This window comes from Notechis scutatus, chromosome Z (genome assembly GCF_049901735.1).
Source record: "Notechis scutatus isolate UNSWTSFEM ecotype Mainland chromosome Z, rNotScu1.2, whole genome shotgun sequence".
In the NCBI taxonomy this organism is placed as follows: Eukaryota; Metazoa; Chordata; class Lepidosauria; order Squamata; family Elapidae; genus Notechis; species Notechis scutatus.
In genome coordinates, this window is record NC_142025.1 from 105,170,307 (window position 1) to 105,242,395 (window position 72,089).

The following is a 72,089-nucleotide window of genomic DNA, read 5'->3' on the forward strand; positions in this document are numbered from 1 at the left end:
CCAAATTATAGCAACAGCTGCAAAATCTGCTCAAATATTTGCTTTAGAAACTAGAGGCAGCTACATGATAGCATCATCATAAATCATCCAAGTCTTCATATTTTCTAAACACTTATACAACTTTCCACCCCACCTCTCAAAGACAAACAAGACACATACTCCTTTAATATACAAATTCTACTGTATATTCTACTGGGACAGATACAAATAGAGAGAAGGAGTAAAGCAGCAACAAATTAAAGAATTGTTCTGCAAAAAGCTGCAATGGATTCTCAGATAAGTTGGAAATCAGTGCAAAGGGGTTCATGCAAAAACTCATTAACACCTGGTTTTAAAATAGTCTTAACTGATTTCTTTCCTTGATGTTTTCCCAAAAAGTGATACAATCTTGAACCACTGCATATATTTAGGAGTGAATGAAACATAGACAATTTTATAGATATTAGGTAAGGATTTTGAAATATTTTTAAATCTTACTTTAAAATATTGAAAGATTCAGTGAGAAGTGATCCTTTCAGGAGAAAACTCTTGCAAATTTCATGGAGGAAGATGAACTCAGATTTAATTGATCTGTCTCAGAATTAAGATTCTTCCAGCATGGAGGGATTATAATAATCTGTTCACTTCCTGGAGAAAATTCACATATTTTACATTAAGATCTCACATGCTGGAATTAAATATAAAAAATATCTTCCTGTTTTTATGTCATGGAATTATTCAAAGTCTAAATGTCTGGACAAGTTGAATACTACATGGTGGCAGTTTTCTGATCTTTGTTTTAGATGTGTCTTTTACTTTCTGCTCTCCTCCTTTTCCTGATCATCAGTGAATCATTGGCTAATGATGTGAACATTAGCTTTAAAGTCCTAAAGAGAATGATGGTGAAAAGTGTCATGTCCGTCATGGAAGAAAGACTCGGAGCCAGTGACTTAATTTCAGCTCTTTATTTGCTCCGAGATCGGCTCGGCTCGAAAAGGGAAAAGCGGCGGCTTTTATTCTTTGGCCGCGGCGGCCGCGGCCAATGACACCGCTTTGAATCTCCCGCGATTAGTTTCCACCAATCGCGGGAGATTCTTGGCGGGCCAATCACTGCGGCTTGCTCGGCCAATCAGATCGCCGCGCGTCTTGTCCAATCACCGTGCGGCGTTTACGAGTATGTAAATGACTGTACAGAACACCCCTCCCCTCTTGGTATGGTCCTACGTAACGTAGTCCCGTAAGTAGGCGGGGCTTCGTACTTGCCTACTTGACCTACGCAGGTTAGTTGGTGCTTGGCTCCCGGCCGGTTCGGTCGGGTTCTGTGTTGCTCTCTGCCTCATCGATGGAACCGCCTGGAAGGTTGAGCTGGGCCTTTCGTCGCAGCTCCCTCCCGGTCTACCCGGGCTGGTTGAGCTGCGGTTGTTGCCGCTCCCGCCTGGTCTTTCTGGGCTGGTTGAGCTGGCCTGGCTGCTTCTTCCTGGTGAGGCTTCGAGCTGGCTGTTTGTTGGTGAGTATTCCCAGTTTTTTTCTGGTGTGGGTTGGTTATTGGGGTCTTCCCTCCCCTCTTGGTTTGTGTCGGGGGGGTCCCCTTCTTTTTCTGGGTATGTGTTCGTGTCTGTTTGCATGTCGGTTGTGTTTTCCATGGTAGTTCTTGACCTTAATTGGTCGATGTGTCGTTTCCATGCTCGTCCGTCGGTTGTCTGTAAACAGTACGAGCGGGACCTGTCACTTGGAGTTACGGTTGCTGGTATCCACAGTGGGTCCCCAGTAAGATTCCTTGCGTATACTGCGTCGCCTGGTTTAAATGTTCGGTCTTTGCTTGAGGAGTTTGGGGTTTTTTCTGGGTTGTATGTGGGTGCAGTCTGTCTAATGGGGACCTTAATTTCCTCCCCATTAATAGTTCTGCCGGGCTTTTGTTTGTTGTTGTGTTTGGGGTTATGTGTTGTATCAAAAGCATTTTATTTATTTTGTCTTGGATTTCCCCGTTTTCTATTTTCTGGATTGTTTCTTTGTAAATTGAACCATCCGTTCCGCCCTCCCGTTCGCCACCGGATGTGCCGGCGCTGTTAATGCGTGTCGTATCCCCCGCTCTGCTAGGAATTTTTCGAAGTCTAGCGAGGTAAATTGGGGCCCTTTGTCTGATACGATGACGTCTGGGAGGCCGTGGGTTGCGAACAATCTGCTGAGTTCTTTGGTAATGGCCTCCGTGGTGGTAGTTTTCATGTTGCTTACCTCCAACCAGTTGGAGTAAGCATCTACCGTAATGAGGAAGGTGTGTCCTTTTGTGGGTCCGGCAAAGTCTATGTGAATCCTGGACCATGGTCCCCTGGGGGTTTCCCATTCCAGGATTGGGGCGGCAGAGGGGCTAGGCCTGGTTTCCTGGCATCGGTTGCATGCTGCTACCCAAGCCTCGATCTGTTTGTCTATCCCTGGCCACCATGCGTAGCTTCTGGCCAAGGCTTTAGTCCTCACGATGCCTGGGTGTCCCTCATGCAGCAATTCCAATACCTTTCCCTGTAATTTTTCCGGAATGACAACCCTATCCCCCAAAGTAAACAACCTTTTTGTAATGACAGTTCTGTTTGCCGGTTCCAAAATGTCCTGAATGTTTCGTCGACGTCTTTTTCGGGCCACCCTTTCTCTACCCAATGTAACACTCGCGCCAGACGTTTGTCTTTATTAGTTTCGCGGGCAATGTCTGACGCGGTTATGGGTAGATCGGGCAGAGTCTCTATGCTAAGGGTGGTCATCGTGGGTGCTGGGTCGGTGTCCAAGTCAGGTAGCGGCATGCGGCTCAGGGCGTCAGCGTGGGTGATTGTCTTACCGGGTCGGTGTGTGAGCCGGTAACTGTAGGCGGCAAGGAATTCAGACCACCTTGTCATTCTTGGAGATAGAATGTTCAGGGTGGCCCTGTTTCCTGCCAGGATTCCCAGCAGTGGCTTGTGGTCGGTGACGATGGTGAACGTCTGGCCGTAGATGTATTCATGGAACCTTTTGACAGCGGCAACGATAGCCAGGGCCTCCTTGTCCAGCTGGCTGTAGTTTCTTTCCAGTTTGGTGAGGGTCCTTGAGAAAAAGGCAATGGGTGCTTCTTTTCTGTCGGCGAGAGTGTGGCTGAGGATGGCGCCGACGCCAAAGGGTGATGCGTCACATGTGACAGCTAGCGGTAGGGTCTCGTTGTATTGGATGAGGACAGCATCCGAGGTGAGTAGGTCCTTGGTTTTGTTGAAGGCGGCTTCCTCGCGTTTCCCCCAAGTCCAAGGGGCCGCCTTGTCCAAGAGCCTATGCAAAGGCTCCGCCGCGGTCACCTTCTGTGGCAGGAAAACATTATAGAAATTAAGCAGCCCTAGAAATGCCTGTAGTTCCATTTTATTCTTCGGCCTGGGGGCTTCCTTGATTGCTCTGATTTTTTTTCCGGTTGGGTGAATTCCGTGCCGGTCTAAAAGGTACCCTAGGAATTCGACTCTCTCGGTATGTAATTGGCATTTTTCTTTTTTAACCTTCAGCCCCGCATTTTTGAATTTCGTTAGGACCTCCCTCAGGCGGCCCTCCAGTTCTTTTTGGTTGGCTGCCGACACCAGTACATCGTCGAAGTAGGGCACCACCCCCTTGATTCCTTGCAGGAGTCTCTCCATGAGGCTCTGGAATATTCCTGGTGCCACACTGACTCCAAACTGGAATCTCTTACATCGGAAAGCCCCCCGGTGGGTTACTATGGTTTGCGCCTCGGCGGTTTCTGCGTCGACCGGCAGTTGTTGGTATGCTTGCGCCAGGTCGAGTTTTGCAAAAACCTTGCCTCCCCCCAGTGAGTGTAGGAGATGCTGAACCACTGGGACGGGATAGGCGCTCTGTTGTAATGCGCAGTTGAGAGTGGCCTTATAGTCCCCGCAGATTCTTACTGACCCATCGGGTTTGACTGGGGTGACTATGGGGTCTCCCACCTGGCGCGGTCAGTTGGTTCGAGAACCCCTGACTGACGAGCTTGTTTATTTGCTCGTCGATCTTGGGCCGGAGTGCGAAAGGTACCGCCGAGGTTTTAGGCGTCTTGGGGAAACGCTGGGGTCTAGGCTGAAAGAAATAGGGGGCCCTCGGTACTTGCCTAGGGTGCCGTCGAACACTTCCTGGAAGTCCCTTGTGAGTTGTTCCTCCCAATCGGCTTCCCCGATGTGATCGATGCCCGTCACTTCGATCCCGAGTGGCGCGAACCATTGCAGTCCTAAAAGGCTGGGTCGGTCTCGGTCTACGATCATCAAAGGGAGCCTTGCCTTCCATCCCTTGAATTTTATTTCGAAATGGCCGGTTCCGACTACCGGGATGCGATTTCACTGGTAGTCCTTGAGGATTAGTTTCTGGCTTTCCAGTCCCCTTCTTTGGATTTTGGGCATCAGGCGCTTGATTCCCGCCATGCAACCATGGAGAGGTAGGATCCGGAGTCCACCTCCATCTTGCATGGCTCGCCCTCGATGCTCACTTCCACATATACCTTCCGGGCGTCTTCGCTGGACGAATGGCCGATGACGACCGTCTGGTGGGTTTCCTCTCTCCGCCGGTCCTCGCCATTTCGGTGGCCCCGTCCGTCTCTGCTCCAACTATTTTCGGGTTTTCGGTCTCTGGGCCTGGGGGGGGTGCCGTCTCGTCTCCGGTTGCTGTTCTCCCCCCTCCGGGGGCTGTAGTTTTTCTTAAGTCGGCAGACTCGGGCGATGTGGCCTCTTTTATCGCAGTGCCGACATACTGCATCGAAAAATCGGCACTCCGATCGAGGGTGGTCGCCTCCGCACCCGGCGCATTGGGGTCCCGACTTACGACTCCATCGATCGCGCCAGTCTCGTCCTGTCTGGAGTCGATGGATGTCCTCTTCCTCGTCCGTGGTGCTGGAATCGGAGTCGAGGTCGCCATGGTGTGTGGTAGTGGTCTCCCGGAGGCTTGCTTCAGTGCGTGTCTTGGTTGTCGTGCCTGCTTCGATGGTCGCAGTGGGTCTCCGCATTCGAGCCGCTGATTTCCGTGTTGCTTTGGCTGCGGTGGCGTCTGCGAGGACGTCGGCGAGGGCGATGTCGCCTTTTGCCATCAGTCGGCTTTGCAGGACCGGATCTCTGAGCCCTAGGATGACGCGGTCTCGGAGTGCCTCGTCCATGTCCATAAAACCACACATGCCCCCGAGGTTCCGCAGGTCAGCCACGAAGTTGCTGATGCTCTCGCCCACTCTCTGGTCTCGTCGGTAGAAGTCGTGCCGCCTGATGAGGGTGGGCACGGCGGGGGCATAGTGGTTTCGGAGTAACGGCTCGAGATCGGCCCAGTCCATTGTTTTCACGTCTTCGGGTTTCGTGAGGGCTTTCGCCATCTTAAACACCGCGGGCCCGCAGTGTGTGAGGAAGACAGCTCTTTTCTTCTGCCCATTCGCGTCCTTTAGGTTGCTACTTTCGAGGAACATCAGGAATTGGTCGGTGTACGATTCCCAATCCTCAGTAGCGGGTTTGAAAGGCGCTGGTGGGGCGATGCCGGCCATCTCGTCGGTCTTGTTTTCTCCGGACACGTGCTTTCGGGAATTAGGCTTGGAATCCCATCCTCGTCGCCAGTGTCGTGTCCATCGTGGAAGAAAGACTCGGAGCCAGTGACTTAATTTCAGCTCTTTATTTGCTCCGAGATCGGCTCGGCTCGAAAAGGGGAAAGCGGCGGCTTTTATTCTACAATCAAAACTAAGTACTTAAGATGGGCGCCACCATGGAAAGATCATCCTTTAATATCTGAGCTAGTGGTGGGTTTAAAACTTGAGCAAAGGAGAATCTATCACCTCAAAGGGTATTTGTTCCATTATTGAAAAATTATTAGGACTTTTTTCTCATATCAAAATTAAATATACATCCATATAATACAAAACCTGTTGTGTCTTCAACTTTTCTATGTAATAATCCTCCAGATACTTGAAGATAATTTCTTACCAACAGTCTAAACATATGCAATGCTTCCTCTCTTTACCTGCAGATTTTTTCTTTCCAGGCTACTTAGCATATTGTTACTGTCCTTTAGAAAGAATCCTTCTCAAATAACTTCCTAAACTGTGGTATCTAGATGTGGGTAGAATAATTTATCTATGTTTCCATCTTTAAAATGGGCAGCAAAGCCAATATTTTTTGTGGCAAAAAAATGGGGTTGGAGCTGTTCACCTGACTTTGTTTGGGAAGAGAAATACATGTTACAGTTATTAAATTAATTTAATTTAATTTTAGATTTGTAAGGTCACCCAATTCAAAATGAATCTAGACAGCATATAGTATTGTTACTCCTCATTTTAAGAATATAGATTGATGGATTAAAAAGTGAATTTGACACTGGCAAATATGTATTTATGTATATATTATATTTATTAGATTTTTATCCCACCTTTATTATTTTGTAAGTAATAAGCCAGTGAATATCTCCCCCTCCGCATAACAACTCTCTGACGTGGGCTGAGCTGGGGCAGAATCCAAAATCACCCAGTGACTTTCATACCTACTACAGAACTAGAACTCACAGCCTCCTAATTTCTAGATCAGGAACTTTAACTACTACACTAGACTGGCTCTAATCTATTGTAGATATTCACAAGTATGAATGGCCTGAGGAGTCTACTGTTCTCAGAAAACATTAATCTTATTGTAATTCTTTGTTTTCCTGCTACAGTTCAGTCGCACAAACCAGGGGGGAAATATTCATTACAATTTATCAACAGTATCAACAGTAGAGACCTTCAAATTTCTAGGTTCTACTATATCACATGACCTGAAATGGACACCTAACATCAAAAACATCATCAAAAAAGCACAACAAAGAATGTTCTTTCTGTGCCAACTCAGAAAGCTCAAACTGCCCAAGGAGCTGCTGATACAGTTCTACAGAAGAATTATTGAGTCTATCATCTGCACCTCTATAACTGTCTGGTTTGGTTCTGCAACCCAACAGGACAGACACAGACTTTAGAGGATAATTAGGACTGCAGAAAAAACAATTACTACCCACCTGCCTTCAATCGAGGACCTGTATACTGCACAAGTCAAAAAGAGGGCTGTGAAAATATTTACAGACCCCTCACATCCTGGACATAAACTATTTCAACTCCTTCCCTCAAAAATGACGCTATAGAGCACTGCACACCAGAACAACTAGACACAAGAACAGTTTTTTTCCCAAAAGCCACCACTCTGTTAAACAAATAATTCCCTCAACACTGTTCAACTATTTACAAAGTGTACACTACTATTACTGTTAATCTTCTCATCACTCCTTATCACCCATCCACTCCCACTTGTGATTGTAGGACTGTAACTTTGTTGCTTGTATCCTTATGATTTATATTGACTGTTTCCTAGTATGATTTGATTGTTGATTGTACCCTATGACTATCATTAAATGTTGTACGTTATGATTCTTGATTCTTAACAAATGTACCTTTTCTTTTTGTGTACTGAGAGTAATTACACCAAGACAAATTCCTTGTGTGTCCAATCACACTTGGCCAATAAAGTATTCTACATTTCTGTGGGTTATCCATCAGGATTACAAAGCACTGAAAGCATGATACAACGCCAAAACAATTGTTTTGTATGACTCACAATCTTTAATCTGTCTTCATTCAGATGAATTTAAATGTCCCCTGTCCAACTAGGATAATTTTAGAGTGTGCATAGAATGTATGGATATTTATGCTTTGTCTGGGATTTTTCAAAGGGATTATATTGGGAAACGAACCATGCATCCCCATTTCTTTATGAAATATTAGCTGATTTCCTTTGTTTCTATTCCATTTTCTTCTCCCAGGCAATATTAGGAATGCAGCAATGAAAGAGGGAGCAGTGGAACCAGCAGAAGAGGGAGACTTCCAGTAAAAGCCTTGATGTTTCCCATGAAACAACCATGAGATAGGCTTGGTTTCCTGGCTATGTCCCCAGTGGAACTGTGTCTTACTGGAACAGCCACACTAACTGATATGAATATCCTTGCGTGATTTCAGACTGTTCAGCTAGTTATTACAGTTCCAGCCGGGGTCCTTACTGCTATTACACAGGTGGAAACAAAGAATATCCACTTCTCAGTTCCAGATTTTGGTGAATGATCATTACTTTGAATCATTGAGCTGGTGGCTGGGTTCATGGGGTAATGTCCCATCCAACTCGATCAATACTTGCTCAGGTATAAGAGTATATGTTGGTAAACTCAACAATATACTTTCTATTCGAATAGGCATTCATCATGGTCCAGAATAGATATGATTTGGACGTCAACAGAATTATTATCTAATATTCAAGAAATAAACATTGAAACAAGTACATGGGCAGATCATAACCCAATGACAATTAAATGGAAAGGACAAAAAAGAAGATCTAGATGGACATTAAATAATACTATCTTAAAGGAAAAAGATTTCACACAATGGATGGAAAAAGAACTGGCCTTCTTCTTTAATGAAAATAGAAAAGAAGATACTTCAATACAGAATGTTTGGGACACAATGAAGGCATATGCAAGAGGATTGATAATGGAATATACAAAGAAAAAGAATATTAGGAAGAGGCAAATGATTAAAACTTTAGAAGATGATTATAAAAAATTGGAAAAAGAATTACAGAGAACGCCACAGAAAAAAGATATTAAATTTAAAATGGACATAATTAAACATAAAATGGATCAAACAGAGAAAGAAGAATTGGCGCAAAAAATCAGAAGCGCCAAACAGAACTATTTTGAGGATGCAAACAGGCCAGGTAGATGGTTAGCATACAAACTGAGAAAAGAGAAAGAATCAAGGAGAATACTACAGTTAATGGATGAACAAAGTCAAGTTTGTCATGGTAATAAGGAGAAAAAGAGAATTATTCGAGACTTTTATGCACAATTATATAAGCAGGAGGATTTTGATGAGGGGAAAATCAAACAGTATTTACAAAATGCTAACCTACCTAAGATACCTGATGAAACTGGGAAAATGTTAGAAAACCCAATAACAATGATGGAATTAACTGAAGCACTCAATAGGCAGATTAACGGAAAGCACCAGGACCAGATGGTTTCCGGCAGAATTTTATAAAACATTACAAGAATCGTTGAGTATTCCATTGTTAGAAATTATGAATGAAGTTATAATAAATAAGAAAATACCTAAAACATGGTCAGAAGCTTATATTACGCTTATCCCAAAAGAAGGGGCTGACCCATCACAAATTAAGAACTATAGACCTATTTCTTTATTGAATGCAGATTACAAAATATTTGCTTCAATTTTGGCAGAAAGGCTTAAAAAATACCTAAATAATTTTATTCATCCTGATCAGAATGGATTTCTACCAAAGAGACAAATTAAAGACAACATGAGAGTAATTTTGGACACGTTGGAATATTATGAGGCACACCCTGAAAAACAAATGGCTTTGATATTTTTAGATGCTCAAAAGGCATTTGATAATGTGAATTGGAGATTTATGTTATTATTATTGGAACAGATGGGTTTTGCTAGAAAATTTATTCAAGCAATAGAAGCTATATACTATAAGCAAACAGCAAAAGTGATGATAGAGGGAGAATTTACAGACTCTATCAATATTAAAAAAGGCACAAGACAAGGATGTCCACTATCCCCTTTGTTATTTGTATTGACCTTGGAAGTGTTAAATAGAAATATTAGAGAGGATACAAATATAAAAGGAATGAAAGTTAAAAAGGAGGAATTTAAATTGCAAGCCTTGCGGACGATTTGGTCTTTATTCTGGAAGACCCTCTAGAGACAGCTTTAAAATTACTGGAAAAGATAGAGACGTATGGTGAGATGGCTGGCTTGAAAATAAATAAAGACAAAACAAAGATTCTGACAAAAAATATGTTATTAAGGCAAAGAGAAGTGTTGGAAGACCTATTGAAAATTCAAGTTACGAGTAAAGTTAAATACTTGGGGATATTTTTGACGTCAAGATGTACTACATTGAAAGAGAATAACTATATTAAACTTAAACAGCAGATAGCATCTGACTTGAAAAAATGGGAAAACTTACAATTATCTTTGATAGGTAGAATTTCAACAATTAAAATGAATATCTTACCCAGAATTTTATATTTGTTTCAAACAATACCAATTAGGCTTGGTAAAGATTATTTTGATGAATTAAATAAAATGGTGTTGAAGTATATATGGCAAGGTAAGAAAGCGAGAATAAAATTAAAACTTTTACAGGATGCTAGAACTAGAGGAGGATTTGGCCTTCCTAATTGGGAGTTGTATTATCAAGCTGCAAATTTAATGTGGGTTAAAGAATGGATAACGTTAAGAAAGTCTAGATTACTGGCATTGGAAGGACATGACTTATTATTGGGTTGGCATGCCTTTTTATGGTATAAGGGAACTAAATCGCAGGGTTATTTCAGAAGGCATTATATACGGGAATCGTTATGGTTGAATTGGGAGAAAATTAAGAAACAGTGTTATTTGAAAATACCAGTCTGGTTATCAACTATCAAAGCTTTTTCCTATCCCATAATCTATAAGGAGGAACAAACAGTTAGATATGGGGAAATACTGGATGAAAAGGGTGAACTTAAAACGATGCAAAAGCTAGAAGAACAAGATATAAAGATGAATTTGTTTTCATATGCGCAAATACACTCAAGGTATCTTAAAGATTCTAAAACGGAAGGATTTTATGATAAATTGATTGATCTAGATAGGATTTTGACAGGTTCTGATGAAAAAGTGATTAAAAAACTATATAGTTATTTGTTGGAAATTAAATTAGAGGAAGAACAAGTCAAAGAAACAATGATTGTTTGGGGGAAGAATTTTGGATATGGGATTGATTTAGAGAAATGGCAAAAATTGTGGTCTCAAAATTATAAAATGACAATGTCAGTAGCATATAAAGAAAATTTGTATAAGATGTTTTACAGGTGGCATTTCCCCCCGACAAGAATAGCAAGAATGTTCAAGAACAAATCTGAAAAGTGCTGGAAATGTCATCAGACCCCTGGCTCATATTACCATATGTGGTGGACTTGTGAGGAGGCCAGGAAATACTGGACTAGAATTCGCATATGGTTGGAAGAAATGACAAAAGAACATATAGATTTGAAACCGGAGATTTTTCTATTGGGAATCTTACCTGATACATTCAATAAAAACTTAAAGTATTTGATTGTAAATGTATTAACAGCGGCTAGGATTGTATTTGCTAAAAATTGGAAGAGTGAGAAAATACCATTAGAGGAAGAAATTATTAAGAAAATACTGGAATGTGCTGAAATGAGTAGATTGATATTTGAAATTAGAGAACAAGAAGATAAACAATTTTATGAAGTTTGGGATCTTTTTTATCAATGGTTAGATAAAACAATATAATAATAGAATATTTAGAAACCTAGGAAACAATGAATATATATATTTTTTTGGTTTTGATAATATTTTTAGAATATTTTATTAAGATAGATTTGGTATGATTTTACGATTTGTTATAAAATAAATTAACTAAATTATAGTTATCTCGCTTAAGTATGAATTAGTAAAATTATAGTCAAATGATTGTTTAATAATGATATTAGGATATATAATTGTTGATTGATAATATGAGTTATTATGTAATATAATTATTATGATGACTACGAAATGGATGCACAAAAAGGAGTGGTAAACCAACCGATACACTGTCTGTAAATTTATGAAGAATGATGATGTTTTTATGTTATGTTTTATGTTTTATGTGTTTTTATTTGTTGTTAAAATCAATAAAACTTTTATTAACCAAAAAAAAAGAGTATATGTTGGTAAAAATAAGTTTGGATTAAGCAAGGTGGTCAGCGAACATTAAGCTTTCTTCATTAGTCAGAATGGCAAGGAAAACTAGTATAAATACTATGATGTCCTGATCATTAATAAAGACTCTCTCAGCGCATCTCCAATGTCAATTAGGACCTAAAGCAGGGATCCTACAGTGAGGGAGGCATGGCATTAGCTTCCAGCAAACTCATCAATGAAGATTATAAGGCAATGAAGAAGATTACGACCTTATCAGGAACTGTGATTTCTGAACATTCCTGGGATGTTGGCATGTTCAACTCTCAGACAGTCAGCTTTAGTATGACAGCAGGGATACTCAACATCTTTGGAGGATCATGGGGCATTTCATCAGATAAATCCTTCAACTGGAATAAGGGTTATACATATAGCGAATCAGTCACATATTCTGAATCAATTGAGATTGAAATTCCACCCAACTACAGCTGTGAGTTGAAAATGAATGGCAAGAAAATGAGGGAACAGGTTCCTTTCACTGCTACAGCCACCTGTTATTACTATGATGGAACCCAGTGGAGTGCCACTGTCCAAGGAATCAGCTACAACATAGTTGGGTTAAAAGGAGATGCAGAGGTTGAGTGCTTTGTCCCAATCCCAAATGCTGCCCCTGCATTGCATAGATTGGGCATGTAGCTATATTAGGTTGCAGAAAGAATCCAAATAAAGTTAATTATTGTTGAGCCTTTAGAAGGATTCATTGTAAATTGAGGTTTGTAATCCAAAAATAGTTTTTTGCATGAGGCTATTCTTTTTGCTTCATTGGTATTAGTAAAACAAACCAGTTAACTTCCTTTGAACTGAACCTGCTATAAAGCAGAAATTTTTCTTAGGCTTTAATTCTACATTACAAATTCAGTATAAATGCAAATTGTGCTCATTTGTTCATAGCAAAGAAATCTCCAAGAGAAAGGGTGTTATATTATTTGAGCTCTGTAATCTTAAAAACAATGGTTGAGGTTTTGTGAACCTGACTTTTGCCATTAAACTAATATCACTACCAAATTCATTTGAAATTAATGTTCTTAATTCCTTAAAAGTAAATATTGGTCAGACCTCCAACTATATATGTCTATTTTTATCTTTTTCCCTAGGTCTTCTTTTTGCTTTGACATTTATCTTCTCTTCCTCTGCTGTTTTTCTGTTCTATTATAATATTCCTATTCTTAAATTATAATAAGGACTCTTACACAACAGTGATATAAAGTATTATATTGTAGTTTAGAAATTAATATTAAAGTTCAACCGTGCTTTTAAAAGGTAAATGGATGCTCTTCCATTATTTTTATCTGATATATTCCCTTGCAGGAGCAAGGAGACAGCAAAGGTCAATTTGCATGGCATGTAAGGTGGTAGAGGGTAGAGGGGGACCAACCCCTGAGGCAGCTGGGAGTTCCTGGGGAAGCAGGATTTCCCAAGGTGGCTGAGGCTTCATATCATGCTGTACTGTTGAGATAAGTTGGGGGAGCTTCCAGGTGCATCTGTGGTTCATGCTGCACTGCAGCTCCAGAGGTGTTTTGCAATCCCAGGGCTGCAGTGTGCCAAGAAACCGCTAAGCCACAGCTTGGCAAGCAACCTCAGAGTTCTGCAGTTCTATGACTGCTTCAGGGTGCAGAGATACTGGGGCGAGGGGGTGATAGGCATTTGGGAGGGACTTAAATGGGAGGCTGTCCCTTAACTTGGAAAAATCATTGCTTGAAGCTAGGAAGGATCAAGGCTACCAAAGCTTGGTTTGGGGTAGATCCTCAGCTAAAGATGAGTGCAATTCAATTAACAATGGCAACAGGAGTGCTGGGATGCTATTGCTAAGTGATATAGTCACATGACATCATGCTTTGTGACTGCATTGCTTAGTGATGAAAATTTCAGCCCCAATTTTCATTGTAACTTGTTGACTACCTGTACATGCTTTTCTTCTTGCAAGCCATGGGTGAAATTAGACTTAGAATAATTTTATTGTCACTTGGAATGTACACTAATCGCCATACATTAAAATGAAATTTCATTGCATTCAGCTTTTAAAAACATGACAAAATAAATAAATAAAAATTATGCATATACTCACATATATTATATGACATGGAGAAATAGCACAGTCTAGTTCGGACATACATGTACATGGCAAGAGAAACAAATCTTGCGAGTTTACCAGGCAAAGACGCTAGAAATACTTCGAAACTCCTCCCAGAGGGGAGCAAGAGATCCAGACCCAGACTGTGAAGTGGGTCTGTGGGGTCTCTAATGCTTTAAGCTCTCAGCACATAGCGCTTATAAGCAGTTCCTGTATAATTGTTCCTAGATCACAAAAGATATGAAATTAACTCTTGCAATACAACTAATGCAACTACAAATTCATTCTTGTTCAGGGAACTTTGAGGAAACTCATGCATTATAATGAATGCCATCAATTATTGTACCTGCTGAAGTATTTTTTCCAGTTTTATATCTGGATGGCTCTAAGTCTACGTGTTTGCACTTTTCCAATTTAGTTTGAGATTTCTGTCTGTTCTTGAAAGAGGATTAATGGAATTACACTGTAATGCAGGAACAGTGGTTATGAAAGGGGAAGCTGCTTATAAAAAATAGGTAGCTGCATTTCTTTCATAATTTTTCTTTGAGACTTCTTTTGTTAGCTTAAAAGCACCAAGCACATCAGGGCAGCAAGATAGTTCCGGCATATTTAGAGATATTGTGAAATGGTTGATATCTGAGGGTTTCAAAATTATTGAAGTCTGCCCTGCCTCCTGCAGTAGAGTCATTTCTGCTGCTATCTATTATGTGTTTGGGAGGTTCCTGACCTGGTGTACTTCTAGTTCTAAAAAGACAGTTTTCACAAGCTGTGCTGCTCTACTAGGGATTACATGGTAAAAATGATATAATTTCAATAGCACCATCTTTTTGCCATATAACATCGAAATAAGTAGCTAGGTTTGTGTATTTGCTTGGCATTGATTGAAGGGAGGATTATTTTTTCCTGTTGTCCTTTATGGTTTTACTCTGTGTGTATGTATATATATATGTGTGTGTGTGTATAGATACATACACACACCTAACTGTAACACACACACACACACACACACACACACACACACACACATGTTTTCTTAAGTTTTCACGGGTATTTATATGTATGGCATTCAGCTTTGTTTGGGTATTTTCCCACGTCATTATAGTTGTGCTTTTAAAGTTATAGCAACGTTTCAGCAGAATCTCATCTGCCATCATCAGGCTTCTGTATTGTGTTCGTTTGTTGGTGAGGGCTAGCTTCCAGATGTCTGGTAGGAGGGAGGTGTCATCCCGTCTATTCATGTTATGGGGGTGTTTCTCTATCTCGATGGCTTCCCTGATTATTCTCTTGCTGGAGTGTTCAGTGTTGGATATTAATTTGGTTCCTTCGAAATTAATTTCATGTCCTGTGGCTTTAAGGTGCTGGAAGAGGTGCTGGAAGAAATACCCCCATAACATGAATAGACGGGATGGCACCTCCCGCCTACCAGACATCTGGAAGCTAGCCATCACCAACAAATGAGTCCCAGCCACAAAACCCAACACCAGACCCGAAACAACATGGGACATCACTGCCAATCCCCCTCATCAGACCCAGGCCCAAGCCCATCCTATAAACGAAGGACAACCACCATCCAGAAAACAGACCACAGCTGCTTCACCACCCCGACCCCAAAACCAAACAAGCTGACACATGCCAAGAACACAGACCCAGACCCCAAACTCGAAGCCAGACTAAAACCCAGAATGCTACATCACGGCCACCTGCTCAGGATATCACATCAGAAAACTCAGGAAATTACACCACAAGAACTCAAGAAGTTGCAAAACAGCAAATGACCCAGGATATCACAGCACAAGACCAAGGATACCACAGCAATAAATCTCACAAGGTCATCACACAACCCATTACTCAAGCAGTTACAACACAGGAGGCTAATGGAAAAGAGATCAAAACACAAACGACCCAGGAGATTACAATGCAGGGCCCAGGATACCACAACAAAAGAACTCGCAAGCCCATCACACAACCCATTACCCAAGCTGTTAAAACATGAGAGGCTAATGGAAAAAAGATCACTACAAAACAAATGACCCAGGAGATTACAGCACAAGATCCAGGATATCTCCACAACAAAACTCACAGGGCCACCACACAGCCCATTATACCAAAATCAACTCCATCAACCAATCAAGAGGCAGCAATGCAGCCAACCAGCCCAGCACACCAGCCCCCACCACCAGTATTTATAAAGAGACGGCAGTTCTGATCACACACTGCTTGCACTGGCATGAAGCCGAAAGCACCAGCCTGAGGATGGCGAGTGGGACCTCACCGAAACGTTGCCAAGATACTCTTAATCTTACACAGGAAAAGACCCGAACACACCTAGACCTACATACATACACACATATATATTCCCAGACACACATATATACATATACACACATACATATACGTGTGTGTCTGTGTCTGTCTCTCTCTGTGTGTATGTATACAGACGCACACACATACATATAAATGTGTGTCTGTGTCTGTGTGTCTGTCTCTATGCATGTGTGTCTGTATATAAAAAATCTCCTTCTAACCTTACCAAAAATTGTAGTAAAGGAGATCAAATAGAGAAAGTTGCAAGTTATCAATGGAAACTGAAAATAGTCCGCAACAGTCCGTAACAGAAAAATATTTAGAGTGAATTTATAGGTTGTGGGCAGACCACAAGATATCATTGGCCTGTGGAAGAGGACCTTCTCCATCTAAAAGTCCTGGTATTATCCTAATGACGCTGACTATAATTACCATTAGAAGATGCAAAATGTTTACTGCGGAGCAATTGTTAGCCAGTGGAGGAATTGTTCAGTAATTGTTCAGTCTTCGTTAGCAAAATACCTAACAGTTGGGCAACTGATTTTTAAGCCATTGTCATATACAAAACTTTATTAGTCTGATTAAAATATATTTATTACTCATGTATCAGTTCAAAACAGCAATGAGAAATATGATTTAATGTTGGCATCTCCGCATTCAGAACCGAAACACAGGACAAGGGCAAAAGTGGGTAAGCCTCTTATAGCCAAGTCTTACCTTTTTGAAGAGAGGGAGTCAATAGTTGGGTGTTGATATAATTTCCACACAAATAAGATTTCCCCCCTTTTTGCAAAGAGGGAGGGTAGTTGGTATATTGTCTTTTCATTTTCAAACTATATCATGGCTAACATGTAGTTACATATTTTTCATTTTCCTTCAAAATGTTGGGAAACTTTATTAATAATTTTCAGCACTTACGGTCAGAAGAATTCTGAAGGATTACTTCACCCTGCATGTAACTTAAATAAGATTATTTCAAAAAGCAGAAGATATCTTTTGAAGATAATCTTTTTGCCAGAAGCTCCATTATCTGAAAACAGGGAGAGGGTCTCCGTATAGACTGCTGCCTCCAGGGGAGTACTTGTACACTTCTCTTTCAGGATTCAGTAAAATGGAAAATTATTTAACAGTTTTTACCTGTTAATTGATTTAAAAGATCTTGATTCTAATTTCATGTTATATAATGTACACTTTCATTTTAAGTGTTATCACTTGCAAATTAATAAAAAGTGCTCTGTTACTGATATTTGCAATCAAGGATCAAACCAGGAGTCAAATCATGGAAATAATTTATTTAGAAAAGGATCCCCAAAAGTTTAATTTCTGAGTTGAGGCAGGGAGTTTAATCCTTGGATGCATGGAAAATACAAGTATTCAGTCTTTAAAGACTGTACCTTCAAAACCCTGCTATGCAAATGATGATAATAAAACCAATGAAATCCTGTAAGTGCTATCTCTACTTATGTTGTTAGATTATTTTAGCTAAATATTTTGTGGGAGGCCAATTAACTATTAGATAGATTGATAACTTGATATACTTAAAAAACTTGATTAAAGTAAGATTTAACCAGTAAACATTTCTTCTGTTACTCACAGACTAGAAGTGTGTGTTTGTGTGCATCCACATATATGTACATGCATGTATGTAGACTATACAATCTACCTTGGAAAAAAATCACTGTTAGTGCTCTGGCCACCAGAGAACTGTTTTCATTTAACCATTCCCTAAATATACAGTTATATCAAGCATGTCTAACTATCTGCAATACAGAAATAAGGTAGTCAATATTATATTGTTTACTTCATACTCATCTATAGAAGAACAAGGCAAAAGTAAAGAAAAGGAAGACCTATATTAAGGCAAAGTTGAGTCCTTGACCAATATTTGCTTCAGAAATATTGTGTTAATTGTCTAATCTATTGTTTAGGTTTAAATCTTATCTGTTTTTCTCTAAAAGTCTATCATGGAAAATCAAGGGGTCTGGGAAGATATTTGATACCGCTATCTAATGTGCTGTTGGCTATCATTAAGTAGTAGCAGAGTTGTGAGGATTCCAACTATTCCCTGGAGCATTAAGCCCCAGAGTCAGCTGTGAGTCCAAGAAACAATAGCAGCCTACAGGAAGAAAGTAGAATTCCAGAAGATCATTTGTCACTTTGGTCTGCTGAATGGGGAGATGTGGTTGACTTGGCACCTGAAGTTGAGGTGACCTTTTGCTATTTTGTTCTCTGAACAGCTCCCTTTTTCAATGGATGATCTATTGATTAGATTTTGGAAATACAATATCTTGAGACTCTCAGGAGTCTGAATCATCCTCATGTAGCTTTTCTAACACTCCATTAATGGATCATAATATGAACTTGAAATCAGAACTTGTCTACAGCAATTTGTAGATATTTGGTGTTGCTGGATTAAATATCCCATGACCACCTATATCACCATCTTTAGAAGCCTCAATTTGGGAATAACTGGCTGGAGTAAATGTGATTACTGGGCAGTTATGGAATCACAATCTATGTCATGATTTCATGTGATCATCAGTGCATGGTGATCTGAAAGTTCCTGGAGATAATGGCAATAAGCACAGCTGCTTTGCAGGGGAGAAAGCGAGAGAAAAATGTTCTGCTTTTATGCCTCCAGAAGGGAGGAAATGTTTTACTTTGTTTAAGATAGTGTGGGACAGCAGTTATATAATGAAGGAAGCATTTTTATCTTTCACTTCAGATTATTGGGTGGACAAGAAGCAATGGTTGCCTGCCTCCTTTGCCTTCTATTTGCCTGCAATCTTCTGCCAGTCCTCTTGGCTGGCAAAGGTAATACTGATACTGTGGTTTTAGAAGATGAATGAGCCTGGGCAATCTGATGTTAGATCCCATATATGCTGTTGAAAACTTTTCCAGTCTCTCCTCCTCAGTTTTCTTATGGGTTTTGATCTTTCTCCTCATCTCCTCTCTCACTCCTGGTCATTTTTTACTGTTTTCTTCTCTCCGGCTTTATCAGCTAATAGTATTGGCATGTCATTGAACATACTAGTCTTCCACGTTAGACCTCTTTAGTCATCTTGTCCTAATGAAATCATTTATTTAAGGACAGGAAATATTTTTCAAGTTATCTTTTCAGACAGCTGCAGCTAAGAATTGTATAATTGAGGCATGTACATTTCTGAGATGATTTTAGTTGGTTCTTAATTGGTGTGTTGTAAGAAGGGGCAATGCTGACCTCAAATTAAGAGTGGAAGAATGTACAAGTAGTCCTCAACTTATGACCACAATTGAGCCCAAAATTTGTTGTTAAATGAGAAATTTGTTAAGTGACTTTTGCCCCATTTTATGACTTTTCTTGCCACATTTGTTAAGCGAATCACTGTAGTTGTTAAATTAATAACATAGTTGTTAAGCGAATCTGGTTTTCCCCATTAACTTTGCTTGTTAGAAAGCCGCAAAAGGGGATCATGTGATTCTGAGACACTGCAACCATCATAAATGTGAGTCAGTTATCAAGAATCCAAATGTAAACCATGTGATCATGGGGATGCTACAATGGTCATAAGTGTGAAAAATGGTCATGTCATTTTTTTCAGTGCTATTGTAACTTTGAACAGTCACTAAACAAACTGTTGTAAGTTGAGGACTACTGTAGTTTCCAAATTTTAATCAAGCAGTATAACATGGAGTTATTAATAGTAATCTCTCTGCATTTTCTTTTTTTCTATAAGATTTTTCTCCTATTCTTTCACCTTACTTTCCTTTCCTTTAGATCAAGATTCAGTTTCTGTCTCTATTGCAAAAGGCTTTTAAGTTTTATATTTAGCAAAACAAATTAAGGATCAAAAATTGGAAATTTACTTGATAAATTGGATTTAAAAGAAGTTTTAAGTATTTGTACTGGGGCTTTTTAATGTCTGTGAAATGTCAACTTCTACCATGCGGATTAAAAGATGGAGAAAAGTTAAGAAATAATCTATTTCCACGCAGTTTAGCATATTAACTAAATTGCTCTAAACCATCTAAATTGCTCTGCAGAGGATGCTACTTCTTCTGTTCTCCATCTGAAGTTGGCACACTTAGAAGAAAGAAATACTTATGGGCAAATACTGTTTGTTGACTTCAGTTCACAATCACCCTTCAGCATCTAGTAGACAAACTGGGCCTTTTAGGCTTCGGTATACCTTTGTGCAACTAGAATCTTGACTTTCTTATTGATAGGCAAGTTGGCCAATATGGGCAAGTTGGGACTAATATTTTGCACACAATTTGCTTGAGCACAGGTTCTCCTCATGGCTTTGTCCTAAGTCCATTGTTGTTTACCCTGTTGACCCATGACTGTTGTGCTAGGTTTACCATTAATCATATCGTGAAGTATGCAGATGATACAACAATAGAGAGCCATATTCAAGATGACAATGAGCTTGCTTACCGCAAGGAAGTAGATGGTTTAGTGACCTAGTGTAACAAAAACAGTCTCATTTTAAACATAGGAAAAACTAAGAAATTATTGTTGATTCAGTAAAGGCAGCACAGCTATACACGTCTATTAATGATTCACCTTGTGGAGGTGGTTAGCAGCATCAAGTTTCTGGGTGTGCAACTAATGAGTAGGTTAGCTTGATCACTCAACAGTGAGACACTACTGAAGTGGGCTTAGTAGTGCCTACATTTTCTGTGTCACTCTAGTCCTTACCACTTTCTATAGAAGGACGATGGTAACCATCCTTTTATATTGCCTTACTGTCTGGTTTGGAAGCATTACTGCTTCAGATAGGAAGGTAGTGCAGAGAGTGATACAGATGGCAGAAAAAATCATTGGTAGTTCACTTCTTCTATTCAGGATATAGCATATAAGCGATGTTTGAGCAGAGTTTGCAGGATTGTCTCAGATGCAACACATCCTCTTCAACTCTCTCTCTCTCTATATATATACTGTGTTAGAATGTTTTTTTTCTTCATTGGGAGTCTTGGTCTGTGTTTATTGGTCTTGGAGTTTATATATATATATATATATATATATATATATATATATATGTATGGTGTTCGGCTTGGTTCGGTATTTTCCCACGTCATTGTAGTTGTTCTTTTAAAGTTGTAGCAACGTTTCAGCAGAATCTCATCTGCCATCATCAGGCTTCTGTATTCTGTAAGTACCGCATGAAAACTTAAGAAAACATATATATATATATATATATATATATATATATATATATATATATATATATATATATATATATATATATATATATATATATATATATTCTGTTATTCAGCTTTGTTTGGGTATTTTCCCATGTCATTGTAGTTGTGCTTTAAAGTTGTAGCGTTTCGCAGCATCTCATCTGCCATCATCAGGCTTCTGTAGCCTGTTCAGAAGCCTGATGATGGCAGATGAGATTCTGCCGAAACGTTGCTACAACTTTAAAAGCACAACTACAATGACGTGGGAAAATACCTAAACAAAGCTGAATAATATATATATATATCTGTGTGTGTGTGTGTATGTGTATATGTATATGTATATATAATTTCTGGTATATATTTATGTATGTATACAGCATGTGTACGTGTGTCTTATGTATGTGTTTGGGTAGGTATACACTTTCTCTTGAGAGCAGACAATAGAATTTCATTTTTTAATGTGGGCTGGTGTGCTCGTAGTAAAAAAATGACAAAGTTCTGCTCTCCTCTCCTCTCCTCATTTCATCTCATCTCATCTCATCTCATCTCATCTCATCTCATCTCATCTTACATTATCTTAACGCAGCTGGGATTTCTAATGCACATTTCTAATATGATTTTCTCTCCTTCAAATATCTTTTGTTTGTTTAATGAAGGTTTTTAAAGACTAGCCTCCATTCCTTGATCTAACTGGTCCCACTTCTTGAAAATCCACACAACAACAACTGTCTCTCTCTTTCTTTTTCACACTCATACACTCATACACACAGACACCCTTCCTACATTTTCCTCCTCGCTCTTTCTCTCCAGCAGCACCTAGACAGAGTGAGAAGACATTAAAAAAAAAGGAGGTGGGAGAAAGGGGAAAGCTCTCTTGTGTTCATTTAGTTTTGAGAAATCCTCTCCCCCCTCCTTTTGCCCAGTGTGTGGCAGGATCAGGTTCTAATTTCTCACTTCTTGACCATGACCAGCAAAAACACTTGCTTTTCCTCACCTATCGCATCTCACCCAATGCTGAAGTTTTTGAGATGTGAAGGCCTTAGCGTTTTCCCATGTGTTTCTGTATGTGTAAATCATCTGGAAGGCTGTTGAGAGGACTGATGTGGAGGTTAGGGTTAGTGTCTAACCCGTTTACTCAAAATTAGCCAGGCTTTTTTGCCCCTTCTCTTGTCTCCCTGTGATTGCAAGATTCTTCCTTTGAAGACCTATCATTTGAAGAAACTGGGAATCAGTAGCAATTTTTCTCATTATTATTTGAAAGTAAATATTGGCTGTGCAGTATTTTGCAACCATATGGCAAAGCCAGATCTGCTTGTTATTAACCTTGTCATTTTGCTGGGGCTGGGGGGGGGGGGAAGCAGCCTCTTGAAAGCCTGAGAAAGAAAAGGCCCTGCCCCTGACCACCATTTCCCTCTGCTATAGTTTTTCTCCTCTTCTTGCATACACATCAAACTAGCATTCCCTGCCTTCCCGAGCCTGAGGCCGCCCACCCCTCGGTGTACAGATTGGATGTGCGTTTAAATGACCCACATAGCCAAATGGCCATGGAAAAGTATCCCCCTGTGAAACGCCTGGGATGAAGAGGTGGGGGAAGAGCACTGGCAGCAGAGGAGCACCGGTGGAGACAGCTGAGTAAGAATACCCATGTTGGGTCAGCAGTGCTGGAGTGCCCGAGAAGAAATGGGCATGTTAAGACATCCATGTTCAATTGTCCTAGACCCTTCCTAGAATTTAATTCATGTATGCAGTTCTGAAAATCCCTACTCTGATAACTACAAATCTTGTATCAGATGAACAATCACTTTTCTTGTATTATTTTATCATCCAATGAAATGCCAGACATTTTTAATATGTATTTTAGTTTTCTAGGATTTGCAGTTCCAAACTGGGGGCTCAAAAGAGGAACTGAATCAATCCCTTAGGATGAGTAAGAAATAAAGATAAAAAAATAAATGATAGGATTTGCTGGGCAACATTATTGGATAATTCTTTCTTTGGAATATTACTTCAGGATGCACATATATGATCCCATTTAGCTGAACACTTAATCAGAAAGAAATATAGGTTTGGCCCTTTCCTCTCTTAGTTCTTGGCATAATTTAGAAACATATTAATTGAATTTTAGCCATTTATTTATTATTCTGTGATTCTGAGGCTTTAATAGATTGTTTGCTCATTTCAATCATAGTTTTTTTTTCTCCCTCCAGGTTCTTCCTGTGTCTTCCCATTTGTCTTTAATGGGAGGCCATATTCATCTTGCACTAGAGATGGAGCCATTGATGAGCAGCTCTGGTGTAGCACAACATCTAATTATGACACAGATGGCCTGTGGAAGCACTGTGTTCTTCAAGGTAAGTAATCCAGAATCCAATCAGAAATGGATAATCCAGAACTCTGCTATCTTCTTCTCTGGGCAATAGTTTATAGGTTAAATTTGAACAACTGGCTCATGTCTTCTAAGCAATGTATGAAATATAGCATTAACATCACAGAAGATAGGGCCACTGTTTGGCATTGTTATAAGCCTCTCATCCCCAGGCCTAATCCCTAGTGTTCTGAAGTGTTATCATGATAGTTGGCTGGAGAGAAGAGCAACAACATTGTCATTAGATAAAAGTAGTTGCCTCTACAACAGATGCTGGGATTTGGTATCAGTGGCACCACAAATTGCTGGAAAATGCAGTGGTATGTGCCAAGGAGTCTGTACTATGTTCTCTAAACTCATCTTAGATCTGATGAGAAAAAATGCCCAATTGGCAGCACTCAAATGAAAAATTATCTGCTTGAGTGTAATACTTTTATGAATAAATGGAGAGGCAGCATCATTCTTTCATCTCAGGTACTAAAAGGTGCCAGACCAACTCTCAAAAAGTAGTCAGTTCATGTAATTTCTAAATCCAACTGTTAGATCTGGAGGAGTGGGCGCAAGGAATGGAGACGAGGCATCGAATAGTGACTCAACTCTTTATTAGTGACTTCAGAAAGAGAACAACACGCTAGGGCAACAGCAGCTCCTTTTATAGAGCTGGCTGCTGTCACAGTGTCCAATGATTCAAGTTTGCTGCGCTGGAAGCGTCCAATCAGCGGCGACCCGCTATCAGCCAATCAGACTAGTCGGAAACGACCAATCACGACCTGCTAACTGCGGGACAATGAGAAGTGCAGGATTACGAGCCTGCTGCGAAAGTAAAACTATTGGGATTTAAAACCAATGCGTTTGCTTAGTTCGTAACACCCCTCCCCCCTAGGTTCCGTCTGAGGGGTGGGGTGATGTATTCTTCCAAATAGGCAGGTCGTTTCACCTGTCTACTCGATTTGCGTTGCTCCACCGGTCTTTTCTCTGGCTCTGGTTCCGGTGTGCTGCGTGCTGGACTTGATGGCAACGATAGTCCAACCTCTTCGCTGGGTGACTCGGGGTTGTCATCTCTGCTTCCGTCACGGCTGTCATTTGGATTCCTTGGATTTGCTTCAGTTGCAGTACTGCTTTGTGGCGACGCGATCCCCTGGCTTGGTTCTCCTTCGGCAGGTGAGTATCCCCAGGTTGGTTGTGCTGGTTGCTGGTTTTCGCTTACCGGGTCGTATGCTAATTCTCTTCCGGTCCCTTCGGTTTCCCTCCCCCCCCCCGGTTGGAAATTCAGGGCTTGTGATGGGGGTAGGTGCTAGTCGGGAGCGAAGTTGGTCGATGTGGCGCTTCCACGTTTTCCCGTCATCGGTTTGTAAATGGTAGGATCGAGGGCCCATAGGTTGGGTTACGGTAGCAGGGACCCACAATGGGTTGCCGGAATTTTTTTTTGCAAAGACTAGGTTGCCTACCTTGAATGTGCGACACCTGCTGCTGGACCCCAGGGGTTTTTCTGGCATGTAGGCAGGGTGTAGGCGATCAAGATGTGAGCGAAGTTTTCGACCCCTGAGTAGTTCGGCTGGGGTTCTGTTTGTGGTGCTGCTTGGGGTGATATGCTGTAGGAGAAGCATCCTGGTCACCTTGTCATCGATGTCCCCATGTTCCATCTTGTGTACCGTTTTCTTTATGAATTGGACCATGCGCTCAGCCCTGCCATTGGCTGCCGGGTGAGCCGGTGAAGTTAAAGCGTGGCGTATTCCTCGGTCAGCTAGGTACTGTTCAAATGCCAGAGCAGTGAACTGGGGGCCATTATCTGAGACCAGGACATCTGGCAACCCGTGCGTAGCGAATAGTCTGTTTAGTTTTTTGACAACTGCTTCTGTGGTGGTGCTCTTCATTTTGTGGACCTCCAGCCAGTTGGAATAGGCGTCTACTGTTATAAGAAATGTGTGCCCCTTGGTGGGTCCCGCAAAATCGATGTGGATACGGGACCAAGGACCTCGAGCTGTTTCCCATTCAGTCAGTGGGGCTTTTGGTGGAGCTGAGCGAGTTTCCTGACATTTGGAGCAGGTGGCCACCCAGGTCTCTATTTGCTTATCTATACCTGGCCACCATGCATAGCTCCTTGCCAGTGCCTTCATGCGCACGATGCCTGGGTGTCCATCGTGCAAAAGTTTTAGAACTTTATGCTGTAGTCTCTCTGGAATGACAACTCTGTCTCCCCACAAGATGCATCCTTTTTGGGAGAAGAGTTCTGTCTGTCAGTTTTTGAACAGTTTAATGATGTCACTGGGTTCGTTGTCAGGCCAACCTCTTTCCACCCAGCTGAGGACTCGTGCCAGACAAGGATCTTTCTTTGTTTCTGAGGCGATGTCCCGTGCAGTCAGGGGTGGTGACGGAAGAGTTTCTATTTGTAGTGCAGCTAGGGTTGGAGCTGGGTCGCTTATGACTTCTGGAAGCAGAGAACGGCTCAAGGCGTCAGCGTGGGGAATGGCTTTTCCGGGGCGGTGTAGTAGTTGGTAATTGTAGACAGCCAGAAACTCTGACCAACGTGTCATCCGGGGTGATAAAATGTGGGGAGTTGGTTTGTCTCCCGCTAAGATGCCAAGTAATGGTTTGTGATCAGTGATTATGGCAAAGGGTCTTCCGTATACATACTCATGGAATCGTTTGATCGCAGACACGATAGCGAGAGCCTCTTTATCGAGTTGGCTATAGTTTCTCTCAGTTTTAGATAAGGTTCTTGAAAAAAACGCAATAGGTGCCTCAGTTCCGTTTGGCAGGACGTGGCTCAAGATGGCTCCTACTCCAAACGGTGAAGCGTCGCAGGTGACAGTTAAAGGTAAAGTCTCGTTATATTGCATTAATACAGCATCTGAAGTTAAAAGGTCTTTAACTTGCTGAAAGGCTCATTCTTCCCGGTGTCCCCAGATCCAGGATGCCTTCTTGTCGAGGAGCCTATGCAGGGGCTCAGCAACGGTTGCTTTCTGGGGCAAGAAGATGTTATAAAAATTAATGAGTCCCAGGAAGGCTTGGAGATCTGTTTTATTCCTAGGTCTTGGGGCGTTTTTTTATGGCAGCTAGTTTTTTCTCAGTAGGGTGAATTCCTTGTTTGTCAAGAAGGTACCCCAGGAATTCAACCCTCTCAGTACATAGTTGGCACTTGTCTTTCTTGACCTTCAGGCCAGCGTCTTTGAATTTCTGGAGAACCATTCTGAGTCATTTTTCTAATAGGCTTCTAGTGGGGGCAGCTATCAAGACATCATCGAAGTAGGGCACAACCCCTTTTATGCCCTGTAACAGTCTCTCCATCAGGCTTTGGAAAATGTCCGGTGCTACGCTTACTCTGAATTGGAGTCTATTACACTTGAATGCACCCCTGTGCGTGACTATGGTTTGGGCTTCTGCAGTCTGTGCATCTACGGGCAGTTGCTGGTACACCTGGGCTAGGTCCAATTTTGCAAATATTTTTCCACCTCCCAAGGAATGAAGGAGGTGTTGGACCACCAACATCAGGTACGGGGTAAGCGCTCTGCTGAAGCGCGTGATTTAGGGTGGCCCGGTAGTCCCCACAAATTCTTAAGGATCCGTCAGGTTTTCTGGGGGTTACAATTGGGTCTCCCATCGGGCGTGGTCAATCAGTTCCAACACGCCCTGTGCTATTAATTTGTCCAATTGTTCATCAATTTTTGGCTTGAGTGCAAATGGCACTTGACGAGGCTTAAGGCAAATGGGCGCAACATCAGGGTTGAGATTAAATGATATGGGGGATCCTTTGTACTTGCCTAGTTCCTCGGTAAACACGTCCTGAAATTCCTGGACGAGGGCCGCTTCCCAGTCATCGCTTACGGTCTGGTGTATGCCTGCTAGTTCAATTCCTAGCGGCACGAACCACTGCAAGCCTAGCAAGCTGGGTCGATCTCTATCGATGATGGTAAGAGGAAGAGTTGCTGTGTGGTCTTTGAAAGATACTTGGACGTGGCGGCAACTGGGATTCTGTTCCCTTGGTAGTCCTTTAATATGATTTTTTGAGTGCTGAGGTCCTGGCAATGGATGTCAGGGATCAGCTGTTTGAGGGTTTTCCAGGAGATCATTGATAAGGACGACCCGGAGTCGACCTCCATGATACATGGTTGATTTGCAATGGTGACCTTCACTCGGACTTTCCTTGCATCCAGGGATGAAGCGTGGCCGATGGTGATGGTTTGATGGGTCTCTTCTCATCTAGTTGAATTGGAGGGTGCTCTATTTCTGTAGTGGTAGTGGCTCCATTGGTTGTTTAGGCGGTCCTGGGTCATTGGTGGGGTGCCTGTTGCCTGCCGGAAATTATATTCTCTTCGGTTTGGGCTGGATCCTCGTTTGCTTCTGCATACTTTTGCGATGTGGCCCCTCTTTCCACAGGAATGGCAGAGTGCGTCTAGGAATTTGGAGTCTGACCGTGGGTGATTACCCCCGCATCCAGCACATTGCTGCAAAGAATTAGGGTTCCGCTGGTCTCGCTGGTTGCGTTCTGACCTGAGGCGGTTGACCTCCTCTTCCTCGCTTTCTGATGAGGATTCGAGGTCTTCATGGTGGGTGGTTGTTGTGTGCTTCTCAGCGAAAGGCATAGTGTCACTGGCGAGTTGGCGGTGCGGTGCGTTGGCTCGGCGCATTCGAGCGGCCGATTTCCTGGTTGCTTCTGCTGCAGTAGCCTCGGCTATGACATCTGCGAGGCCAATGTCCCCCTTCGCCATAATTTTGCTCTGGGTCGTAGGGTCTTCCAGGCCCAGAACGATTCGGTCTCTCAAGGCTTCCTCGAGGTTTGCGAAGCCACAGAGTCCCGCCAGGTTCCTGAGATCAGCGATGAAGTCTCCAACACTCTCGCTTTTCTGTTGGTCCCTCTGGTAAAACTCGTGTCTTCTGATGAGTGTTGGTACCGCTGGTGCATAATGGGCCCAGAGGATCGGCGCGAGGTTGTCCCAATCCATTGTCTTGACTTCAGCCGGTTTCACAAGTGCTTTTGCCATTTTGAAAATGGCAGGCCCGCAATGGGTCAGGAATACAGCTCGTTTTTTGCCAGGCGTAGCATCTTTTAGATTGTTGGTCTCCAGGAACATCTGGAACCTGTCCATATACGAGTCCCAGTCTTTGTTAGCCGGGTCAAATGGAGCGGGTGGTATGGCGCTGCTGGTCATTCTGTTGCTAGCGGGTGCGCTCTTAGCCACGTGCTCTGCTTGGTGCTCAGCGAGTGTTCAGTCAGCTCTATTGTCTCCGCATCCCACCCTCGTCACCAGTGTTAGATCTGGAGGAGTGGGCGCAAGGAACGGAGACGAGGCATCGAATAGTGACTCAACTCTTTATTAGTGACTTCAGAAAGAGAACAACACGCTAGGGCAACAGCAGCTCCTTTTATACAGCTGGCTGCTGTCACAGTGTCCAATGATTCAAGTTTGCCACGCTGGAAGCGTCCAATCAGCGGCGACCCGCTATCAGCCAATCAGACTAGTCGGAAACGACCAATCATGACCTGCTAACTGCGGGCCAATGAGAAGTGCAGGATTACGAGCCTGCTGCAAAAGTAAAACTATTGGGATTTAAAACCAATGCGTTTGCTTAGTTCGTAACACCAACAGAGATCAGGAGAGACAAAGGATAATTTGGCCTTAAAAAACAAGTAATCCTGTCGTAATTCAGAGTCTGAGTAGTGGAATATTCTAACTGAAAAATCCCGAAATGTAGAAACTTCCGGACTGATTTAACAAATTATTATTATTATTATTATTATTATTATTATTATTATTATTATTATTATTATTATTATTATTATTATTATTATTGTTGTTGTTGTTGTTGTTGTTTGTAATTGAAAGATTCACAGTCTAAAACTGATGGGAACTTAATAATTCAAGTCTAACCAAGGACCTAAGAACTATTAAAGTGGTATCTAGGAATATAAGTAGTTCCAAGCAGGGTGGAAGGTTTTTTTTTTTTTTGTAAAATTAGGGATTTGGGTATGATAATTGCAATAATTTCAGATATTGAGTTAGTCTTTTAGGTATTGTTCTATGTGCTCCACTGATGATTTGTATAACAACAGATTTCTTTTTCTGTAAACGTCAATCTGCAAGTCCTGGGTTTTGTAATTTTTTTCCACTGTTTTTCCTCAATCCTAGCATCACCAATATAGCAGATTCAATGAACTAGATTTTTTTCCTTTTAAATAATTGTGCTATTAGTCATGTTATTAGTAAGATGTCTCTTTGTTTGGATTTTAAAGTCTCATATGATCTTAACCCACTCATTTTTCTCAAACCTTCTCAACCAGACAGTCCCCAAAGTTTTTGCTACCTTTGAATCCAAAGCTCTGACAAAATTGTCAATAAATAATTTTGGAAACTTGGTCGTGATGTTGTTTGTAATCAGTTTGTGAAATTTTGCTTCAGCAGCTGATCAAATGGTCAGTTGTTTCATCAATTTCACTACAAAAGCAACATTTGCTATTGTTTATTACATGTTGAATTTTTGCCTTCATTAAGTGAAGTACAGTTAGTTCGCAAATCTTGTTTTTGAGCCACTAGAATAAATTCTTCAGTTTCTTTCTTTAACACTCTTGATTTGATCTTAACCAACTCCATTTGTTTTTTTTAAATCAGTTTTTCTTCACATAAGTTTAAATTCATTTATTTGCCTTTAGATCACTCAGTTGACAATGATGAATGGAAAAGACAAGATATAGAATTGAATATAGGAAATATATAAGCAAGCATAATTCTTAGCTATCTCTTGTTCACCTTTCTTTTCATCTACATCTATTCTTTCCATGTTTTCAGAGCATGGAGGCAATTCTGGAGGCAAATCCTGTGTGTTTCCCTTTGTCTACAAAAACCAGACATTCTACACATGTACCAAAGAGGAGAAGGGAAGATTCTGGTGTGCCACCACAAGAAACTATGACAAGGATCTTGAGTGGAGCTATTGTGCTGACACCAGTAAGAACAAAATATTGGATGCTGTAATTATTTGTGTTACAGAGGGATATAAGAGATCAAGATCTTCAAGACTCCAATTTCAAAAGCTTCTTTTCATTATTAGTTCAGGCCTGGGAGACTAAGTGTTTCTTCAAGAGTAAGAGAATACTAAGACGCACAAACTGTCTGCTAGAAAACATTTAGCAATGTGTGAAAATTCGTCTGCTAAAGTAATATGACTAAAAATGAATACAGTATAACTTGGAGAGAGAGAATGATTTAGATATTTCAGTTGCAAGAATTAATTTAGTTGGGCATGAAATTTTAAGAAAGAAAGAAACTGGCCTTAGATATGAAGGACACAAAGAATAATTAAAAAATTATTAGGAAATAGAAACCTGGTATTTGAGAGCAGAAAAACTTAATATATAAAAGTTGCAGCAAAGATTATAAGATAATGGCAGAGGGAAGCGGATCTTGCTTAGCCATGGAGTTTTGAAAGTGAAAGCAAACGAAAAATTGTGGCCTAATTTTCACACTCATAATTCTAATCCATATAAGAAATTTCTGATTGTATAGTAAATTGCGATTTGTGAGCTGGTCCCTATGATGTCCATTTTGTATAATCTGCCCTGATTACCAGATTTAATTATTGGGTTAATTCAGATGCTGATATAAACTTGTAAAGCCAAGGAGAGTAATATGTTTCCATTTGCAGCATTGAGCTCCCTCTCCTTCCTTCTTTATAGACTCTGGGGAAATGGGGGTGGAGGTGGATGAGAGGATGTTATTTTTTATGATGACAACTACCATGCAGAATCCTTGGTCCAATTAAATGTATCAAGCCAAAACATTCTGGGAAAGTGTGACTTTTCACAAAAGATTTTGATTGAATGTTCATTTGTTTTGGATTAATTGTCTTCTGGTTTCCAGTTCCTTTCCCAGAAAGGACGTGTTGCTGATATTCTTAATATTAATATTTGAGTTGTTACTTGATCTGTTTTAGAAAAGATAGAAAAAGATAGCAATATATATTTCTTTTTGCAAATAATGTTTTAGCTGCCCTGGATTTCTTTTTTATGATGTATATGTGTGTGTGTGTGTGTGTGTGTGTGTGTGTGTGTGTGTGTGTATGTATATGTATATTACGCACACATACATACACATATATACATACACACACACACACACACACATATATATATACTGTATACACTGTATATGCTGAATATACTGTGTGTGTGTGTGTGTGTGTGTGTGTGTATGTAACACTGGCTAGATGAAATTTACAACCCCCCCTTAAAAAGGGGGACATTTTCTTGTCTCTGTCTAAATATGCTTCTAAGAGGAAACTAATATTTGTTTCTGCACAGGATTAGATGCCAATCCTAAGGGACCCTGTGTCTTTCCTTTCATCTTCAACCTCACGTCTTATTCATCATGCACAACAGATGGGATTTCTAATAAAAAGCCATGGTGCTCCCTTACCAAGAACTATGATATTGACTTTCAATGGACCTATTGTGAACCTTCTGGTAGGATGGTGGCATGCAAAGGATTTATTGTCTATTTCTTTGTGCTGAGTGAGGTTATGTGTACATGAGGTTGGATAGTGGGGGTGGGGGGTTGGAGAAGGAGTAGAACATTAAGACAGGATCTTAAAAAATGAATGGATAATCTGAAGCAGGCACTCTGTTTTGTATAAGAGACTTTTTAAAAATATAAGAAATTATAGTTGTTACTTTGGACATAGGGCCATGAGAAAGCAGGCATATTGTTTTTGTGGTTCTTGGAACATATATTTTTTGGTTGACTTTTATATTTATTGCATGATCAGCACTTGAGATGTCAAGTTTGATGTGAATAAAGCTAAGTTTTCCATTCCTGTATAAAGGAATTATTCAGCTACAGAGGTTATACAGGTAGATCTCACTTAATGACTGCCCTGTTTAGTAATTGTTCATAGTCACAGCAGCACTGAAAAAATAACTTTATGACTAGTCCTTGCATTTATAACTGTTGCAGCATCCCTGCAGTCACATGATCAACATTTGAGTCCTTTGACACCAGTGAATGTTTATGACCATTGCAGAGCCTTATGGTCACATGATTGTCATTTCTGCAGTTCACAGCTCAGCTTCCCACAAATAGAATCAATGGAGAAGCCGACACAAACCATGGGCATACTGTGTGCCGCTTAAGGGCTGTGGATGATTTGCTTAACAACTGCAGTAGAAGTGGCATTATAAGTCCAGCTTAGTCGTATGATTAGTCTCTAAACAACTATATCACTTAGCAATAGAGTTGTGAGTCCCAATTGTGGTCATTAGGAGAGGTGCACCATATATATGAACATTTAGTTCTTCTAGTTATAAATGAGATGGGAGTAAGATGGAGAAAGAGAGAATTATTTATTTTGTTCAATACCCAAGTACATGGAGAAAGATAATTCCAACATAAAATAGATGATGAGAGTTCTCTGCTTGAATGCTCACTCAAATAGAAGAAAATTAGCTACTGGAATCTAATCACTACTTATACTCTGATACTGGATTAATCTACAAAGTCTTGGAGTTGGATGAAAAAAGATATAAATAAGTTTCTCCCTGCTATATACACACACACACACACACACACACACACACACACACACACACACACACGTGTGTGTGTAATATGTATATATGTCCATATGTACACTGCTCAAAAAAATAAAGGGAACACAAAAATAAGACATCCTAGATATGAATGAATGAAATATTCTTATTAAATACTTTGTTCATTACATAGTTGAATGTGCTGACAACAAAATCACACAAAATTTATCAATGGAAATCAAATTTAGCAACCCATGGAGGTCTGGATTTGGAGTTACACTCAAAATTAAAGTGGAAAAAAACACTACAGGCTGATCCAACTTTGATGTAATGTCCTTAAAACAAGTCAAAATGAGGCTCAGTAGTGTGTGTGGCCTCCATGTGGCTGTATGACCTCCCTACAATGCCTGGGCATGCTCCTGATGAGGTGGCAGATGGTCTCCTGAGGGATCTCCTCCCACACCTGGACTAAAGCATCCCCCAAGTCCTGGACAGTCTGTGGTGCAATGTGGCGTTGGTGGATGGAGCGAGACATGATGTTCCAGATGTGCTCAATTGGATTCAGGTCTGGGAATGGGCGGGCCAGTCCATAGCATCAATGCCTTCATCTTGCAGGAACTGCTGACACACTCCAGCCACATGAGGTCTAGCATTGTCTTGCATTTGGAGGAACCCAGGGCCAACCGCACCAGCATATGGTCTCACAAGGGGTCTGAGGATCTCATCTCGATACCTAATGGCAGTCAGGCTACCTCTGGCGAGCACATGGAGGGCTGTGCGGCCCCCTAAAGAAATGCCACCCCACACCATTACTGACCCACTGCCAAACCGGTCATGCTGGAGGATGTTGCAGGCAGCAGAACATTCTCCACGGCGTCTCCAGACCTTGTCACATGTGCTCAGTGTGAAGCTGCTTTCATCTGTGAAGAGCACAGGGTGCCAGTGGTGAATTTGCCAATCTTGGTGTTCTCTGGCAAATGCCAAATGTCCTGCATGGTGTTGGGCTGTAAGCAGAACTCTCACCTGTGGACATTCAAAAGTGACCAAACCATCAGCCAGAAAGCATAGGAACTGAGAAGTGGTCTGTAGTTGACACCTGCAGAACCACTCCTTTATTGGGGTTGTCTTGCTAACTGCCTATGCTTTCCACCTGTTGTCTATTCCATTTGCACAACAGCATGTGAAATTGATTGTCAGCGTTGCTACCTAATCAGTGTTGCTACCTAAGTGGACAGTTTGATTTCACAGAAGTGTGATTGACTTGGAGTTACATTGTGTTGTTTAAGTGTTCCCTTTATTTTTTTGAGCAGTGTATATATGTATACATATCAGTGGTGGGATTCAACTTTTTTTACTAGTGGTTCTGTGGGCGTGGCTTGGTAGGCGTGGCAGGGGACGTATACTGTAAAATCTCCAGTCAGAGGTGGTATTTGCTGGTTCTCTGAACTACTCAAAATTTCCGCTACCGGTTCTCCAGAACTGGTCAGAACCTGCTGAATATCACCTCTGATACACACACACACACACACACACACACACACACACACACACACACACACAACTTCTTGCTTTGTGTTACATCTAATTTTGGCTTAATTGCACATTAAGTTTAGGCTGTAAATTTGTACATTGCATTGTTATCTTTGGGCAACTGATGTTCTCTATACATTTTCTCTGTTTTAACTATTAAACATCAGAGCCAAAAGAGAAAGTGGAGAATCTATCTTGCGTCTTCCCATTTGTCTATAATGGCAAGCTGTATTTCAGCTGCACAACAGAGGGACGACGTGATGGGAAACGTTGGTGTGCCACTACTATCAACTATGATCTTGACAAGAAATGGAAGTTCTGTCCAGAGGAATTGGGTAAGAGAGACAAAATAAGGGAAAAAAAGAAACAAAATCTTTTCTCCAAATCGCCTTTAAGGAAATAAGCTATTTTAACACATGATTTAATGCAGGAATTAATGACTCTATATTCAGTGGCCATATTTTGCCACTGAAATATCTGTACATTGGCATTTGATGGCCAAATGCCATCTGAAGGTACAACAGTAAATTTTTCTCTTCTGGAAAGTCCATATATCTTTCTTCATTTGCTTTTTATTTTAATATTTAATAGGAACAGAGCCACAGCAAGACAATCAAACTTGTGTTTTCCCATTCATCTACAAGGGCAAGTTCTACAGTGTATGTACTGATGAGGACATGGATAATGGGAAGTTCTGGTGTTCCACAAGTAGCAACTATGACAAAGATAAGAAATGGCAATATTGTAATGTTACAGGTAAGCAATAAAATGAATGCTTTGTTCCGTGGATTTTCAAGCAGTGGGCCAAGTTAGTTCAAGGAATGGAGGCTTGAACTAACTTGGCCCAAAAGTTATCCTACCATATATATGGAATAGAAACTGCTTGATGGGAACTTTGTGTGTGTGTGTGTGTGTGTGTGTGAGAGAGAGAGAGAGAGAGAGAGAGAGAGTATGTATGCGTATGGTGTGGTATTGACAACGTACATTTGTTTCTTATTTATAGTATACAATCTTCATGACAATTATGAAGTGATAACTATATGTTAAATTTTATAAACTTTGAAATGGAGGATCACAAAAGTTACATTTAAACAAAGAATGCAGTATTTAAGAAAAACTTCTTCTTTAACAAAAAAACTGAAGATCATTTAACTAATACTAAAGTATACAGAATAATCTAGAAGTCAATTGCATAGACCCATGATGGCGAATCTACGGCACGCATGCCGAAGTGGCATGCAGAGCCATTTCTCCCGGCACACGAGCCTGGAACAGATCCCCTGCGCATGTGTGCACCCCCACTAGCCAGCTGATTGTTGGGTATCTGCCATGCATGCATGAAGGAGACGCGCATGCAGTTAATCAGTTAAGGTTAATCGCACCAAACTTGATTGCAGGAAATACGACTTCAGTAACAGAGTGGTCAATGTCTGGAATACTCTACCTGACTCTGTGGTTTTTTTCCCCAAACTCCAAAAACGTTAACCTTAGACTGTCTACTATTGACCTCACCCTTTTCCTAAGAGGTCTGTAGGAGGCATGCATAAGCACACCAACGTGCCTACCATCCCTGTCCTATTGTTTCTTTTATACATATATACTATTTTCTTATTCATAACTATGTTTTTACTTATACCTATTATCTTGTAAGCAATTGACAAATACAATACAATAAAAAATAAATAGATGCATGCGTATGTGCAGGGGGCAGGGTGCGCATGGGGCTGTGTCGTGTGCATATGTGCAGAGGTGCATGGTGCAGGGGTGGTTGCATGCACATAAGCAGGGGCGGAGGGGTCACATGTGCATTGTATTAAGGAGCACTTCAACACGCGATGATGAAAAGGTTAACCACTACTGGGATAGACTATGGGGAAAGGTATTATTAACTGAAACATAAGACTTGTCAAAATTTGATAGAGTCATAGCTGTGTTACAATGTCTGGAAACTATGTCGTAGGAAATCTGTATGTCTATACAGTATATCCTATTATTTCTATTAAAGCAAATTGGTCTTTCATCACAAATTTAGTTTAATTTACTTTATTGTCATTGCACCTCATACAATGAACTTAAATACCATCTTCAGTGTACATTATGACTATGAAAATAAAAACAAACACACATTCTTCACATTCTATACATTGAATTGAAAACCCCTGATATTACATTAATACTGCACTATACAGTAGAATTCAAAAGAGCTACTGCCCTGGGATAGAAGCTGTTTTTCAGCCTATTTGTCCTTGTTTTTATTATTCTGTACCGTCTGCCAGATGGTAATAGTTCAAAAATAGGGTTCCCAGGATGAGATGGATCTTTGAGAATGTGTTGAACTTTCTTAAGGGAGCAGGAGCTATAAAGCTCTTCCAAAGAGGGGAGAGGGCAATAATCTTCTAGGCAATGACATTAACCCTCTGGAGTGCTTTCCTATCTGTCACTGTGCAATTGGCAGACTATACAGAGGTGCATTAAATTAAAATACTTTTTATGGTGCAGCGGTAGAAGCAGGGGTGGGATTTTACTGGTTCTGTCCACCTCTGTAGAACCGGTAGCTCTGAAGAGCAGCAGACATAGATCCGGTTTTATGTCTGCTGCTGTGGCCAACATGCCCACCTGGGCTCTTACCTGACCTTTATTTCTTGCTTTTTCAACCTCAGCAGCATTGCATGGCACAGCTGCAGTTGAAAAAGCAGGAAAAAAGGGCTTTTCCAACCTCTGCGTACCCGCGCGCAGCGCTGCTCAGTTGTCCAGGCAGCAAGCTGACGATGTTATACATGCGCGCGCAGCAAAACGTAAAATCACCAAACTGGTAATTACACTGGTCGGATCCCACCCCTGGGTAGAAGGTCACCAGCAGTTTTTCATTCAGTTGTTGTTTTCTGGGAAGTCTCAGGTAGTGTAATCTTTTTAAATAAAATGTATCTAGGAGGAAATTGCAGAATATAGATCCTGATTGTTTTCTAATAGTATTATTCTGAGGATATAAGCAGATAAATATTTTTCCACTCTGTGGAAAATCATTTTATTTTATTTATTTATTTATTTTTTATTTGTCAATTGCTTACAAGATAATAGGTATAAGTAAAAACATAGTTATGAATACATGGAAACATATAAGAAAAATAAAAAAATAAAAGAAGCAATAGGACAGGGACGGTTGGTGCACTTATGCATGCCCCCTACAGACCTCTTAGGAAAGGGGTGAGGTCAATAGAAAGTCTAAGGTTGAAGTTTTTGGGGTTTGGGGAAAGTCAGGTAGAGGATTCCAGACATTGACCATTCTGTTGCTGAAGTCATATTTCCTGCAATCAAGTTTGGTGCGATTAACCTTGAGTTTGTATCTATTGTTTGCTCTTGTGTTGTTATGGTTGAAGCTGAAGTATTCATTGACAGGTAGGACATTTCAATGTATGATTTTATATACTATGTTTAGATTGGACCAAAGGCGGCATAGTTCTAGGTTTTCTAGGTCTAGAATTTTGAGTCTGGTGGGATAAGGTATTCTGCAATGAGTAGAAGAGTGGAGAACTCTTCTTGTGAAATATTTCTGGACTTTCTCAACTGTGTTAATATCAGATACGTAATGTGGGTTCCAGACTGATGAGCTGTATTCGGGTATTGGTCTAGCAAATGTTTTGTATGTTCTAGTTATTAGTGTAATATTACCAGAGAAAAAGCTACGTAAGATTAGGTTAACAACTCTTAATGCCTTTTTGGCTATGTAGTTACAGTGGGCTCTAGCACTTAGGTCATTTGAGATGAGTACTCCAAGATCCTTGACAGAGTTTGGATCATCAACAAGATCTTGACTATTCAGCCTGTATTTTATTTTCTGATTTTTTTTTTGCCAATATGTAGGACAGAGCATTTATTTGTTGAGATTTGAAGTTGCCATTTGTTTTGACCATTCTGATACATAGTCAAGATCTTTTTGAAGGGTAGCAGTATTGTCTGTGGTGTTGAATAGCTTTACATCATCAGCGAAGAGAATGCAGTTGCTCTTGATACGATCACAGAGGTCATTTATGTAGAGTATGAAAAGAGTTGGTCCTAGAACACTGCCTCGGGGGACACCACTGTTGACAGGTACAGAATTTGATAGGATGCTCCCAATTTTGACCATTTTTTGTCTGTTTGACAGGAATGCTTCTATCCAGTTATGCAGGTGTCCAGAGATACCATAAGATTTTAGTTTTAGGAGTAGTTTGTTGTGTACCACTGAATCAAAGACTTTATAGAAGTCTATGTAGATTGCGTCTATCGCTTTGCCCTGATCGAGTTGTGTAGTCCATATGTTTTTGCAGTGTAAGAGTTGCAGGTTACATGATAGTTTTTTCCTAAAACCAAATTGTTTATTAGAGAGTAGGTTGTTTGTTTCTAAGTGGAGGATGATGGATTGGTTAATAATTGATTCCATGACTTTACAGGTGACTCAGCATAAAGAGATTGGTCTGTAATTTTCAACTAGGCTGGGGTCTCCCTTTTTGAAGATGGGGATGACCGTGGCTTCTGACCATAGTTTTGGCAAGGAGCTGGTCCTGAAAGATTTTTCAAAGATTATGCTTAGACGTTCGGCTATGGCAGTGGGTAGCTTTTTTAAGAAGTAGGCACATATTCCATCCGGTCCAATTGATAGAGATGGTTTTAGATTGTGTAGTGCTTTTTCAGCATTGTCTTCTGTAAAATCAATATGTATTAGATCATTGTAGTTGTCTGTGGTTCGACTAGGAAATACTGGGCATGATCCATTGCTGTTTACAAATACTGAGTCAAAGAATGTGTTAAAGAGGTTGGCTTTAATAGTGTTGTCGTTGCAGTCTTTACCATTAGGTCCTTTCAGGGGTGGGATGGACCTCGAGTCTTTTAGTTTGTTGTTTACAAAATTGTAGAATCATATGTAGAATCATATGTGAAAGGTATCCAGAACCTTACTTTCATTTTACCTTTTTCTTTTAAGATCCAGAACCTGATCTAATAAGAGTGAATCCGCTTTGTGTATTCCCATTCATCTACAAAAGCTTCTCCTATAATACATGTACAACACAGGGTATGAGTGATAGGAAGCTGTGGTGTGCCATTACGAGCAACTTCGATTTGGATAATACATGGGTGTACTGCAATATCACAGGTAGGATTAACACAGATTATCACAGGTAGGATTAACAAAATTTTTGAAACAGAAGTATACAACTTCAGTTATAGGTCCAGGATCATATATTTTGCCCCTGGACCAGGTTTGTTTGTTTGTTTGAATATTTAATATGGCAGATATGGATTATATTAAATACAGTGAAAATAAACATATTAATCAGTTGCAGTTTATGTAGTGCTTTAGATAATGGATTATTTAGCTCTCTGAGTGACTTTCTGGCCAAGAGTTGTTCTTATCCCTTTCCCATCTTTTCTTGAGCTTCAGGAAAAAAGCCAAAATAAATAAATTGTTAAAAAAGAAAAGCCAAAATAAACCACAAACACAGCATTTAAACATTTGGTCTTTGCTTGATATGTTGGAAATAATTTTTCCCAAAGTGATTGATGATGAGAAAGAAGATAGTGTGGCCAATATGAGAGTACCTAATTTGGCAGGATTTGAAAAACAAACCATTTCAGGAATGGAGCATTCTGGAGAATTTGGAATATTCTGTTCGTCCTCTGGACTCTGTTCTGAAGAAGCTTCTTGGATGAGAAGCAAAACAAACAAAGAAAGTCCAGGTGCCTTTTTAAAAAGCACCTTTGGGACAACCACGACTTCCATGATTGAGAATCTCCATAGATGTCCTTTTGACGTGTTAGGGCTGACCCCAAACTTTTTGGGTGGCCATGAACAACAGTGGATAAGAGTACAAACTAGATGTGGCTAGTTTTTTCAAGTCTTTCTTTTATAATGGAAAAATTATGAATTTCTTAGCTTTTAAATAGTTGTTTAAAGTCTACTTTAGGACTTTCACTAAAACTTTTGAATCATATTACCAACAAATGGAAGAAAATGAAGCCATTGGATTTTTAGCACCTAGAGCCAGAACTGGTCTCTAGAGAATCATGAACAAAGGACCTGAAGCCCACAATTGGCTAAGGGATGTCATATGTGCAGTCCTCATTTAGGAGTTCCAGGGAAGATATTCTGGGATAGACAGCCCTGTTCTCCAAAGAAGTATGGCTAAAGTTTGTTGCTTACTACTTACTTACTACTATTGAACTTTTATCTTAATACAGCTATTTCATACTTTCATAGAGTTGGCCTCCAAATTGATGCTTTTGGCTGAAACAGATCTACCAAGATTTGGAGAAACCATTGTAATGTTAGGCATTCATATTCTTGATTCAAGACTACTAGGTCCCAGTTTGGGCTTTTATTTACTTTGGGCATTTATCATTTATCATACACTGTGCTGTTATCATTGGAGAAAATGAACACAATCAGTATCTGGCAACCAGCAGTAGATTCAAATGCCATACCTGTAGTTGTTTCTATATTCAATATATTGAGCCCAATTAACATCATAGCAACAAGCAAATAAAAATAGTCAGAGGTGGTATTCAGCAGGTTCTGACCAGTTCTGGAGAACCAGTAGTTGAAATTTTGAGTAGTTCAGAGAACTGGCAAATACCACCTTTGACTGGCCCCATCACCACCTATTCTCTGCCTCCTGAGTCCCAGCTGATTGGCTGGGTCTTCTTTTGTTGCTTTGCACAGGAGAACAGACCTGGAAAGCAGGTTAGTGGGGTGGGGAGGGAAAAGGATTTTGCAGTAACCTTCCCCTGCCATGCCCACCAAGCCAGCCCACAGAACCGGTAGTAAAAAAAATTTGAATCCCACGACTGAAAATAGTCATTCATTTACGACTGTAAATGAGCCACTATTAAAATAATAAATCAGGATGGTGATTGTGGGTTACCCTATGATTGTGCCTGATATATAAAGAACATATAAAGAATGGTTGCTGGAAGTGGGTATATCTAGTTTGATGAAAAGAAGGACTGGGGTGACATGATAGCAGTGTTCCAATATCTCAGGGGCTGCTACAAAGAAGAGGAAGTCAAGCTATTCTCCAAAGCACCAGAGGGCAGGACAAGAAGCAATGGGTGGAAACTAATCAAGGCGAGAAGCAACCTACTGTAGAACTAAGGAGAAATTTCCTGACAGTTAGAACAATTAATCAATGGAACAACTTCTCTCCAGAAGTTATAAATGCTCCATCATTTCTTTTTAAGAAGAGACTGGATAATAATTTGTCTGAATTGGTATAAAATTACCTGCCTAAGCAGGGGGTTGGACTAGAAGACCTCCAAGGTCCCTTCCAACTCTCTATTCAGTTCAGTTCAGTTCAGTTCAGTTCTGTTCTGTTCCATTCCCTTCCCTTCCCTTCCATTTCATAACTTCTTTTTACAGTGTTCATTAAATGTGGCAGTCCTAAATTGCATGTCACCCTTGTTAAGTGAACCTACTGTTTGCTATGGAATGTTTTTTACTGGAAATTGGAACTAAATACCAAAATCCAGCAAAAACATTGTAAATCGTGGCTACATGACTGTGGGATGCTGCAAATGGTCATGAGTGCAGGCTGGTTGCTAAGTGTCCAAAATGCAGTCATGTGACCGTGGAGGGGGGGCATAAGTAGCTTTTTTGGTGTCCATTTTAACTTTGAACGGTTACTAAGTGAACAGGCCATAAATGAAGGACTACCTACTGCATATACAGTACATTAACTGATTCCTCTTACTATATGTGAATGGTTGCTTTGCTTTCTTATTTAAAGTTTACTTTCACAATGTATCAAAAAAAGTTTCTAATGCACCTCATGCATGAGACTTGAATCCATAAATTAACTATATTTTGGTTCTACAATGTAAATCATTTTTTTTTTAAAAAAACCCCACATCAGTGGAATTGAATGACCTGCGGTTTTACGAATTTTATCTCATATATTCTGTTCAGATGCTGATCCCAAAGAAATGTGCGTCTTTCCTTTTTTGTACAACCAAAATTTCTACTTCATGTGCACAACAGATGGGATGTTTGGCAAGACACCTTGGTGCTCCCTCACTCAAAACTATAATTCAGACCTGCAATGGACTTACTGTGAGCCTTCAGGTAGGAAGAAGAGCAATACTACCTAGACTTATATACCGCTTCACAGTGCTTTACTGGGCTCTCTAAGCAGTTTACAGAGTCAGCATATTGCCCCCAACAGTCTGGTCTTCATTTTACTGATCTCAGAAGGATGGAAAGCTGAGTCAATCTTGAGTTGATGAGAATCAAATGGTGCAGAAATAGAAGCAAAACCTTTTTTGTGCATGGAATTTCATAAGGATAAAATGAAACACTGATGATAGCATTTGCCTATGTCGAAATGTTAAGATGCTCCAGTTTTATAGCAAACCATGTCCAATTTTAAATTAAAATAGTCATTCACAACAATATCAAGCACCCAAGTACATCCCTAAATGTAAACTTTCTCTCCAATTAAGCGCTGGACACAAATTACAAGAATACATACATGCCATTTTTCTATTAAAATCAGATACTTCCTTTACAGTGTCTTTCTGAGGGACTTCCAAAATCTTATGAGACAACTCAAATTTTACAAACTGAGGAGCTATTTTCTGTCTGAAGAATTTGTAGCACAGAATGAAAGTTCTATTTTAGTAAATGTTTTCTAGGGGAAAGAGATATTTTTAAAAACCTTTAAGTGTGGGGCTTTGTTTTCTTCACAACTCAAAGCATGTTCCTCAAGAAATGAAGAACGTGAATAATGAAATACTCAGAAATATTCAAGGAAATGACTCTAATCATTTCTGTGTTGCCCAAAAAGGAACTAATACATGAAATATGAAGTGGCATTTTATGTTCCTACTTCCATTATTTCAGGGCATCAACATTTTTATAATGAGGAGGGATGAAAACACATGAGTGATGTCACTGTCATGTCAGTGTATTGCATGCTTACATCAGATATTGTGATAATAGTACACCAACATGGCACTCTATATGATTTTCACATTTCTCATGTGTAGTCATTTTTACAACTTTGTGGTTTGTTATGGAAACAGTTGTTTCAGAATATTGTGTTTTACAGTGATTTATCATTTCTTGTTTCATCGAAAGTGAATTACATTATATAAAACTGAGCAAATATCAGGCAAAAAGCTGAAATAATTTTTATATTAAACAAGGCTATAGGTATTGGAGAGAGAGAAGCACACAGTAGAAGTCACTGCATCTTGTTTATGCATGCATGTCATGATATATTTATTGAGTGTGTGGGATAAATTGAGATTCTGTATATTGCTCAGAAATGTGCAGTCGTCTCTGAGGTTGGTTGTTTTCTTGCAGACTTTTAATTACCAAACTAGGTAAAATCATCACTGCTAGCAGCAACCAAGTTCAGAGGGCACCAAGGACTCCACAATTCAGCCTTGAGCTACCAATATTATCTTCTATAGTTCTAACTAATTCTTACTCCCACCTATATATACAGTAAAGGACCTCTAGAAAGAGGATACAAACTTCCATCCAAACTTTTCAAGAAAACAAAAGAAGTCCAAGCGGGGTACCTGCACGTGATCTCTCTTAATAAATCCACTGCATGAATGGAATGACTACGTGCTTTAGTGTACATTCTTCTATGTTCAGATGATTGAATGCTTGGGTCAGCAGTTACTTTGTTGTAAGGATAATTCTGATTAATTTCCTTCTTCTTTTGTATTCTTAAATATCAGGGCCTGATGAGATCATGGAAAGTCCACCATGCATTTTCCCATTCATCTATCAGGGAAAGCTTTACAGAAATTGTACTGCAGATGGGAGAAGAGATGGGAAATTCTGGTGTGCAACAACACAGAATTATGATGTTGATAGGAAACTGAAGCTCTGCCAAGATTTAGGTAAAAAAGTTAAATGTTACAAGAAGAAAATAGAAGGGTCATAATAAAATATATGAGGGAATAAGTTTGAATTGAATGACTAAGGGATAGTTGAAGCATGGTTTTGAACATTCTATATGTAAACTAGAAAATGGAATGATGTCTTTGATGCTGCTCCTGTCTATCAAGAGATAATTATCCATCATTAGTGTCTTTCTATAGCTTCTATAAGAACTCCTAAGGATCTGAAGCTCATTGTAATAAAGGCTTGCTCATATTCAACTATCCCTCAGTAGATGTCCATAGGAATGTGGCAGGAGAGAGGGAGAGAAAGAAAGAGTCAAAGATGTAACTTTGAGTGTGTATGCTTTTGTTGAATTTTACATGTGGCAAGATACCTACATACTGTACATAGAACACATTGTCAACCAAACAGAATGGAAATGTCAGTGAACCCCAAAGGTAGGCATAATGTCAAATAGAGCAATACAAAATGTCCCTGTTACTCCATCAGAATGTCACCTTGAACTAAGGATGGGGAACTAGTTTTAACACCAACAACAAATTATAGAATAATATCTGTCTATCAATATCTGATTCTATTAATGATAAAAATGAGTAACATAGTGCCTCCTGTAATCAGTGTAACTGAAAACATCCCACAGGATATATACTGGATAAAAATAGAGAAATCTCTCCTTCAAGGAGGGGTTGATGAGGTCAGTTATAACTCCATAGATAGAAGCATGACATAATGTAATATATGTGTCTTTCTGCTCTGAGAGTTTAAGAAAAGATGGCCTCAAAAAATTATTGAGAAATTGATAAAATAGTGACAAGATATGAAATTGAATACATAAGATGAATATGTAACTGAGATTATGTCTGTATGGAGATGTGATAACCTGGAATCATGCTGTTCTCAAAAAAAGATGCTTTAATTTCATTATGTTTTGTGAAAACCCAAATAAAACTTTTACAAAAAAAGAAAAGAAAAAAATGGCCTCTAATATAACATTTTGATAATATGTAAGGTGGCATCTCTAAGAATAAATAGCAGATATGTCCCTGGAACACCTAAGGAACAAAGTATTCAAATTTTGTTCCACATAATTTCTATTCATCAAATGATTGAATAAATGTATTTCTTCTTGTTGTTTTCCCCCTTTTGGATAAATGGAATAATAAAAATGAAAAAAGAATAGCCAGAAGATGGATGGATGGATGGATGGAAGGAAGGATGTGATCCACAAAGGACATCTTTTCTAGGTTCCTTCCAGTCCCAGCAACAGCACAATTAATACTTACTTAAGCTATTACTTACTGTGCCTGAGGTAGAAATAAAGGAGAAAAATGAATGCTTGAAAGCGTGTGAGCAGACTATTTCAATTATAGAGATTTACTTTTGGTTTATTTATGACTTTTTATGAAATCTAAATTGGCATTCACTATTGATAAGAATGGATCACATATCCTTGTATTCACTTGGTTTTTTTTTTTTTTTTTTTAAAATCCAGGGCCAGATCCAATGATACAAAGCCCATCATGTGTATTTCCATTTGTCTTCAAGGAAAAGGTCTATAGTACATGCACTAATGAAGGCATGAGTAATGGGAAATTCTGGTGTGCTACCACCAACAATTATGATGTAGATAAAAAATGGGTATATTGTAATGACACAGGTAGGAAAAGAACATCAAATGACTTCATAAGATGTTCAAATACAATGTAAAGATTGGAGAATGAATAAATAAGATTAGTTTTTATACAGTAATTGTCAAAGAGAATAAAAGGAGCTGTGAAGAAGGTCAGATATAGAAGGAGAGCGAAGCATCTGTAGGGAGCATAATAAAAACCAGACAGTATGTCCAATGCCTGTGTGCATGTAAATCATCCCCAGAACTCTGACTGACTGGATATTTCCATCATCTTGAATCCCCTATGCATACTCAAAAAAGAGTACGGTTCTTTTCTCATGCAGACTTCCCAAAATTTTGTGCTATGCTTCTATGGGATAAGAAAGAACAAATAGATAATTTTATGTGTGTGCCAGATACTGTATATCAACCTGGTATATATTTAAATATGCATTTTAGAACAGGTGTTTTTACCTCAAAATACAATTGATATAATTTTTCTTTCAAATATGCATTTTCAAAGAAGATTTTAATTTTTTTAAACTAAAAATATGTAGGAATATTCAGTAAATGCAAAAAAAAAGTCAGCATTAATTTTTATGATAATTTAGGAATGTTACATACTAAATTGCTTGGCTTTCTTGTGTGACAGAGATATTAACATCAGAAATGCACTACTGCTTGCAATCCTTCACCCTTGGAAAACACATCATTTCCTAATGTGATTATATATTATATATAGCTATATTACTGTCTGAACAGGAGTGTATAAAATGTGGCAGCATCCATTTTATGATTGTATTTTGATATGGAAGGTTCTCATGGAAAGACTGGGTATCTTAAACTGCAAATACTTACAGTATTACAAATATATCTGTAGCCTCTTCAGATAATAGAGTTTGTACTTTGGGGTGTATTCTTAACAAGCTGTACAAGTGTGGGTCTTGAACTGATGGAATTTGCATGTCCATGCTGTAGGGATTGTGGTAAAGCATTGTTGCGTAAAGCAACTATAATTAAGACACTAAAAAAAGAGAAGAACTTCTATTTCTGAAAATAAGCAAAGAAAATAAGCAAAGTCTATATTTTGGACAGAGAGGACCGCTGGTTTGAAAGAGGGGTTAAAGGGGCCATTTATGTCAAAATTGAGGGGGAGGGATACAATATCATGTATCTCCAATCTACAACACCATTGTTTCAACAGTTCCAAGAAGGTTCCACACCAATTTGCACCACTCAGGTGATCCTGATGACACAGATAAACCTCCATGTAACCTTAACAACCCACTAAAAGAATGCAAATAACCAGCTGTGTGCAAGGAGTATAAATGCTTCCATTCCCCACCATTCAGTCACAGCTGAAGAAGCTTCTTGGAAGTGAAATATCTTCAAAAAAATCCAGAAAGCCCAGTTGCCTCTTGAAAAAAAGCACCTTTGAGACTATCATGATCTGGATGACTGAGAATCTCCACAAACAAGGAAAGAATATATTGGAGAGAGTTTTGCAATAACTATGAATTCTTCTTTTTTTATTGTCAGGGCCTGATGAGAATGTGGAAAGTCTACCATGCGTCTTTCCATTTGTCTTCAAGAACCAGGTTTATATTGGTTGTACCACAAATGGCCGGAGTGATGGAAGATACTGGTGTGCCACCAGCAGTAACTATAATATTGACAAAATGTGGAGGTTCTGTTCAGAGGAATCAGGTGATCTCATGAGAAATGGATTAAATGTCATTCATTGGAAAAAGTGGCTGGATGTGTATATGTCAGGCTTCTCCCTTGTTAGATAGGATTTTGCCAAATAAATTCTAATCTCTGATTCCATGGATTCCTTTTAGAAAGTTTCTGGTATTTTGGAAGTATAGGAAATGGAGAAAGAAATGCTAGGGCACTATGCAGGAACTATAATCATATCTGCTTTACATGATAGGGCTTAAGATAGGAGTATGCTACTTGATGTCCTTCAAATATTTTGAATTTCATGTACCATCAATCTCACAGCTTGATTAATAACCAATGGAAAGAGATTGTGAGAATTAGAACCCAAGATATCTGGAGGTGCTAGTTGGCATACACCTGATATGGAAGGACTCCTGTATAAATATTATTTTTGTCCATGCATAGTTTATTCTTAACAAACATGATGGCTATCAAAGCAGGTTGCTTTTACAAGAGATGAGGTACATTCCAGTTGGGGGTTGTGTCTACTGCCCTTCAATAAAGGCAGGTGTAGAGTCTGCTATCATGTCTTTAGTATAAGGAGCATAATAAAACAAGGATAATTTTTGTGTGTTTCAAATATTTGTATGAATTTTTTTCATTAGGGCCAGATCCAAATGTTGAAGATCCAACATGTGTCTTCCCATTCATCTACAAAGATAAATTATATACAACATGTACTGCAGATGGCATGACAAATGGAAGATGCTGGTGTGCAACTACTAGCAACTATGATGTAGATAAAAAATGGACCTACTGTAATATCACAGGTAGGACAGAAGCAGTAGCAGTAGCAAAATACTACTACTGCTAATTGCAACAACAACCAGTTTTCTGGACATAAACCTATAATACTAACTTATAGGCAACATCAACAATTATAAAATGGAAATATAATAATACTTTTAAAACAATTTAAAAATGGTTTCTTAAAATTATCCCTCCGGACAGTAGGTGGCAGTAGGTCTTGGTTTGTTTGTTTTTTGAGACAGTATAGTGTGGTGGTTAAACTGCTAGGCTGGAAACAAGGAGATTATATTCTATCTAGATCAGGGGTGTCCAACCTTGGCAACTTTAAGACTTGTGGACTTCAACTCCCAGAATTCCTCAGCCAGCAAAGCTGGCTGAGGAATTCTGGGAGTTGAAGTCCACAAGTCTTAAAGTTGCCAAGGTTGGACACCCCTGATCTAGATCATCATCAGTCATGGAACTTTCCTGAGTGATTTTGGATTGTTCATTCTCTTTCGGTTCAACCTATTTCATAGGATTGTTATGGAGGAAAATAGGCAACGAATGCTTCCTACACACTTTGAGTTGCTAAGTGAAAAAGTAGGATATATCTTTATTAAATGCATAAAAATCAAACCACAGCAGATTTTTGGATGGACCTTTATCTGATTTCTTTTACTTTAGAGATCCTTCTTACAGTAGGTAATTAGGATGAAGGTCTGCTTCTCTAATTAGCAAAATATACACAGCATGATTCTAAGTGAGAAATAATTTTTTGAACCTCTTTGCAAGAAAGGCACCCAGGTTGTTTGCTGGTGAGAACTTTCTTTATTGTCTCTTTTTATCTTTTCCAAAATTAATACATTTTTGCTTTGAAAGAAAAGACTAGAGGTACTGCCATTCAAGGATTCTGATCCCTTAGGAAGCACCCATTCCAAAGCGTTAACACTATTGGAAAGCTGAAATCAAAGTATTAATGGCCTAACAGGTATTTAAAATTACAGCAAAATTAGGTGTGATTTTTCCTTTAGATTTTGTGTTTTCACTGTTTGATATAGTATTTTATTCTCTATATGCAACACTCACAATTTTATATTATTCCTTCAAATCCGATGAATATTTTTCCATTGTGGTCTTTTAAAATCCAGATCCAGATCCAGAGATAGACGGCCCAACTTGTGTTTTCCCATTCATCTATAATGGCAATTCCTATAGCACATGCATCAGTAATGGCATGAGGGATGGGAAGAAGTGGTGTGCCACTACTGGCAACTATGATGTGGATAAAAAATGGATGTGCTGCAATGACACAGGTACAAAAAGAATAATGGAGGTGTTTTAGTTGGCCTAAAAAAGACATATTTTTGAAAAACCTGAATGACAAAGATTCTAAAGTTAAATAATGGAAGGCACTTTGTTGCAACTTTCATTTTCATTAGTTCCTACATTTTGCACATCTTTCTCTTGAATTTTGCTTTTTCACCTTTCTTTTACTTCTTTTTTTTTCCAATTCAGGGCCAGGCACAACTGAGGAAACTCACAAATGTGTCTTTCCATTCATTTATAATGGTAAGAGCTACAACAGCTGTACAAGAGATGGACGAGAAGATGGAAAACTCTGGTGTGCCATCACCGAGAACTACGATGTAGATAAGAGACTGACTTTTTGTACTATCACAAGTAAGAGAATGAAAAGGGAATGGTGAAGTGAAGCAATCTTTTGCATTGATTGATTTTCACCCATGAGAATTCTAAGTTCATATTCATTCATTCAAAAACACTGAGAATTTGGTTTTGGATGAAGTAATTTTGTTTTCATACAGTAATTACATTTCTTGCTTATATAATTTCTGAAGTGATATTTATTTTTTTCTCCTGTTTTCTAAATCCTGTTTTCATTTATTTGGAGATAGCCAGTGCTTGCATGCCCCAAGTTCAGAATGAAAATACATGAGATAAAATCACATTATGCCATCTTTACCAAATATTCTTAATTATAATTTGTGAAGTGGGTTTAGTAAAACAATGTATTTTGAGAATATTGCTGTAATACGCTCAATCAACATCTCGCCACCATTTTATAAAAAAACATAATGCAAAACTTTTATTTTTGAAATTCTGACATCTCTCAGTGGCAGGGAGGGTGATGAAAAGCACACTTCAACCACTAATTTCTAGTATGGCATGAATGAAGAAATAAAGGACCAACCTGTAGTTTGACTGCAACAATTATTTCACATTGATAAGAAGAACTAGGTGAAGTTAGATTGTTAACACATTGAATAATGTTTTAAGTCAAACTCAGTTTCACTGAGGGCCACATCAGGGTTGTGTTTGGCCTTGGGAGGCCAGGGTAGGCATGGCCAGCTCAATGTCACTCATGTCAGAGGTGCCTGTGGTGGCCCCAGCACACTGCCAATGAAAATGGGCTCCTGAGCTGCATTTTCAGCTGTGAAAGCCTCCTGCAACCCTCTGCCAGTGAAAACGGAGCTTGGGAGGGCCAGAATATTGACTGGCAGAGGCACTGCAGGCCAGGCCTTTGTTGTTTCCAGAGCAGCTCTTTGGGCCAGATCTAAGCACCTCACAGGCCAGATTCGAGCCGCGGGCCTTGAGTTTGACACCCCTGTTTTAAGTTATTCAAGACCTTCCGTGACCTTTATAAATATCCTGAAATGAAGCCTAGTACCAGCACCATACAGCAGATGATGAGCAGTGAGTCTGAACCTGAAAAAAATACTTTGGGTGTAAGGAAACTTTCTCAGGCTAAAACCATCTAGATATAATGATCTACAGTGGGCCAGAACTACTGCCCACTGGGACCATACTGACTTGGAGTTCTAGGTATTCTATTTCTATTTTGCATAGCTGCATTAGATGTTCCACCATTAGGTGACCACAGGGGTGGAATTCTCCTGGCTTGGACCGATTCAGGCAAACTCCTTGTTCTGATGATCAGCTGGCTCCAAACCAGTTCACTCTGACAAGCAAGTGGGCCCGCCTGCCCACCCCTGCCCTTTCCTGTGCTTTATGTCTTTTTGTTAGAGCAAGCTGATTCATGCAGCACAATGGTTTGCTGCGCCTTAGCTGTTTTCTTCAGCTGGAGTTGAAGGTAAGTATTAGCTTTTTAAAATGCGGACTGTGCACACATGCTCACCAAACCGATTGTTATACTGGTTAAACCGCACTCCTGAGTGACCAAAATAAGATTAATCAAGACTAAAAAGTTTGTTATATGAAGCTGTGTTGCTTTTTAGTTCCTCACTTGCCACAAATAACCTCTACAGTTCTGTAAATTAATGCATGAAGTGATATAATCTACACATTTTATGCATTAATATTTAGATAGAAATTTAAGCTATGTGTTGCATACACACTTCTTGGATACTCCAGAGCAATTTGTTAAAAACAGAAGCACAAAATATATTTCATGTCAAAATAAACATTTCAAAGTCATGGAATAAAATATATATTTAAATTCCTCCATTTTTGTGGTTACATTAGTGGCAAGTGATCCTCAATCTGGACTAAAACAGGATTTTCTATAAATAATTCAGAATATTAATCAGTTTTTAAAGCTGCATTTAGGCACAACTCATGTGATTTATTAAAGTGAAGACTGAATTCAAATAAATACTGATTGCTCCTTTCTCTTTTGTTTTGTTTTTAAATTCAGAAACAGGCTGTGTTTTTCCTTTCACCTATAAAGGAAAATCATATGAAAGCTGTACCACTATGGATCACAATGAAGGAAAAACTTGGTGTGCTACCACTCCGGACTACAAGAGTGGTTTGAAATGGAGATTATGCAATGGTGAGCCAAAGGGCTATGCTAGGAAATTATTTTTATACTGTTCCTGTTATATCCAAGTGGAACTTTCTATAATCAAAAAATAAAATATACTTTTATATATACTTGCTTTTTTAAAAATAAAAATGTTATTTTTTCCCAACAGATTCCACATTACCTAATACCATTCCACTAGTATTTAATTTATCTATTCCTATTTTCATTTATACTCACTGCCAATTTTAGCACTTCCCATCATATTTTAAATCTACACTTTCACTTTCCTGCATGTATTCTTCATTTCCTTTCCACACAATCAAATCATTTTCATTATATCTTCCCTTTTCCTTAAATTTTACTTGCAATATATGGTTTTTTTAAAATACAGAAGTTGCATTGCTTTTTATGCAATTAAATGTAAGACATCTCTCCTTCACTTCATTTTTTAGAGTTTAAATGAATACTCCACATTTAGATATTGGTACTCCTCAACCTATGAACCCGAGCTTTCCCATCACAGTAATAAGTCATGACAATTGTATAGAGGGTCACTCACATACACAATTCAATTTTATGACCTCTTTTGCTTTGATCATTAAACAAATGCCAGGTTGTTAATCAAATTGTTTGCTATGGATCAATTTTGGTGAAAACCAGAAGTAAATGCCATTTTTTTTTCAAAAACATTGTAAAATGTTGTCATGTGACTGCAATATGCTGCAAACATCTGCAAATGTGAACTGGTGGCCAACCACTTTACATAGGTCATGTTACTGCAGGTGGTGGTAGTGGTAATAGCTGTTCGATCTTCAGATCTGGGTTGTAAATATCTTTAGGGAGGGCCATTGTAATTTTGAATATCTGCTAAAAGACCAGTCATAAATCAAGAATTACCTGTATCATCATATATCAAATCTTTTGTGATTTGAACTGACCATCAGTACAAGTGGGCAAATGTAAGAAGAGTGAAAGAAAGTTGAATTATGCTAGTTTTTATTTTTGATTTGCAGCTTCCACATTTTGGAAATGATTTTTTAAAAAAATGTTATGTTGTTTGAATTCTTCATTTTGGATAGGAAGAAGTTATGTAGACCAAGAATTATTTTTTTTAAAAAAAGCCTTTTCTATATTTTATTCTTCTTGTCATTTAGAAGCGGACTGTGTCTTTCCTTTTATCTTTCGTGGGCAGTTATATGACAACTGTACCAGCGATGGGCGTGCTGATAATGAACGATGGTGTTCGCTGACCGGCAATGCTGATACCAGTCATAGTTGGCTTCTGTGCTGAATTGGACAGAATAATTTCAGGTGGGGATAGAGAAAGTTTTCATTATATGGGAATGGACAAGGATGGGACCAAAGTTATCTTCATTTCAGCAGTTTCTGACATTACCCATTTATTGCTTTTTGTTGTCAGCTGATTTTCTACCTGTTGGAGATGTACATTTTATCCGTGAATATCCTGCTATGTTTGTGGGTTTGATACCATAGGTCCGTGGTGGTGAACCTATGGCATACATGCCATAGGTGGCATGCAGAGCCCTCTCTGTGGGCACATGTGCCATTGCCCCAGCTCCGCTCCGCTGTGTATGTGCGTGTGCCTCCCACTGACCAGCTGGCCTTTGGGTCTCTGCTGTGTATGTGCAGGAGTGGGGCACATGCGTGGGAGTGGGGAAACATGCAGGGGGATGTGCACATGCATGGAGGGCCACATATGTGTGCATGGGAAGCACATGCATGGGGGGATACCTTGCCTTTTGGATATGTGTGCGCTTTGGGCACTTGGGGCCCAAAAGGTTTGCCATCACTGCTGTAGGTCTAAAGTGGAAAATAAATGTACATTCATTTGGATAGCACCTATGTTTTGAAATCAATTTTCTCATGGCATTTGTTTTAAAAATTAAAGCAAGATTACAGAAACAATGCTCCTGAGATTGCATGTATTTCCTATGGAAAATATAGAGCATCTTCTTGCTATTACTTTTTAGCATTGTTACTAAAGCAGAAAGACATCCAATCTATTTTATGCTTCCTTTGCCTTGGTCTTCATTGGCTGATTAGCTATTTCCCATATTTGAACAAGCCAAACTCCTTCCATTCTTCCTCCAGTTCACCTTTGAGGACTGATCAGGTTGGAAGAGCTATATTCTACTAATATACTGCGCTTATAATATACTGATCATGCCTTTGGTTTTGAACTTCTCCCTTCTCCTTATATACCTTTCTTATAAAAGACTGGTAAAGATTGACTTGGGAAATGTAGATGCTACATAGTGGTTTCATATTATTAATGTAGTATTGATAGAGGAACAAGAGATAAACAATTATGAAACACTGTTTTTAATAGGAATTTAATGCAGTGAAGGAACCAAATGAAAAACTCCATGAGTGTATGCAATTGCTTTAATTGTATCATCAATGGTATTCTGACCATTAATAATTCAAAGTTATGAGCAGAAATCTCCTGGTCAAAGTATATCCTGGCTGAGATGAGCTGTTTTGGATTCTTTCATTGAAAATGCCAAGGATTTCATCTGACAACTTCCAAATGGAACCTCATTTTCTGCCCCTAGACTTGAGAATATGACTTTACAGTACATTTCATTGAAAAAAGGTATATTTTGTCTTGCATATGAAATGTTAAAGAATTTTAGTTTATTCCTCTGTCCTGAATTAGCCAGTCTTCTATCTTCCAGAGTGAACTCTGTATAGAATTGACACATTACAGGGTCTTCAAACTTGGCAAGTTTAAGATTTGTGGACATCAACTCCCAGAATTCCTGAGGTAACATAACTAGAGGAGAAATTCTGGGAGTTGAAGTCCACAAATCTTAAAGCTGTCAAGTTTGAAGACCCCTGCATTACAATGACACACAGACTGACTGAATATTCCTTTGTATTTTTCAGCTCATGTCCTCAAAGGTAGACCAGATGATCATCAGGCCTTGCTGAAACTTTTCAACTTCCAGGATCAATATACTAGAGAAGTTGACTTTTCCTTGCTTTGATGAATTCTAGATCTGGAAATAAAAATTTTCTGTAACTCTCTGGGGGAATTATTATTTTTTGTTGTAATTGTCATGTGATGGTAAGCAGGAAAACATATGCATTCCTTAATATATTTTAGACCAGAAAGCAGACATCATAAGGATTACTTGGGGATTCTGTTGTTATGGGGCTTAATAGCAGAATCTTGAAAGCCTGACATTTTCCCACCGCCTCTTCTTATACTAAAGACAGTCGAGGTGGTATTATCTTGAATTTCTTCCTCATTTCCTCTCTCTTCCCAGAGTTATCTTGCATTTCTTTTCCAAAGTTAGCTCTTTCTCTAAGGAGTGTAGCAATACTCATCACAATCCCCATCTATGAAAAGAAATAGCTAAAGGTCAGTTGCACAAATTGCAGCTGTAGGGCCATGTAAACACTTTCACTGTCTGTCCCCCAAGGAACCTCCCCTAATGGAAGTTTTTACATTTAACAAGTCATAATCATTAGTCCCTAATTTGGAAGCATTACATAACTATTATTAACTAGGGAGGATTGTGTGACTGAGCTGCTGATGACAGCATAGGTTTCAAAACTTTATACTTCTGGAAAGAAGGTGTAGTCAAGGGGGATTTAAAACATATCCTTTCTCGTACCTTCTTAATTATCTCATGGAAGTGATGGGCCTTTTAATGCATTCCTCTTTTCCCTCCTCACCCGCTCCCTCCCTCCCTCTCCCTTCTCCCTCCCTCTCTCCTTTCCTCTCTCCTTCCTTACTTAATTCCTTCAGACAAATAAAGTATCAAATCCTCACCTTACATTAATAAGGTATCAAACATCTTGCAAAAAGGAAAAAAAAAATCTACACAAACACATGTTGCTTCCTATCAAATTGTCAAACACAGCATGCTCTCCTCCTATGCTTGATGGAATAGTCCAGTCTTAAGTGGTTTCCTAAAACTCAGAATGGCTTGTCAAATTGGATTTGTACTGTGTTTGGCAGTTGAAATAAACAGTATATTCAACTTCTGCATTTTTAGGACAAATAATGATTGGAGGGGGAAAAAGACAGCTCTATTCATATGAGCCTTTGTCAAGATGACCGCTGGTCATTATCCAATAATTTTACAACAAATGCTTAAGAGGATATAGTGTACCTTAGAGAATTGTTTTATGGTTTCTTTCCAGTTCCTTCTCCCTGTGTATTCCCATTTGTTTACAAGCAGAAATCTTAACCCTCTTGCATGAAAGATGGGGTTGCTGCAGGGGTGGGATTCTACCAGTTCACACCTATTTGCTAGAACCGGTTGTTAACATTCTAAGCAGTTCAGAGAACCGGTTGCTAGAAGAAATTATTGGCCTAATCCTGTAAGGAAGGCAGGAAGGAAACATTCTGGTGTTGCTTACAGAAACTGTCTCTCCGTTAACCCTTATTACATTCTTGGCAGGACTAGACTTCCTGTCTCAGGAACTTCTCTGGAGTTTTTTTCGCCTTCTTTGCTGATACTTTGCTTGTGTGGAGTGAACATTCAAACTTACAATGGCACTGAAAAAAGTGACTTATGACCGTTTTTCACACTTATGACTGTTACAGCATCCCCACAGTCATGAGAGGCCAAGCAAGGAGATGCGTGCCTCGATGTGGATGATATTGAGTTGGCCATCCCCAGCCAGTCACATGACCACCAAGCCACACCCACCCAGTCACATGACCACCAAGCCACACCCACCACCTAAGCCACGCCCACAGAACCGGTTGTTAAAAAATTTGAATCCCACCCCTGGGTTGCTGATAAGCAACTGTGGTGGGTCATGAACTCTAACTATTTTATCCCTCTTTTTAATCATATGTTGTTTCCAATTTTCTAACATTATTTCTATTACAAATCTAACAATACCATCATATGTACCTTCACAGAATCCCTTTTTCAGTTAGATTTTCACCCATTATCTCTGAATAAGTCCTGTTTTTTACATCTTGCTCCAAACCTTTGTAACTTCTCTTCCTTTACTTCTTCCCTTTCTTCTTCTCTCTCTCCTTTTTACCCCCCTGTCTCTCCACCTCCATTTCCCTCTTCTGTATTCCCCTTTTCTGTTGCTTTCCAACATTATATCCACTTTTCAAATTGACTTCCGGTTTGCAGGGCTTCGGAGACAGGCAGGAATCTGTGATCGTGCGCGGTTTCTTCCTGGGCTTGCTGCTGGAGCGCCCTGAGCCAGCTGGCTTTGGAGCTAAGCCACCCCGTAGAGGTGGTGAAGAGGGGGGAGATCGCCATCAGGGTCAAGGAGAGCCGCATCCTCCTCAGCTGGTCAAACTCCCTTTCCCGAAGGCGGTAGGAGTGGTGATCAGAAATGGCCACCTCAAAGAAACACTCAACCAGAAAAGAAAGTGCAGGAGGAAGATAAGAAGTGAAAGTTTTGGCTGACCGGGATAAAAAGCAACAACTAAGGTACCCTGGAATTTAAATTTTATAAAAGATAATATAGCTCCCAAAGAAGAGTCGGAAGCAGCGAAAGAAAGTGAAAAGGGAAAGTTTTTTTTCTTCACTCTCCTTCCTCACATTGACAATGAAGAGAGCTGAATAAGAAATCGGAAAAATCCACTTTGGCACCAATAATCAAGCTGAAAATATAATTAAATGCCAAAGGGCCAATAAAGATTTCTGGATACTAAAAAAATCCTTTTTTTTTTATAAGTAGGAAGGGAGAGGAAAAGAATAAGGGCAGGATTTGGAAGGAGGAGACTGCCTGGACTTTAAAAGAATCTAAAGTTAAATCTCAATAAGACTTCTAAAAGATACATTTTAACTGGAACTTTGTAACTAAATAGTAACCCCAGGAAGAGAAAGTGAAAAAGAAGAAAGTGTAAAAAGAAACAGCTTCTGTGTATGTGGATTGCTTGGTGACTTTGGGATATTTGGATATTATATTTGAATGACTAAAAACAATTGGGTGGTTGTTTAAAAAATTCTACAATGGCTTTATCTTTGGATGAACTGAAAATGGAATTTAAAAATATAAAGAAGAGACACAAGAAGGGAAGGGCTCCTTTGGCTCCATTTTTCAATTCTTAGAAATGGCGATCTGCAACTACGAGAAACAACAAGAAAAGACTGCGCAACAAGAAGATTGGGACAAAGAAGAAGCCATCTTTAATGAACAAGTAACTCTATCTGGGGAAGAAAGGGAAAAGTGGGGAAAGAGAATGGAGAATTTAAGACTTAAAACAGCCAAAAAAGGGAAAAGGGCAGGTAACTTTTATTCCTAATGGTGCAAACCATTCGAGTCCCAATAGGCTCGGTCGGTCCTGGTTGACTATCATTAGTGGGAGAACTTTAGTGTGTTCTTTGAATTTAACTTTGAAATGTCCAGTACCTACTGCAGGAATTCTGTTTCCCTGGTAGTCCTTTAGTGTGAGCTTTTGTATTTTGAGTTCTCCCTTGTTTATATCAGGTATTAGTCCTTTTATAATATTCCATGATACCAACTGATAAATACGAGTCTGAGTCCACTTCCATCTTGCATGGCTGGGCTTCTATGGTGACTTGTACATGTACCTTTTATGAATTGGTTGTACTGGAGTGCCCAGTGCCCACACCACTGTTTGGTGTGTTTCCTCTTTTCTGTTGTTTATTTCTTTTCCTCACCTGTTTCTGTTCTCTTGACTCCAAGGGCTCCCTGTTTGCCTTTCTCTCTCTCTGGGTGTGTGTGTGTTCCATCTTTGTCTAGGGCCATAGTTATTTCTTGTTCGACATGCCCTTGCTATATGTCCCCGCCATTCACAATATCTTCAAATAGCATCGAAGAAATGGCATTCGGAACATGGATGGTTTCCCCCGCACCCTGCACAATGAAATTTTTATTCCTCTCCTGTCTGCCCTTTTCCGACCGGAGTTGATTTACCTCTTCTTCATCCTCTTTGTCTTCTGATGGGGACTTGATGTCTTCGTGGTGTGTTGTGGTGGTGTCTTTTTGAGTTTCCGTTGGTGTCTTATTGTGCGTTTGATTTGTGGCTTTTTTGGTTTCCGTTGGTATTTTATTCATTTGTTGCATGGTAGCCGCTGATTTCTGTGTGGCTTCAGCTGTGGTAGCTTCTTCTATCGCCTCCTTTAGAGTTATCTTGGGTCTTGTTAGTAATTGGCCCTGTAGTGTAAGGTCCTTTAATCCCAGGACCACTCAGTCCCTCATGGCTTCATCCATGTTTAGAAATTCACATGCTCCGCCAATGTCTCTTAGTGCTGCAACAAAATCTCTGATACTCTTGTCTTCCTTCTAATTGCGCTGATAAAATTTGTGCCTTTTGATGAGGCATGAAACGGTTGGTGTGTAATGAGTTCACAGTAATTTCTCTAAATCTGATCAAGCCATTGTCTTTACATCGGTGGGTGCCGCTAATGCCTTTGCCATTTTGAATATTGTGGGACCACAATGGGTGAGGAAAATGGCTCTCTTTCTATTTTCTGATATTTCATGGAGGTCGCTCCCTTCTAGGAACATGAGGAATCTGTCGACGTATGATTCCCAGTCTTCGGTTGTTGGGTTGAACGGTGCGGGTGGTGAGTTGTTTCCGGCCATTTCGTCTCGCTTGGTCTTCGTTGCTACGTGCTCAACTGGTTTAGGGGTTTGTGCAATATAGTGAGCTTTGTATCTTTTGCTATTCTAATGGTGGTAGGATAATCCTATTATGTTATAAAGATCATGTCATGTTCTTAGAATTTGGATAGGTGAATGTAAATTCTTAATCCCGTCAACTGGAGCTGAAGATGTTCTGTTTTTTTAATAGATTGGACCAGTCTTTCTTAAATAGAAATACGCACCTCTAAAGACTTCAGGCATCTTCCTGAGACTGTTTCACTATGCAGGAAGACTGGGGGTGCTTTCTGCCTCTAAGATCATGTTTCTCCATTTCTCCTTTAGGGGAAATATAATATTCTTTCTCTTTTAATATTCCCCAAAATATTTCATCCTCTGGGGGTGGGGGCTCCCTATACTACTTTTAAGTAGGAAGATAGGTTCTTAGATAATGTTCTGCTTTAGTTCTTAAAGTAGTTTTAAATATGGGAAGTGGGTCATCAAGTGATTATTTATCTATTCTTTGTTATGAAGGAAGTAGTTTAATAGGTGCGGATGAGGTAAGAATTTGTTAATTACAAGTGTTTTTTTAGAGAAGCTCAGAAATGCCACATCTTTGTTTACAAGAAATCTGTTTTCTTCACATCACTAAAAACTTTCGATCAGGACTTCCATGTAACAACATTTTATTTTCTGAAGGAAACAGTCCATCTGGACAAGGGATGACCACTGTTCAAGAAACAAAAGGAGCTTTTAAGTATTTTTGGTGGAAATTGATTGTACGGATTTGAAAGTGTTGGCCAAATTAGGCTTCTAGATAAGTACCTCAGTATGCTGGACCCCAATTATGACACCAAGACAAATCTCAATCAGAATGGTGATGGCAGCACGTGCCCTCAGGCAGGCTGGCCAACCAAAGGCAATAGTGTCTAACTGTTTTGAAACATATGTCACAGGGCATTCCCACCTTTCTAATTTCAGAGTTAAAGGTCTATTCATGATCCCTTTTTGCTCATTTATAGAAAGAGAAAAGGGTTTCTCTAAACTAGGCAAGCCCAAAGCCAGCGGTGTCATTAATGCTTGTTTAAGTTGATAGAAAGTCTGGGTAGTCCACAGTGGTGGGATTCAATTTTTTTTACTACCGGTTCTGTGGGCATAGCTTGGTGGGCATGGCTATGTGACTAGGTGGGTGTGACTTTTTTTTGCTTTTTTGCCACCCCCACCCATTTTTGGGAGCTTCCTAGCCTCAGAGGAGACTCTGGGGTGTGTGTGCATTTTTGCTTCCCTAAGGCTTCTCTGAGGCTCAGGAAGGAAAAAGCCAGAGCATGGGAGGGGCATGCAGTACCCTTCCAAGCTCCATTTTGGGAGCTTCCTAGCCTCAGACGAGTCTCTGGAGGGGAGTTTTTGCTCCCCTAAAGCTCTGCTAAGGCTCAGGAACAAAAAAAACCAAAAAAAACAGAACATGGGAGGTGTTATATATTTGCATTCTTACCTGTTATGCCTCACCCGTATCCACAGGTGAGCAATCAAAAACAAACCCCAACAAAGATAACGGCTGCGGTTTCTCCAGTCCTCAGCAGTAGTTCTGAAATCTGTTTGGCAATCCCGAAGTGCCTATAAATCACAATGCCTCAGATAATCTTCACAGTACTTTCGCTCTAACAAGACACTTTGCTTCTGGCAAATTTCTCAAGCCAATCCATTTCCTTTTATCCCCTAAGGGGGCGTGTTAGTCTCATCAATTAATCATCGGCTCGACGCCTCCTTCCCAATTGAGATTGATGTCTCAATCTCCGTCTATTTCTCACATCAAGCCAGGATCCCTCAAATCCCTCCTCCTCTCCTGAAACCTCTCGCCCATTTTCCTGATTATCTGCCACTGGCTGCTGCATAATCAGAGAGGGAGACTTGGGGGAGGTAGAAGACTCTGACAGCTCTAATAAATTAGGTTCATCTCTCATAGCCAAGTCCACTTCCTCATCCTGGCTATCCTCAAAATCACTCAGCAATGCAGGCTCAAATTTCACTGCCAGATCCTCTTCACTCGAGCTCACATCTGCCAACGGAACAGATTCAAATCCCGGAGTCACAACACTTACCTATGGTTGGTTGATCCATGGCGGTGGGAGATTTGAAGAGCCGTCATTGGCCATGAGCCACGAGTAGCCACCTATATGAAAAGCTGCCATGGTTTCTCCATTGCTTAATCCTAGAAGAAAATAAATAAGGAAAAAGTCAACTGGGTCTCAGAGTCTCTTTCCCGTGACACAACACTGGCGATGAGGATGGGATACTGAGACAAAGGAACCCAGCTGAGTGTCAAACTCAAGGCTCACTGGACAACAGAACTGCAAATGATTTAACTTTGGAAATGATACTATTTGGATTTAGGGAAAGCCTGTGGGGGGGGAGGATATTAGAGTCAAAGTATGCTTTGGAGAACTGAACCAACATGTTTTCAAGCATAGGAAAAAAGAATTAAAAGGGGCCATGGATCAACTAAATTAAAATTAAGCTCTGTAGAGTATGGATTGCAAAGATCACATGTTAAATAAAAATGCTGTTCTTAAAAATGGTGCTTGAGTGCTAAGAGTTTATCCAGTTATGTAAAACAATTTAGCCTCAAGCTGTTCAGGCAAAAAAACAACAACCTCATATAAGAGCAGTTCTAGGTGTCGGCCCCACAGGTCCACCCCATTGAGCCTGCTGCACTGGAGGGATCTGCCCAAGGAAGTCCAAGTGGAGCAGTGCACCAAATCAATGGGGTGAGCCTGGGAGAGGGAAAAAGAGAGAGAGAAAAGAGAGAAAGAGAGAAGGAAGAAAAGAAAGACAAAAGGGAAAGAAAGAAAAAGGGACAAAGAAAGGGGGCATGGAGGGATGGAGTGGGGAGGGAGGGAGGGAGAGAGAGAGAGACAGAGAGAGAGAGAGACAGAGACAGAGACAGAGACAGACCTGATGCATCAGATTGAAATGAGGCCTAGTATAGAGGCCCTTTTCCACATTGAAACATCTTTGCCAGCATCTTTGCCAGCACATTGAAACATCTTTGGCTTCTATTAATTAAAGGTTTTGTGGACGAAACATGGCCAAGACGATCAGGAAGCTCTCACATTTTGTTGAGGCTTTAAACAGGATCCATTGGACCAGATCTCTACCCTAAAAAATTACTTTTCCCCAATGTATTACAGTGCCAATTCTGAAGAAGGCAAAACCAAAATGTACCGGTAAATTACAAGGAGAACACACACACGCACACACTCCCTTCTAACCCTGCTGGAGCAGGTGATTGGACTAGAATAGATATCTCATTATCTTTCTCCTCCCTCCCTCCCTCCCTCTTTCTTTATTTCTTTTTCTTTCTGTCCCTTCCTTCCATCCCCCCCTTTTCTTTTTCCCCTTTTCTTTATTTCTTTTTCTCTTTCTTTTCTTCCTTCTCTATTTCTTTCTCTCTCTTTCCCTCTCTCAGGCTCACCCAACTGACTTTGTGCACCACTACATTGGGACTTGCCTACTTGGGCAGGTGCCTCCGGTGCAAGGGGCTCAATGGGGTAGAACACAGCGGCTGCGGTATGTCTGAAAAGGAGAGCAAAGCCAGCCCCGAACACAGTGGTGGGATGTTTGAAAAGGCTTTGCTCTCCTATTCCCAACGCTGCATTCAGGGCACCACCCCGCCACCCTGAACACAGTGGCGGGATGTTTGAAAAGGAGAGCAAAGCCACTCTGGCTTTGCTCTCTTTCCCAATGCTGCATTCAGGGCACTGCCCTGCCACCCCAAACACAGCGGTAGCGGGATATTTGAAAAGGAGGAGGCTTTGCTCTCCTTTGCCAATGCTGCGTTTGGGGCGCTGCACCGCCACCCCAAACATGGTGGTGGGATGTTTGAAAAGGCTTTGCTCTCCTATTCCCAACGCTGCATTCGGGGCACCGCAGGATGTTTGAGAAGGAGAGCAAAGGCCGCCCCAAACACAGCGGTGGCAGGATATTTGAAAAGGAGAGAAAAGCCACTCTTTCTTTGCTCTCCTATTCCCAACGCTGCGTTCAGGGTGCCGCCCTGCCACCCCGAACACAGTGGCGGTGGGATATTTGAAAAGGAGAGCAAAGCCACCCTGACTTTGCTCTCCTTTTCCAATGCTGCGTTCAGGGGGCGGAGCTCATTGCAGCAGAGAGTGCGAGTCAATGGGATGATCCTGCGGGACCTTGCCTCGAATGTGGCAGTGGCGGGATTTTTTCTCACACCTGAATTGTGCCCTGCTGCTCACCTCCAGCGGTCCCCTGCCACCTCTTAGCGTCCCCCTGCCATCCCTCTTGCCTCTCAATGCCCCCTAAGGCATCCCACCACCCACTTTGGGCTTAGAGGGACTAGTTAGTAGAAGTATTTCTGCTTCAGCAACAATACTCTGCAAGGGCACAGCACAGGATTAAAAAAAGAGATAAGAAAGGAGAAGGAAAAAAGCAAGTTCAAGCACTATTATACTGATTATTTGAGATGAGAATACTTCAATACTCCTGTTTTTCACTGATGACCAAGGGAGATCAAGAGCAGCTGTTTCTATTTGTTTTCCTTTGTGTGATAAATCAATGCAGGATGTGAAATTGTGAATATTATTTGATTTTCTGTGGGGAAAAAGGATGCTCAATGGGAAAATATCAGCAAAACAGGAATTCTGAGAAAAAGCACAATGATGCATGTGCTGTCCCAGCCAGTCTATGGGAATTGGATAGTTACTTAGGAATTATGAGCTGTCCCCTTAAGGGAATGCATCATGGTAAATGTAGTTAAAGGTATCCTGGGAAATGTAGTTCATGTCACGTGGCCATATCTATAATCCTGATTGGTCACTAAATTGACCCTTGAGGGGTTGGGGGAGGTTTCCCTCCATTCTTGCCTGGACTCATGAACTGATAGCAAGCAGCCTTTCTACCGCTATGAGATGGGTTAGGAGATAACCATCTTTTACTTACAAGGCAGATATACAAAGGATTGGTCATAAAATAAGAACTTCATCACAAACGTGAGTTATGAATATACCTGATGAACCAATAAATATTCTTTGTTATGGACGTCTTGTTGAGTTATCTCTCTGCATCTGTACAGTTTATGAATCCACCTCTGTACAAGATACAGAAAAGTAAAAGATGATTCTGAAACCCATCTCTATAAAACTGTATAATTTGGATTTATGATAAAGCGAAGAAATATTGAAGCCAGGAGTGAATATGTAATGTTAATATAAACCTGCATGTCCCATCTCTCTCTCTGTGAGCATCGGATGTTGGGAGGGGCTGGAGTTCCCCACATGCTACAAACAAAGAGATCTTTCTACCCACCCACCCCCTCTTCTCTGCTCAATTTGTCTTCCTGCTATCTCAGAGACTCTATTTGTATAACAAGGAGAGTTAGAAATTTCCCAGTTCTCAAAAGATAATCAAACCTCAGTTGGAAAGTTTGAGAACTCTTGTTTGTATTTTTAAATGGAAACAGAAAGCCGATTCTGCTATGCTCATCTGGAAGGGAGACAAAGCCCTTTACAACTCTTATTTCCTGCTGCTTCAACTGATTAAGATACATCGTAGTTTCAGGAAGGGGCTAATTCCCCCTCCTTTTCTCTTCAGCAAAAGAAGTGTTGTGTCTCAAATTACAACTCCTAACTGGAAAGAACTAATTTGTAAAAGCAAAGGAGGGACCGAGTATCTCTCATTCATCCCTGTATTCATCCAATTACAAACCCTTTCCAAACACAATGAGAAAGTTTCAGAAATCTTGCCTGTATTGCTAAAAGGAAAGGCTTCACATTTCTTCTGCTCTCGGCTGCTTTGAAGAGGCAATAAAGAGGCCACGGTAATAAACATTCCTCTGGCCAGAGCTGTCTCCAAAGCAACGGAGCACATTCTTTCCCCCTGAAGAGAGACACTTAATCTAGCAATGCTTTAAGCAAAGTTAGCATCTTCCCCCTTGCTATGATTTTTTTTGCAAAGTCTCTCAAGATTGACCAGAGTGTTTCTCCAATGATAAATCCCTTTGAAACTATTGTGAACAATTTAATCAATTTAATTCAAATGTTCCAAGATTACCTGCAACTGACCAGACCCAAGTAAAGCAGCCTACCTCCCCATCTGGTGGTCAAGAAGAAATTTACAATGAAGTCAAATAATTCTTACCATTTTTTTTCCTTTTCAAGAGTAGGCAGGAAATTCTCTCCACCTCTGTACAAGATACAGAAAAATGCAATATTTCATCAATGTACCAAATGGGCTATATTAAATTAACTGTTGATTCAGAGAGTCAGAAGAGAAATTTTAGAATAAAAAATATGATTGCATGAGATCAAACTTGAGGGGGGGGGGAGAGAAAGAGAAAAAAATAATGTATTCCCCCAAAGGGAAAACATTATCTGTAGCCCCAAGCTTATTTTTGGAGTTCTTAACAATCTCTGAGCCTGGATGCTTGCTTGTGTGATTGTGCAATAATGATGTCCTCTAATTTGGTAATGAAAATTTATAAGCTAACAACAAAGTTTGGAGAGCATCAAAATTTCCACAATTTATTCTTTGTTTTGAATTCTTACCCAGAAACCACACAATTGCACAAGCAAATATCAATGGTTGGAGAGCATCCAGAAATCCAAAGTTCAGATGAACTTTTGATATACATACACCATTCATTCTCTCTATCCACACCCCACTGCTACTTAAATATTTGTTCCAGGCTTCAACATGAGAGAAGATCACTGTGTATATTGTTTAAATTACTTCATCTGTTATTTTTAGACTCTTACTTTCCGCCTGGAAACCATATTCCAAATGTCTACATTGTAATGTGTCATATATATCTTAATTTATTTGATCCAGGTACTGTCTGACTCCAGAACAACTCTAGGAGACTCACAGAAAAACTGACCAAAATATCACATAAATAAGAAACAAGCAAAGCAAAAAAAAAAAAAAGGGGGGGGGGGCATCTAGCCAACAACACAGAAAACACATACAAAGATATCCCACAAGAAGCTGCAGCCATCCAAGCAGCAGCTGAGAGAAGATACCATAACATGTAGATTGATAACTGGCTTTTAAGTTAGCACAGGATTGGCTCATTTGGCAAGCCAGACATCTGATTGGATAGCAGAATTCTAAGGGTCAGTTGGACAGTTAGAAGCAGATGGAGAACTTTCCAAGTTTAAAACCTAGCAGAAAAGTGAGTTCCCTCAAATGTCCATAGGCATATCAAATCTGAATATTTTTTATTAGAACCCACCTTTTATACTAAGAACTATGCTTTGTTTTGACTCTTCTCTATATGATAGGCTTATGAGTAGGTTGGGAGAATATATGTTTGGTTGAAGGTCATATGCTGGTTGTATAGATACAGTATGCTTAACCTTGTTGCTAAATTAACCTATGTTTGGGATACAAATGGTAAAATGAATTGAAATTTAATAAATTTAATAAATTAATTAAAAACATTAATAACAAAATGAATACACATAACATACTAAGCCACAAAAACAAAACAAGATTTATCGCTAACCAGATTTAGAACTTATTTCTGGTGTAGCCACTAGATTCTTTGACTTCTCCGTAGGTTGCAACATGAGCCACAAGATTTTTAAACTGCAGACAAGACAGATTTCATCTATTGTGTTATACTATAATAACTTCACTGTACCTTAACTAAAAATAATGTGTACATTCAATTATAGTGGTAGATTAAAATGTTGTCCAATCCCACAAATTGTATTTTATTCTTCATGTCATAATTAAAGAAAATATGGTATATTGTGATATATGAAACCTGTCACTATAACACATAGAGGTGACCAAGTTGGGGTTGCTGTGTTATACTATCACCAATACATTCACACCAGGCAAAGATTTTCAGTGTTTGTTGTCTGGAAACTAGATTTTCAGAATGAATCAATTTTTAATATAAATCATAAGTATAAGTATTCTAAGTGAAACTAAAGTAGAAGTTTGGGTTATATAACTTTGCTAACTCCTTTAGCTTTGCTAACTCCATCAGATTTCATACAAGGCCTTCAGAATTATTAACTGATTATATACCTCACTCCCTGCACTTTCCCTGCAAGCATTGTTTGAACAGTCAGCCCTAGGCAGATGGAGGGTGTGCATGAGAGACTCCATGCATGTATTAAAATGATCTCTGGTCATTGTTATTATCTTCCTGGACTGAGTCTGCAAGTTAGATAGCAGAAATGCTTAACAACTTCTGGCACAGAGTTTGATCGGTTATTTTAAAGGGTGAGGAATTTCAAAAGATTTTGAAAAAAAAAAGCCCAACCCTTCTTTATCACACAAGTAAACAAGCTATATTCCTAAAAGCAAATGCACTCTTCCCCCACCAGCATTGGGTACATGGGTCCAGACTCCAGAGCACTTCTAGATGTTATTAATGAATTGTAATTTACAATGCAACAAAAAGAATTTATCTGTGTTTAAAGGAATGTAACATTTTTTCCAATGCAATGTGAGCCAAGGAATGTGATTCACAAAAGGCTAATGAGATTATAAATGTGATTAATTTTTAAAAATATTGTGAATGTCTTTGTTGTTTGTACTGATTAAATCAATCTTTATTATGGTAAAAGACCAAAGAAGGTGTGATAGAAGGAATTTAAAAACATTACAAAGTAAAATTATATAAGAAATGAAAAAATATCAAAACCAATTCAGCTTACTCTTTGGTAAGTATGTTTTCTTGTTCCAATCAATCCTGGACTTTCCTTTATATGTAAAAAAAGTTTGTTGGTTGTGTTGGGCAGGCTAATTGGCAATATTATCTCTTTTCTCTTTTATATATAGAGGGACAATGATTGTGTGTCCTGGGATGTTCAGTCATAGTTGTCAATACAGGTATAGAGAGAAGCAATAGAAGTCCAAGTTGTTTTTAACGGTATGTGGTGAGATTAGGTCTTCTTCTTGGTCTTTGCTGATCTTAGTTGGGCAAAAAGTTTTGATTTCTGTTACTGCTATCCATATTGGCAGAGTTTCTATATTAAGATTAGGGCTTCTACTTCCATAAGAAGTATCCATATAGTATAGGAACTATATGGAAGTATGGGTAGCATACTTCCATATAGTTCTGGGAAGTATGCTACCCAGATCCCCGAGGGAAAGTGGTAATCTACCATGGCTGATCCATTTCTTTGGGAGTTATTAAGCTAATTTCTCATCCCTGTAGCAAAAATTTGATCTGCAGTAATTTTAAGAGCTCCCTTTTTAAGTTTGAATTTCTGCAGACTGCAAAATATTCCACTGGTTGAATTCTGCCTGTGAAGCTTACATATAAAAAGTAGCCGTCTGCCACCCTGGCCCTCTGACAGTTTACCAATCCTTGGGATACTCATTGCTCTGCTTTTACTGAATTAACAGTGCTAACTGCACAGAAATGAAGTGTTTTATGGCTGAATGTAAGGAGCAGTAATTTCATGTTGTTCTAAGGGCTAACATGTTTCATATTTGTTCATTTTCCAATTGAAACAGTGTTTGAACATCACTTTCTTTTGCAGTTTTCAGAAGAAGATGTGGCCAAGCAGATCTTATAGAAAGAATGAGTATAATGAATTTTTTTCACATCTGTCAGATTCCTTGACCAAGAGTGAAAATGCCCTTTTCTGTAATGTTCCTTATGTACACATGGGTTTTCACCTCATTACTTATGGGTCTCAAAAGTAAGGACTAAAATCTCTCATAATTGCTCTTGCTTTTAAATTCTGTTTATCTCATGAACGCAAATATAAATATACATGTACTGCATATGTATATAAAAAAAATCTGATGTGGAAAGTGATTTTTTTGCTTAACCTTCTTGTCGATCAGAGATAATTCTAGTCAGTTTGGTCAATGCTCTGTTTTTAATGTTTCAGTTTGGTTTAAAGTATACAAATGTTTCTGGGAAAAGGTACGGTTGCTTTAAAGAATTTTAAAGAAATACATGAAACTTATATCAGTTCTAATAAAAAAGCTGGGATAAGCACCAACCACAGGATATTCTTAAGATATCCTGGTGTGGGAAATGCATTATAGATGGTGGTGCAGTTGAATAACAATTGATGGCCCTTATAAACATTTTTATTTATTTTATTTTCATCACACTATTATTATTTTTCTAAATAATTCAAGATGACAAACATAAGCCACGCCTGCTTCTAATTTTTTCTGACCCAACTCAAAAACCTTTGCCAAAAGATGGCCCACAGGCCTGTTAGCCTTCGAACTCCTTAGTCTCCCAGAACAAATTTGTGGAACTGAACATCCCATTCTTCTTTATTTTTAACCACTATTTTCTTCAAAAAGGTCCAGTTTTCCTTTTCCTTTCTTTCTTTCTTTTCAGCGCCATCTCTACCATGTGTTTTCCCATTTCTTTATGAGGGAAAATATTATCCTTCGTGTACCACAGATGGTTCCAGCAAAGATATATCCTGGTGTGCATTAACTGATAACTATGATGAAAAACGCCTGTGGAAACAATGTGCTGTTACTGGTAAGAAGTACAACTGGTACCCCATACTACATTCAGCAGTTTTGGATGAATGTAATCTTCTCAAACATGGGTTCTTCATAAGTGTTGGGACTACAGATATATGCATTCCCCTTTCATATGTCCCACAGGTATGCTGGCTAGGAAATGTGGAATTATATACTACACCATTGATTGCACAAACTCCCATTCTCGGAGCTATATTAGAAAGTCCTTGAATTAAATTTGACACTCTGACCTGCTGCAATTAGTGCAAGGTAGGGTTGAGCCACAAAAAATGGAGCAGAAACTTCTTTCTCTTCTGCAACATAGAGACATGTTTAGAATGTTCTGAGAAATCAAGGAAAATTTTGGAGCCTTCACATGACAACTCTTGTTAATACTAAAATCTTGTGAAGTTTTATGGTCTTGCACAATTTCTGCTGTTTTCTTTCATGTTGTGGATCCTTGCCCAAATTCTATAATTTTATGTCACATCTGCTTCATGGATTGCCTTGTGAATGATAAATGTGATTAATAATAATTATTCTTATTATAACATTTATATTGCCACCTATTCACATATGGTGACTCAAAGTGGCTTAAAGGGGTATAAAACATCATATATATAAAAATAAAACTAATAAAAGAAAATAATAAAATAATAAAATAATATAATAACCACCACACACCGTACCGCAGTGACAAAACATCACACCAACCATTTAATGAGCTCCATCCTGCTCTTGGTTCCCCAGACCTACTAGCAGAACCAGATCTTCCACTTCCGGTTTGTCGGCTTCGCGAGCGGCAGGGATTCGCGAAGCTGCGCGATCCCTGCCGCGCTAGCCGCTTTTGGTGCTCCAATCCGGACGGGTCCGGAGCTAGGCTGCCCTGCAGGGGCAGCTGAAGATAGGGGGGATCCGGAGAGGAGTTTGGGGGTGTTGCAGACCCCCTCCCCGGCCGGCAGAACCCCCTTTTCCCAAGACGGTGCAGTGGCGGTCCGCAATGGCCGCCACAAAGAAGCTGGCAGTCGGGTAAGAATGCGCAGGAGGAAGTGGAGAAAGTTTTTGAAAAGAGAAAGTTTTTCTTGGTTCCCAGGACTCTAAGACATATTTAACAAAATTCCTGAAAATTATGACTTTCTGAATGATACCTTCTAGAAGAGAAAAAAAGCGGCAGTTTGGTGGTGCTGAAAGGAAAGTTTACTCTCCTTCCCTATGGAATTAATAAGCTGATATTAAGAAACCTATTTTTTTTAGGTAAAAACTGGATTTAAGTGATGAGTGGGAAGGGAGAGGACTAAAAAAAAATATTTGTATGCTAAGACTTTGTTGGAGGAGATGCCTTAAAGATTTGAAGACTGAAATATATTGCAATAAGACTTTAAGAAACAGATTTGGACTTTCTTTTTTTTCTGATCGATACTACCCCAGGAGGAGAAAGTGAGAACTCTGCCTTGGTTTGGACTGATTGATAACTTTGGGACTGTTTTATTTTTTTTGGAATATTCTGGTTGTTGTAAGAAGAAAGAAGGGGAAAAGAAAAGAAAAGATTTATAATGGCTTTTTC

At 39.6% G+C, this 72,089-nt stretch overlaps 2 protein-coding genes and 1 pseudogene across 2 annotated transcripts in view; all 3 read left to right on the forward strand.

The window, feature by feature from the left end:
- Window positions 1–5,081: 5,081 nt before the first annotated feature.
- On the forward strand, window positions 5,082–35,239 carry LOC113424399 (uncharacterized; annotated as a pseudogene).
- LOC113424400 (uncharacterized) lies at window positions 35,008–55,477 on the forward strand. The gene is made up of 13 exons (XM_087946846.1): window positions 35,008–35,079; window positions 35,336–35,500; window positions 39,705–39,875; window positions 42,684–42,839; window positions 44,468–44,632; window positions 46,129–46,293; window positions 47,788–47,955; window positions 48,576–48,740; window positions 49,848–50,012; window positions 50,215–50,379; window positions 52,373–52,510; window positions 53,638–53,794; window positions 55,394–55,477. Exons 2-12 carry the CDS (start codon window positions 35,422–35,424, stop codon window positions 53,772–53,774), a joined length of 1,674 nt encoding a protein of 557 aa, XP_087802972.1. The 5' UTR covers window positions 35,008–35,079; window positions 35,336–35,421; the 3' UTR covers window positions 53,775–53,794; window positions 55,394–55,477.
- A 6,063-nt stretch (window positions 55,478–61,540) lies between these two features.
- Window positions 61,541–72,089, forward strand: part of LOC148129049 (uncharacterized) — a 19,930-nt gene continuing 9,381 nt past the window's right edge. Inside the window, exons 1-4 of the mRNA XM_087947345.1 lie at window positions 61,541–61,561; window positions 63,510–63,610; window positions 63,798–63,976; window positions 70,392–70,541. Of these exons, the coding sequence (XP_087803471.1) occupies window positions 61,541–61,561; window positions 63,510–63,610; window positions 63,798–63,976; window positions 70,392–70,541 (451 nt within the window). The remainder of the gene's footprint in view (window positions 61,562–63,509; window positions 63,611–63,797; window positions 63,977–70,391; window positions 70,542–72,089) is intronic.

Coding starts and splice junctions, on each gene's coding strand:
- LOC113424400 (XM_087946846.1), top strand. CDS start 35,422: ATGGATAATGGGAAGTTCTGGTGTTCCACAAGTAGCAACTATGACAAA. Junction 46,294..47,787: donor GGTATATTGTAATGACACAG/GTAGGAAAAGAA, acceptor TTTTATTGTCAG/GGCCTGATGAGAATGTGGAA. Junction 48,741..49,847: donor GACCTACTGTAATATCACAG/GTAGGACAGAAG, acceptor TTTAAAATCCAG/ATCCAGATCCAGAGATAGAC.